The sequence below is a fragment of the Manacus candei genome, unplaced genomic scaffold, assembly GCF_025592945.1.
Source record: "Manacus candei isolate 608988 ecotype Guabito, Panama unplaced genomic scaffold, ASM2559294v1 h1tg000011l, whole genome shotgun sequence".
In the NCBI taxonomy this organism is placed as follows: domain Eukaryota; kingdom Metazoa; phylum Chordata; class Aves; order Passeriformes; family Pipridae; genus Manacus; species Manacus candei.
In genome coordinates this window covers 23,887,807-23,959,895 of record NW_026138059.1, presented here as the reverse complement: position 1 = coordinate 23,959,895, position 72,089 = coordinate 23,887,807, and the positions used below count along the sequence as shown (strand labels likewise).

Genomic DNA, 72,089 nt, shown 5'->3' with positions numbered 1-72,089 from the left:
TTCTACTGTTCAGGTGAAAATAAAACAACCTTTCTATGCAAATATTATGTATCATTCAAATTTAACCTGAAACAAGATATTTCTTTGTAAATAATCATATATACATATATATACAAATATATTGCATGTATATGTCAGTATTGATTTTTTTCTTTTCCTACGTTTTCCCTTTCTATGTGATGTTTTTGTGCTAGCAATCTTACCTTGCGAATATTTCATTCCCCTTTTAAAGTGTTTAATTTTTAACAAAAATATTCTCTCTGTAGATAAATGTTCTTTTGAATTACAATGACATTAAATAAGGCGTCCTGGCATGGCAGCCAAAGTAAGCACTGATAAAACTGTAGAATCAGCAGATCCATCAAACTCTCTCCCCAAAGCAATCATTTGTCAGAGACTGTAGCAGCATCTATCGCCTTCATAGTCTGATATAGGAAAAAAGGTTTCTAGAATAAAGTGATTCCATAGTAAAAATGTTATTATCTTGGCAAATAAATATCTGGGCTTCATTGCAGTGTGCAGCAGTTCGGCTCTGTGCTTTGTCCTGTGAAGAGGAAGTATTAACATGTGACAGTATTATAAGTTCTTGAAACGATCTCTTCATTATGTTGCAGAAAAAGTATATGTGGTAACACAAAGAATGCTTTATTCACAAAGAATGGGTTTGTCTCTGGTGTCAGTGCTGACTATCATGTGCTAGCTGTACCCATACTCCAAGATGGGAAGATGCAAGCCTGCTTTTAATTCAGAACTGCATAGCCACCTCAGTGCCTCCACTCACTGGTTCATCTAGAAGGCAGAGTTCGTTAGCAGGCAGAATAATTACTAGCCTGAGCAGGCTCTTCTTTAATAGCCTAAAATTATGGTTAGAGTGAGAGTGTGACTTTTTATGTGTTTGATTGTTTGGATTCTCAAATGCTTGGAAAGGCATGGAATGAGTAGACAAATGACGCATTGCAACAGGCGAAGACCTGGAAATGATTGCTTGCTTTATGGCATCAAAGAGCAGTGTAATTTCAGTGCCACCTTCCTGAGGCCAGTGAGATGCATCAGTAACTTCCTCTTAGTCTGACATGGCATTCAGATGGATGTGTTAGATTTGTATTGTAGGATAGGCCTTGGTGTATACTAACCTCAGACTGCTTCTGGATGAGGTTATGATCATAAATGACAGAGGATCAAACATCAGGTGGGGTAGCTGCATCCTTACGCAGGGAATGAAAGTTGCATCTATGCGCAGGGCATGTACGTGACTCCGTCCAAATTACTTTGGCCATAGAAATCCTCAACCATGAGATGAATATTCTTAAGGACTCTGTCTTCACTGATTTCAAGACATAAAGGAAATCACTCAGTAGAGGTTAAGCTCTTATCATCCCAAGGCTGGTAGTAATCCAAAGCATTCTTGGGCAAGGTGTTTAATGGTAGTAACAAAAAAGCAGCTGAATATAAGCTAGTAATCCAGGTTCTGGCATCTGTGAAAGGAAAATAATAATAGTATATTTCCTTCTCCAGACTCTTGATGACTGGCAGCCAGAATACACTATATAAGACAGTAACTTAATACTGTCTTCTTTTCCTCAGATATGTTTTCAGGCAGAATTAACTCATGAAATAGCTATGAAAATTAAGAGTGTTATACTGACCTTCTGAAGTAAATTCAGATGCAAAATCTATGCTTTTTACACAGGTTAATAGGACCCTGGGGAACCTAGGCTTTCATTTGACTTCCAGATATATGTGAAGTTTACAGATTCTTGCTTTCTTTTTGGAAATATTTTCAGTTAGTTATTTGAACTAGGCACTTTTACCCCCACTTTTCATAAGGAAAAAATAAGGACCTAGAATGTGTATTGTAGTGGGCTTGGGAAAAAGATTCACAAGAGCTCACTTATCTGTGCACTTATCTGATTTATCTCCTCTGAGGCAGCTCTTGACCAGCCCACCAACATATTCTCAGCACTTCAATCTTCAGTCTGCTCAACTGTAGATTGCAAACAAACTCAAATTATAGGGAAGATATAACTTAAATAAACACTCTTCTTTCAATGTTCATCTATGTGATATACATTATATGTGCCTGGTACAGTGGGAATGAAAGAGAATTCAATCTATTATGGGAACACTGCTTTTAATTCAATCGCTCGGCACATTAACAAAGAACGATTAAATGTCAGTATTTGGAGAAACCTATGTTATTCTAGAAGTGCAACATTCTGCTTCAAGACTCTACAGAGTCTTGAACTGCAGTGAAGAGTAGCCTTTTAATTCTTGAAGTCTGACTGCCATTTGCCTGGTGGGCTGTCTTATCTGATGGAACCAAGGCCAACTAAGGGTCTCCTTATTTGACCTTAACTTTCCTGTTAACCATCTACAGCTTTAACTCAAGATGCCAAGAATTTTCTTGGCATCCTTCCACAATGTGCTAGGCCAGATTCTGTTTCTAGTTACAGCAATGGAACTGATCTGTCCTCAGCTTCTTCAACCTTGTCTGAGTCTCAAAGCAGTTTCTGCCTCCCTATAGATCTGACATCTTGCCTAGAATGACTTATAACTGTCTCTTTTTTTTGCCATGTCTTGTGTGTTTCTTTTAAAATGTTGCAGTGACCCATGTTTTCATGCTGATTTTATATAGTGGCTATCCAGTCTGACAGAACTGCGTTGAGTGTGATTGTATGACGAATATTTCGTACATTCACAAAGTTTTAACAGCAGTACTTTTTTACCTCTGCCATTTTAATTAAGGCTGGATGAATAGAGAAAAAAAATCAAAATAGAGAAAAAATATCAAAATAATAGTTGTATGGCAGTTTCCTTCAACTATCTCTTTGTCTTTAGTGTCCATAGCATTTAACATGCTAAGTAAATGGACTTGAACAATCTAATTTGTTTGGAAGAGGCTGTAGACTTATCCAGTCAGGTGAAGGAAAACATGCTACATGACTTATTAGTATCTTAATTAATCTTAAAAACTAGACTACCAAATATTGAACACTCAATGAACTCCTGGTTACCAATTAAAAGTTAAGCATTTGCACATACACACACATATATAAAAAATATTACAAAATCAGGAACGAAGTAGATCAGTTTATGGGCTAATCCTCTTAAGGTTGTTCCATAGGCAGAAAAATGGAAGCAAATCTATAGTTCATTACAATGTACTTGTTCAACTCTGCTTTGTTTAGACTCAAGAATTTCTGTAATTCAGAGTTCTGGACTTACTTTTAAAGGCTATATCAGATAATCCACAAAAACTCCTATTGCCACACTTGCTTCTACAGACTTGGAAATTATTTTATATCAAAAAAGATATTGATTCTGCTTTCCCAATAGGTTCTGGTTTATGAGATTTAAACTTATGTGTAAATTGATTCAACCCACATGTCCAATGAAGTTATGCTCTATTGCCAGTCATGATCAGTGCAGATCACCTCTGCACTGCAGTTCTGGCTCAAGGACAGGCTATCTTCTCTTTCATTTAGAAAATATTTTTTTTCATTATAGTAGAGTTATCGTATCTTCACAAACTATTTAAGACAGAATTTTGTGGAGGAAAAGTTAAAATATACAGTTTCTGTTTCACAGTAGACTTCTGTGGATAGGAATGCCTCTTAGTGCCCTACTTCACTGTAATACCAGAGTGCCTGGTAATCCTAATTCTCACTGTTGTTTTTCCAACACAAATTTTTTTGAACAAAACACCAGGTTCAAGTGAAATTTGAACATGGTAACTCAGAAACTCAGGAAGATTAAAATAGTCAGCAGCTAATCTGTTTTTCTTGGCAATGTGCTTGTTGGTTTCATAATTTTTTTTTGTTATACAAAAAAATTTCTTATTTTTTTTAAGAATATACAATAATTTATGAGCAATTCATCTCTACAACTACATCTCTATCAACTCAAACAGAACTGTCTTCATACAGCTGTTCAAAATGCCATAAAAGCTTGATTTTTCTCAATTGATAACTATGAATAAGTTTTGAAAAATATTTTTCTATTACTGCCTAGGAATCTCTTCCTACCCTCTTGCAATCAGGAAATGCACAGAGTAGGATTAGAGTTCATTTTAAGCAACTGGAGAGATAAATGTGTTTTTATTGATCCCTTGGTACTCTGAGTCACAATGTTTAAAAGGGCTGCTGCCAAAAAGTTAAATAAAAAAAATCTCTTTCCCTTCAACGCTTTCTAGCTTTATTACAGACCAGTCCAAGCAGGGCACATGTAACTAGAAATTGTAGTACCTTCTGAAACAGTAATAATTGGAGATGCTGGACCATATTTGTACATGAATGTCAGACTACAGATGAGGGGTAAACAGATTTATTTCAAAGGAAGGTACTTCCCAGTGTCAAAGAATTTAATTTGCAAATTCCAATTTTTAATTAAGTCATTGTAGAATCTACAAACTGTAATATATTCATTCTAATGGGAAAATAACATCTTTTTTTTATCTCCAAAGTAGTACAATGTACTTATCTGCCACATTATAATTTTAGAAGATCACATAATCTTAGAAAGGCAGTGGTCACTTTAGGAGGGATGAGAGCAAAATCTTCTGACGCAGTCAAAGCTAGATGCAATGATGACCTGGTAGTAATGAATAGACTTTGATTTGGAGGCAGATGGTGTCTGTGACCTACTAAATCCCTATAAATCCTGCAATTTTTTATGAGGTTTTTCTGCAGTCTTGGCATGGTGTCAGTGAGTTGGTGTGCGAGATTAGTTGTTCGTTAAACTGCTCTTATCGTCTTATTTTTTACCTGTAGAATAATTGTTTGACTACATAAGTCAAAACTTTTCAAGAGAAGTGCTTAAAACTGATTTCTGAATATGTTATGAAGTATTGATATAAGTGTCTCAAGCTTCTAAGTGGGCACAGGATTCATAAAACATCTAAAATCACTGAGGACTGAAAAAGTACATCAACTTTTAAGAACTGCATTCATTCTAAATAGGAGAGATACTTTCAAAGGATCCTAAATCAATGAGCTTTAGATCCCTCAGTCACATGAACATTTTTGAAAATGTTGTCCTTAATGCCTTTGGAACATGTGACAAAAGAATTGCAAAGAGTGACTTTTGTAATTAATTATTTAGAATCTGTACAGGAAAGCTACCAGAGTCTAGGTGGCTTTTCCCTCCCAAATTCATGTTTATTTTTCAATTTCTTTAAAAATTAATACAAATATACTGTAGTAAATTAAAAAGGTGTGGGTGCAAGACTGGGGAAGATTTGGTCCAGGAAGATCCAACACATTGAAAGCAAAAAGACTGTCTGGGGCACCTTTGTCTCCTATACTGTGAGAGGAAGTTAACACTTTATAGTTAAAATAATCACTTGATGTGCCTTAATGCAGTCAGAATACTGCTTGTTAAAGTGCAGAAGAGGGGATGATTTTGCCAAACAATTTAGTCTGAAGGTAGCATTTTCATTGCTGGGTTTCTTTTCTTGAGTCTCAGACTCATGTTGTAAGGTTTTCAGACAGTTATTTAATTTACACTCTTCTTTTTCTAATTAGAAAATGATTAAGAACCCATTTTTTTCATTTAGATCTCTCTACTTAAAGCAGGGGAGGCTAAAATGAGATCACATCCCAGCAAGGCTTTTATACATCTGTATAATTTATGATGCATGCAAAGTATGCTTAACCTCTGACTTGCCACCAAGCTAAATATTGGGAAGAAGAATCTTTCCATCCTTTATCATATTCTGCTTGCCCAGGACTTTGTATAGGATTTCTCACAGCTAATGGCTTCTGCTGTTGCTGTGCCTACCAGTTTTAAACTGCTACAGAAGAAAAGCAGAACCAGCAGTTTTTCAGAAATTCCTGTTGTAATTCTACATTGCTTTAGATCTTCTGCTGAAAAACACTCCCAAGAGCTATACTGTCTGAGCTTGAAGCCTTTCTGCAGCTTCAGGTTCTTGATGTTCTAAAGCAAGCTTGCAAATGGTCTGGGGGAACTTGCAGAATATGTACAGCTGGTGCTTCTGTGCCATCTCATTGAGGAAAAAGAAGCTCCACAAGTGTGCTCTGCTCATTAAACTTCCTATCACATTCAATTAAATATCTTGCAAACAGTTCAAAGTACTCTGTGTTTCCTGGGTAGATAGCCTTAAGCATTTTTTGTGTGTGTTTGACCAAATGTTTTTGCTGCTAACTAGTTAAATTTTTAATTAGTTAAATATACAAGGAGTTGATCCTGATCAACTAACTGTTCATGCATTCAAATTGAGAAGATCACACTCTTCTTAGACAGAAATACTTGTGCAAAGAAGCAACCAGCAACACTTCCAAGTATAGAAACACCTAGATTTTATGGTAGCGTGTGTTTCCCATACCAGGAATGTTAAGTTCAGCATACAGTCAGCTGCAGAATTTGGATGAAGTTTCATAAAATCCTCATATAATTTTTTCCCCTTCCTTCCAACTCATTTCTTTTCTGCGTATTCAAATACAGGAGATAGTTTATTATGTTACCTTGCTTTTTCACAACACCCTGCAATACAGCAAAAGAAAAATTTAAAGACTCTCAGGCCATAATTTCAATATACTCCCCAGTTGATTTAAACCTGTATCATAGTAAAAAATGCTGACTAATAAAATACTGTATGATGTGTTACTGTTCTGTTGGTAGTTCTTCTTTCTCTCACAGGCAAGTGTTGAAATGCTCATTTTCAGACATCAAGTACTTTAGATCGCTTCTGATGTTTTCATTAACACTGGTTGTCCTTTGAAATTTTTTTTCTGAGTCCTTGCATACTACAAGCCAAATCTGATTGTAAGAGGGAAACAAGGAACTCAGACCATTAAAAACAATAAAAGAAAATAGGTAAAAAATTTACGAAAGAAAGGTAAAGAAATTAAATGCAGATCACTCTTTGCCTCTGACTGCTTCAGCACTGCTAGCTGATGGAACTTATATATTTTCCTGACTCTTAAATTGAACTTTCTGTTGACTCTTTCATCCATAATTTCATCTAAATGGTGAAACTATAGTGCTGGACATAGGATATGATCAGAAAATGTAGCTTTGTTTTTCTGCATAACTAGAAGTCTTATAAATTTTCAGATGTGTCCTCAGTGTCATGCTAAGCCTACAGAATGGACACTGAACAATCAGGAAGGCATGGGGAAACCTGATGTGCCTGGAAAATAATTCGTAGAATTAGTGCACACTAACTTTAGCTGTGCGGTTGTGTTTAATCTGCAAATCACTGGCAGTAAATGTGGGGAATGTATCATGCTTTTCCTTATGTGCAAAGGCTTAGAATCAACACTTCAGACGTAGGGACTGAGATGCTTTTGCCCTCACATGCCCTTCTGATTCTAGGGAAGACAAGGCCAAAGTCACTCTGTGATTTCGTTGGCAGACTTGCATGGAAAAAAGGTTTAGACGATAACCAACGGCAGGCAACTGTGGAAGCAGACTGTCTGCCCTCCTGATATACACGCAGTCACAGGAATTTTCTTAATCTGATGCCAGTCCAGGAAACGCCTTTTCTGTTTCGGTAAGTTAGGAAGTAACACCTTCCAGAAAAAGAATGTATAGTTATCAAAGATTAAAATAAATAATAAAAATAAATGTTTTCACTACTAGAAATAGTTCATGCTTCAAATAGATCTATCTTTTCAAGATGTTTTCTTGCATACAATTAGCACTTCAGCACACATACCCCCTGAAACCAGTTTATACTACAAATTAATCTTCTTTATACTTGTTTATGCTCACAAACAATTGGAAGTTTATCATACATACAAGTGCATTAGTCACAATGTGTCACTGAGTAAGTTCAACAATTTTCTTCCTATCAGTTGCTCATTGAGTCCTCCCTATTCTCAATTATTTATTCTTGATGTATGATCAGTCACCTGATTCATAAGGCATGGAATAATCAACCCACTGAGTACACGAATGAAGTATATTTAGAAGTATTTTAGTAATGAAAGGCAAATATTTGGTGACAAGCATTAATTTAGATTATCAGCTGTAGAAACTGGTTGAGTAGGATGGAAGATAATATTTCAAGTTATAGCTATTTCTATATGATCGTGCAGTACTAAAGTCTTCCTCCCTACCCAGGAACAACAACAAAAAGGTCCCCCCACTTAACAGGTTTCCAATACAAAACAACCTGTAGAGAATTATAAAATGTTGAGGCAGAACGTTTATGGTTATGGGATTATAATTTGTATTGGTTTTGAGGAATAGACGTTCTCTGTGTTACAGCTTCCCAGTGTTGTGAGAAAAATGGTGCTGTGGGTTGTCTTCTGAGAGTGTGTAGGGCACAGAGAGTAGGTTCATGTGTCACTTGAAATGGTAACTGCCTGATATCTGCATTTTGTCTTCAAGGGACATTAGTGCATCATGCAGTAAAACTAATTTTGGTCATCAATTTATTAGACTGACCGCAGTGGAAGTCTGAAGGCTCTAGCTTCCATTTATCTGATTAACTGTTATGAATTTTTTACATCTTCATTATTCTTATAAGTAAGTACAAAGGTATATTAGAAAGGAAACACTTGGTAGCATGAGTTATTGTCAGGATTTGCACAGCAGAACAATTCTGCTGATCAAGAGGAAGCTGGCCTGTTCTCTGCCTGAAGAACATTTTTCTCAAATGGCAGCATGCACTGTGATTTTTAACATCTATGCTTTCAAGAGTGTATGAGCCCCATATTTCAAAGTGCATTCACAAGTACTCATATCTGACTATTCAAAATGAAATAATAATTGTGGCTCTGAATAACATGATGTGTAGTGAAAAAGAAGGAAAACCCAACACTGTAAGGAACAGATGACTCAAAACCCTTCTCCAGTCAAGAGAAACTTACTTTATGTGTACAGGGTTGGAGGAAATGCCATGAAAATTTCACCATCTCATTCAATGTGTATAAATTATATAAGAATTTGAAAGAATATGATTGAATTTAAATCTGTGGATCTGTAGAGATCACGAGCAGCGCTGTTAAATCAGCAGATTTAGTACTGTGTGTAACAGTTCCTTTGCAACAGGATGAACCAGGAAATATGGTCCTGTAACTCCTTTCTAATAGAAGAGATATCACTGTAGCTGTTTCCAAGATTAATTGAATTTTTTCAAACAAAATATTTGTTCTAGAACATTTTGAAATTTGAAATTATAATTATATTGATAGACAAATATTTCCTGTCTAATAAAATACCATTGAATTCCTTCTCTGAGGTTTATATTGGTTTGCCTTTGGTAAAGGGCACTGTGAAGTCTGCAGTGAGAGTCTGAAACAGGGTCTGAACTGGGAGGCAAGGCAGTTAAAATGAAAAACGGGAATAACTGTTCTTTTCAGCTCTGAGAGAACAAAGTCCTAAACAAATGATCTGTTGAAAAGTCTTCATGGGCCAGATGCTACGGCACTAAGCAAGCAGGTTCACAAGAAATTTTCCATTCACCAACTGAAAACTACAGCTTATTCTGGGAGCAAATCCATCAGAAAAACTGAATTTGCAGAGTTAGGACGCCTGAGCCTTCCAGGAAAAAATTCCTAAGAAAATACAAGCAAAGTCATGTGACCCAAGATACTCAAAGAAATTCTAAGTGTGTTTTCCTGAGTGCAACTAATGATTCAGTTTCTCTCACCCAGGAATATCACATTAGTGAGAATCTTAATTTACCACAAGAGAAGTCCCAAGATGTAATGAAGGTTGTGTTTGGCTTTTGATAGTCACCAGTGCACCCACTGCAGCCAGCCCTCTGTTCAGAGAAACATTGCTGCAGTTGATTCAGAAATATTTTGATGAGCTCAAGCAAAAAGGACACCACTTGTTTTTTGGAGCAGACAATTGCTGAAAAATGGTTTAGCTTGAACCTGTGCTGTGAATGAATTCAGTTGCCGTGCTCTGCTTTGCATTGAAATACAGCTTTCATCCGCTGTGGGACAAATATGTTTGAGCAGCGTATAATTTCAAACATAGATGAGAAGAAAACCGATAATGTCCAGCTTAGGTAAGTTGCAGAAGCTCAAGGTAAAAATCATCATTTGGAGCTTTTTCAAATTTATGGCTCATTCTTTTAACTTTTGTCTTGAAAAAAGGAGTACCTTAATGAGTACTTTTGTACCAGGAGTACATTTTTTCTCTATAAATCCATGGATACCCACATCCTTCCATTCTTAAATCAAAGTAAGGAAAGGTACAGTACCAGACCACCAGCATCGAAGACAGTTTCAGCACTGACTTTGAGAGGAATCAGGTTGAATTCTGAGGACAGATTGCAAAAGCCATGTATATTAGATGGATCAAGCCCTTAAGCTGAGGTGAGGCCAGATGGGGCACTACACATCTATTATACTGTCTTATCCCTAGCTGAATATATTTTCCATATAAGGGTATTTTATTGTAATTGTAAGTCTACTTTGTTTTTTTACTGAAAATGTGGAAATTTGAAAAGAATTCTACTCTTTGGTTTATAGAGACCCAAGCAGCAAGTGATTGAGAAGGAGTTGTCAGCTCCATCTCCACAGGGTGCTGCTTTGGGAAGCTGTGACTGGGATTCATTCTCCTCTTCTCCAGTGGGACAGTCACATGGTGACCTCAGAGGGACCACGAGGGACAGACCTATGCAGTGTGCTGCACACTGCCCAGGATCCCAGGCAGTTGCAGGTGGCTTATGAATGGCAGTGGTGTAAAACACTGTTACAACTGAACTCCTGTTAATCTGACCTCTTTAATGGTGATGAAATTTTCTTTTATTCACTGTTCCATCAGGACATGACTTTCAAAACCACACTGAAAAAAGCCCTGATGAGGATATATTTGAAGTAGAAAGAGCGTGTTTTCCATTTTAAGGAATGTTAGCCTAAGCATTTAATTAAGAAGTAGGTACATCTGCTGTTTTAACTAAATATAGTGTAGTTGTTGTCAGCCTTTTCAAGCAAAAATTTTAATTTCCAAATAGCCACAAATTCCACAAATTGCAAGCACAAACCATGTCCATTGTGCGTCATAGTTGTTTTAATCCTGAATCCAAAATGACATTAGGTTTTCCCTTTGGGTCTATATTTCCAAAAAGAAGGGAAGAAATAAGCGATAGCACCAGAAGCATACTAAATGTTCTTACTTTTTGCTTTCTACAAGAAAAAATTTTGAATGTTTAAGATCAAAAAAGCCCAGAGCACATCTGTAAATGATAGTTCAGCTGTCCTGAGGAAAATTTGTTCATTGGTCTTTTTACCTCAACCCTGTGTGCCTGCCTGTAGGCTAAATGAATGGTTTGCCAAGAAGAAACATCAACATCTGGAATACAGAGTTTGACTTTGGATGCTGCAGATTTAACTCCCAAATTAAGATGGCCTGCTAACCAAAGCTGATAGGACATCTTCCAGGATGCAACAGAGTAAGAGCTAAACTGCATAACTCTTGCAGCTAAACAGACAGGCCAGGGGTTTGCCTACTGCCAATTGTTACCAAGAATAAAGTAAAAATAAAGAATAAAAAGTAATAAAAAAGCTGAGCTTAATTTTTAATGGTGCATCTCTCAATGTCAGTATTTTCCATCTCCACCATTAAAATAAGTATCTCTAGTACAAAGTCTGTTAGCTAGAAGAGATAATCTAATTCACACCATCCAGAATCATCATAATTATGTTATATGAAGTCCATAATGTACATCTATTACCTGAAAGAGAATAGGTCAAAGAGTAAGTCATGGTTTTGCTCAGGGTAGAAACATTGACAAAGCTGCATTGATCTCCACAACAGATAATCCGGGACCCAGTGCAGTGACTTCCCACCCTGTTTTTTAAAACATATGCAGCATTTGACCTAAAATCCTGACTCATAAAAAACCCACAAAATTTCAAACAGTTGATGGAGATAATGTATAATCTGAAGTAAAGCCAGATTCCTTTTATTTTTAGAAATATTTTTTTGTGATGGTTTCACTCTAGGCCTTCCTGGAGACCAGCTTGTAACCAGGAAGGAACTAGGGAAGTGACCAAGGAAGTATTCCATGCTATTCCTTTACGTAACCTGAGGTATAAATAAAGCCGACTGGAGAGACCTCGCTCTCTTCTCTTCCAGCGAGGTTTGGGAACGGTAGGTCCCTGTCTCGGTCTTGCTTATCTGGAGCTGAGGCCTACCGTGACTGGTGTTGTCTACCACATGTGAGGGGAGAGTCCACCATCCTGCTTTTCCCAAGGGAAGTACTGAGATTTTAATAATTCTTTATTTCGTTAGTTACTGGGTTTCTCGATTGTGCATACCTGTTTTGTTTTTGTCCCTTTTTGCCCCTTTTTCCCATTTTTCCTTCCCCTCTCCCCTTTCTTGGGAGTTGTACACAATATCCTTACTGTATATAACTGTATATATGTAAAAATACACATATATTTTGGTATAATTCAGTTGGTTTCAGTTTCTCTCATTTTCTATAATATTTTTTCCCTTTCCTTTCTTTGCTGAAAAGGGGAGGGAGGAGAAGGGCTTTTGCTGAGCATTGGAGATTTTGGCGGGAAGACAGCGCAAACTTGCTCATGTATGTATTTGACAAAAATAGCACAACGTATATCTTCTAATATTGGATGATCACCTGTAGCATTGAGAAGATCAAAGAGAAAACAAGTATCCCTAGGACAGAGATTTAGTTCCATACTTCTATGAAAAGGGTGTTCAGGGAGTTTCCAGACATGTTTTTTTCAGACATGCTAAAACTGAGGTGGCAACCTGACTTGCAACTGTATATTATATACATTAACTCCTAAAATGGAATTAATTACTTTTATGTCCTGAGCTCTTATGCATTTTTAATGCAATTATATTAGATTACCAATCAATAGTTTTAAGAAGCAAAAAATTCAAAAGAGGAGATGTTGTCATAATCAAATGATAATGAATAAAATTCCAGCCTGTGAAATAAAGATAATCCTTAACAGATTAATTAGAATGTGGCCAGTATGTTGTTTTAGTGAAAGCAATAAACAGATCATGAAGTTATTAATGGAGTTACTGCAATGAAAATTGCTGTGTCATGAATACCTCTCTGTCCATCCAGGCTGGCTTGACAAGACCTGCCTGGCAAGGTGGTCATTAAATCCTAACAGACAACTACTGATCATGAAATACCTTGGGGCAATAGGCTGGCCAAGGCCTCAGTGATCAAGGGGTTGTAGGACTGGAGCAGTGGACAGTCTGCCAAAGGCTGACACAGAAGTTGAGCGTTAGGAGAAGAGGCCATATGCAGAGTGAAGCCCCACAGAGATGGTAAATGTGTTCAATGAGTGGGAAGAGTGCAGGAGTCATGTTTGGATTCAGGAGCAATGTGCTCAGAGTGTGGTGTTTTGGTGCATAAAGAAGTTGCCTGCTGAATCTGTGAGCATCCCAGATGGAAGCTGTTCTTTGAACAGAAATATTCTTTGAACTTCTAGGTGCATTTTTCCATCTGGAGAGAGGAAGTATCACAACCTGTTTTTGAGATACTGAATCCTGAGTGTTCTCCATGTTGTGGACACACTGTCATGAGTCCACAATGAGGATAGCGAGTCTTCTCCAACCAGTCTCCCCACCTCAAGGTAAAGACTGAAAAACTTCAACTGAGAATCATAGGATAAAGCAGAAATATGACTGTGAATGTAGACACCGAGGAGAGCCTATTGGCAAAGATCTGCTTAATCCTTCCAGAGTTCCAGAATGCTGTGAAGGTAGGTAAGAAGGAGAGAGTCATGTAACCACAGAATCATAGAAGTGTTTGGATTGAAGGGTACCTTAAAAATCATATAGTTCCTGCCAAGGGCAGGGACACCTTCCACTAGACCAGACTGCTGAAAGGCCCATCCAGCCTGGCCTTCAACACTTCTAGGGAAGAGGCATCCACAACTTCTCTGGACAACCTGTTCCAGTGCTTCACCACGCTCAGAGTAGAGAATTTTTTCCTGATTTCTCATCTAAACCTACCCTTTTTCAGTTTGAATCTGCTCCTTCCTGCTCTTGTCAAAAGTCCCTCCTCAACTTTCACCTTCAGGTACTGGAAGACTGCTACAGTCTTGCCAGAGCCTTCACTTCTCTAGGCTGAACAACTCCAAGTCTCTCAGCCTGTCTTCATAAGAGAGAAGCTCCAGCCCCGTGATCATCTTTGTGGTCTCTGAGGAAAATGATCACTCTACTGTGAAGTTCAGGCTTTCCTGCCTGTGCTGCTGACCTATTTGGATTTGCTTTGTTTTTCTCCCCCACAGTATGTGATAGAGCACATACAGCTCTGTCAGCAGTCACTGGCCAGTTTTGCATGCCAGGAGGAGAGACAGTCCCAAGCATTTTTGACCTCTGGGTTTGATTATTATCTGCAAGAATGAGATGAGTAAGCTAAAAAATGTTCAGCTGGTTCATAATTCAGCAGATGGACAAGACAGGCTGCTGAGAAGACAGCAACCATACACCCCGCTCTCTGGAGATGGGTCCATGTCAGAAAGCACTGGACTAAAGTTCTCAATACCATCCAAGCCCAAGTGACATATGCCATTAGCTTTTCTTCCACATTGGATAATATTTCACCTGAAGAGAAAAACATTACCTTCAGCGACATATCTGATGTCTGTTGTTATGAAGGACAGGGATTGCTCCTCAGTTGATCTGTGTTTCTGGGTGTTCTTCTGTAAACAGGCAGAATTACTGTGGGCCTCATCATTTTTATAGCAAAGCACAGTTTATGCTCCCCTGCCAAGCTACTCTGCTTGCAATATCAAACAGACAAAATCTCAAAAAAAATTCAAAGCTGGAGAGTGTGAAGAAAAAAGAATTTTTATTCTCTTGGTGGTGTTCAAATGTGGCAAAAAATTTGGTCCTACTGAATATGAAGCTGGGTGCATCTGTACCCACGTTAGCAATTAGCTATTCTGGTTTACTCCCAGGCTATGCTCTGGACTGAGCCAGTGGTTTTCTTCTAAAAAAAAGACCTAGAAACAGTTGACTTGATAATTTGTTCCAGGGTCTGTTCCTGGATGCGGCCCACGCCAAGATTGACTCCTTCCATCTAAGACATTCCTCCCACATTATCCCATGTGGTAATGCAGCACATATCCTTGGTGTCATGCTATGAAAAACAGACCTGTGCCAGACTGTATTCAGCACAACCCTGTGATTGTGGGGATTGTGAACTGGAAAATTATGATATATTATATCCGTGACACAAAAAATCCCCACAGGAGGGAGATGCCTTTACTTTACAGCTGCAGTCATTACATCCTGGGTAGAATGGTGAGGTCAGTGCTAATTGTCCTGTGGTGCCTGTAAATACTGGGATTTCTCAGCCATTAACGTGGGAGAGACCTTGTGAGACCACTTGTGAGATCACCTTCTCAGGTGAAAAAGATCTTCATCTCTTGTTTAGACCTTTGACTTGCTTGGTATACAGAAAGAGGAGACACTATTCTCTTCAAGGTCACAACTGGCAAAAAGTAACAAGAAAATAAGAAAGCATCAGTCAGAAACATCTAATGACATTTCTTTGTAGAATTAATCACAGAAAAGTAGTTTTCCATAAAAGTTTCCTGATGGATTCTTTCACTTATTTGATGGGAAAGAGGCACATAACAGTTTATCTTCAGTAATCCAGATTCTTTTATAAATGAGATAGAACATATTGCCTCCTCCTCACTATCCAGCTGAGGGTCACATGTAACATCTTTTAGGAAATGTAACATAAGCTCAATAAACATTCTTTTTCTCCTGAAAACAGCATACCACAGTTCCAAGACTGAGTAGTTTGGGGAAAACTAGTGAGTGTTTATAGCAGTAAAACAACATCTTGCAATTGAATTTCAAGATCTAATTCCCCAAGAGATACAAAGTCCATATCTATGTACATATGTATGTACATATTTAGGTATTGCTTTACTCAGAGAAAGAGCCAGTGTTGGAAGCATGGAGCATGACATCTGATCAATAACTTATGTTCTCACAGTTTACAAGAGGGTTGAAGAACAATAATACCCTCAAGAGGAATTAGAATTCTGTATCAGAAGTCTGTGGAAAGCATAGAAGGTCACTTGCACGCTGTCAGTGACCACTGGTAGCTCACGTGGGATAGAGAATTTTAGCAAGCAGGTAAGTATTGATGGCATTACCATCATCTTGAGTGATGTCTCTGTGTCTCTGCAGTGACACTAAGGCTGGTCTATTTCTGTAATTATGCTCAGGGAATGCTTCTATATTCAAGTCCATCCACACTTCAATGAAAATATTGTAAACATTTTTTTCCTCCTTATTTAATGTCAGAGTTGTATGCTTTAGATTATATACTAAAGCTTGCATAGTTACAAGACTCACACGGTCCAAAGCACAGACCAGACATAATTTGCAAACTTCAACTGCTTTATATTTAGTTTTTACATGTTGTAGGGTTTTTTATTATTTTAAAACACTGGTAAAAGTACAGGCAAGAGTATCAAAGCCCTAAAGGTTAGAAAATGAAGCCAAATGCATAAAGGACTGTTACCCAACCAACAAGATACTTAGGGAATATATTGGTTCATAAAGAAGACAAGCAAAACTTTTTGTATTTTCCCACAAGCTGAACTGATTTTCACTCAGTCCTGGTGCTAATCACTTACCGTCAGACGCAAAAACTGAGCTACATCCCTGCATATGTACATAAAGGCATGTTTTGAACTTAGAAGATAAGGGTCAAAGTGAAAAACATAAATTGTAGAAGAAGGATGAGAAAAGACAAGGGTTATAATAGTACCAAGTATCTACAAAACGAGGTATATAAGCATCTAAATGAATACAAAGCTTAAAAAATTGCATACTGCCATTTTTTCTACAACTTTGATGAGCTAACTGAGAAGTGAGGAAACTTGCACATGCAGCTGCATTCAGAGCACTGAGGAAGGAAGCTGGGTAGATTTCTAGGAATGCTGGAACAGAGTGCTTAACTAAATATGTTTCCTAAAGGTAGACTTAATTTTGATCTTGAAAACTAAACCAAATTCCCCTTAAGCAAATTTTTTTTGTTAAAGAAAAAGTTATAATGGCAAGAACTTGAGGATAAAATGAAAATCTTAATGTAGCAGATGTATAATTTAGTATATAAGTTGTTAAATTTTCCTACTTTTTATTTTCACGTGGTGTGAGCACTGTGGTTTATAGCTATAGTGTTCCCTTTGCTTCTACATCTCTATTTTAGTTTCCTGCAAAGAAGATTTATGACAAGTCACACTATGAGGATGACTGCGTAAGGCATCAAAGGGAATCTTGCCTTAAGCTTATTTCTATATTGCAAAAGATTTGAATCATACCAAATATTTATCCTAATAATGGAGTCCTTGTTCTTATTAAACTGTCATTGACTGGTGCTGTGAATGACCAATTTGGGATCCTACTTGCCTTCATTATTGCCAAGAGCAAGCTTGTCATCAAAGAAAGTTGATTCAGATCCTCAGATAAAAGGTATTAAGACGCCCATGCATTCGTTGCTCTTAGTTCCAGGATAGACTTTGTAGAAATTGTGTTTGGATGCAAAGGCTTTGGAAACAAACATAGAAGTAGATAAAATTACTTGGTTGCTACAGGTCAGTATGAAATCTTGTTTCTGGGAAAGAAAATCCTGTATATTATGATACTGCTGATAAAAATGCAGCAGTAATACAGTCTGGGGGCCCTTTGAGGAAAAAGAAAAATGGTTTCATTTTTTTACTTACAAAAGATTACAAAATGAGCAAGTAAAGGACTGGTTTGATTATCTTATTGCTGAAATTTTGTATCTGAGGGCTGTGTATTAGTTATTCTGGAAATAATGTCTCGTCTGAATTGCAATGTGGTTTAAAAAACAAAGTTGCCTTGTGTTTAAAACCACTAGGTTTAGCTCTATAGATATTTTTCCTTGGGCTGGGGGGAGAGGAGCTTATTTACAAGTTAGTCATCTGATCTGGGTACCTGCAGCACATTTATTTCTCTCATCATTATGAACTCTTGAGCTTTGATAAGAAAAAATGTGGACTACAATAAATACGCTTTAACAAGTGAGAGCTGTACGTATATGTATGAAGCCACAGGTTTTGTTGCCTTTATCACTTTTGAGTTGTGAAAGGTTTTCATGAAGAATATTTATTATAATGTTATGTTGTGAGTTTCTGGGGTTGATGCTATGAACAGTAATGTCATGCCTTTGTAATGTACTATTAATTTTTAGTCTTTACATGCTGTTACAAGATTTTTTTTTTTTACTCCTCTCTCTTTATGAAAGTTTGTTAATAAACATGTGTTTCAAATGATTTGTGAAACTGATGGGTTTCTGTAAATATGCAGAATTCCCTTATATAAGTGGGAAGAGAAAAGGAAAAGATCATAGAAAATAGAGTTGGCAGAGATTTGTGGAGGTTATGTAGTTTACATTCAGCCTCAAGAATTCAACTCTGCCTTTGCCATCCCTGGCAAACATTTGTCTAGCCCCTCCTTAGAAGCTCACAGTGACAGAGATTTCACAATCACCCAAGGCAACCTATTCCCACGCCTGGTGATTCTTGCAGATAAAAAGGTTTTCCTGATACCCAACCTGAATTTCTCTAGCTGTAATTCGAGTGTATTTCTTCTTGTCCTCTTTCCCAGGACATGAAGAACAGATTATTCCTTTGCTCTTTGCGGCAGCCCTTTCTGTACTTATAGACTGTTATCAGGTCTTCCTTCAGGCTTCTCTTCTGTAGACTAAACAAATCAAATTCGTTTTCAATTACAGTTTAATGTTACTTAGCTGCCTGTGAGATGTGCCGTGGAAGAGGCATTTACAAAGTTCACAGCATTAGGACACTTAAGGTTTCAGAAGACACACATGAAGAGTGCTTAGCTCTGTATTTTGTGTGCTTCTGTCCCATTTATTACCTAAATTTAAATGTGGAGATTTGTCTCACACTTGTTTACAAGGCTTTTGCTAATTGCCACTCCAGTCCAGAGCTGAGTTCAGATTCCAACAGCCCATATAGCCAAGAGAGTACTTTATTCAAGAGTTTTAACCGAGTCAGCATTTACATAAGATCAGTTAAAAGTGACAATCCGAACTGCCTGAAAGGAAAGAACAATACCTTAGCATTGGTCTATGGCTGTAAAGGAAGATAGTATTCAGCTTCATAGGAGATTGTTTTCTGACAAGATAAAGTAGTCCTTTCCATTGCTATATTATTTACCCAGCTTTTTTTTTTTCCTTTACTTTTCCTGAAAGGAATAAGGGAACTCATAAGAAAACCTAACAAAGATGTTTAATTTGAAAAGAACGAATGAGTAAGTTTATATCCATTTCCAAACTGCCTCTCATACTTCATGAAGATCTGAAAAAATGTTACCAAGCCTGCTATGATTCCTCATAGAATCATAGAATCATAGACTATGCTGAGTTGGAAGGGACACACAAGGATCACCGAGTCCAGCTCCTGGCTCCTGGTCCTATGCAGGACACCCCAACAATCACACCATGGGCATGAGAGCATTGTCCAAATGCTTCTTGAACTCAGACAGACTTGGTGCTGTGATCACTTCCCTGGGAGCCTGATCCAGTGGTCAACCACACTCTGGGTGTAAAAATTTCTAATCTAACCTAAACCTCCCCTGACTCAGATTCATGCCATTTCCTTGAGTCCTATCACTGGTCATGAGAGTGAAGAGATCAGTACCTGCCTCTCCACTTCCCCTCATGAGAATGTTGAAGACTGCAGTGAGGTTTCCTCTTCTCCAGGCTGAACAGACCAAGTGACCTCAGCTGCTCTTCATACAGTTTCCCCTCCAGACCCTTCACCATCCTCGTGGCCCTCCTTTGGACACTCTCTAATAGCTTAATATCTTTCTTACATTGTGGTACCCAAAACTGCACACAATATTCAAGGATAGGCCGCACCAGTGTAGAGCAGAGCAGGAAAATTCCCTCCCTTGACCGGCTGGCGATGCTTTGCCTGATGCCCCCCAAGACACAGTTAGTCCTGCCAGGGCACTGCTGACTCATATTCAACTTGCCGTCATCCAGGATCCCCAGGTCCCTTTCCACAGTGGTTCTCTCCAGCCTCTCATTTCCCAGTCTCATGATTTTTAACATCTAAGGTTATCTGGGTTTTGTATTAAAGAAAATACTAGATAGTCACTTCCTCACTATTGTCCAAGTGCTGCTTTTTCAACAAAAATCTATACAGACAAATAGAGAAGTGGTTTGGCAGCCAGTAGTAGACTCAGGGATGACAACAGACAAATCATAAAGTGATGTGACTTGTCCACCTTGATCCTTGATGATACAAAAAAATAATCAACAGAGTGGTAGGAGTAAGGAAACAGTCTTACTTTCATGCTTTGCATCAATGAGAAAGAGGCTGGAATTCTGCCTTCAGATTTGGCCCTGGATTTGAAAGAAGAGTGTAAAAAATGGAAGCAGGATTACTCACAGCATACAGTGGATTTTGGAGATGACCTGACCGCTGCATAAGTATGTTCAGAAAACAGCAGACATTAAAAGGCTCTTTAGAAGAAAAAGCCATAGCAAAGATGCTTTTAAGTCAAAGGTAGACAAATTCAAACAGGAAATGAGGCATGCACCTTTTGAAGTGTGGTAGAAAAAACTGGTTAGGTACAAGAGAAGTGATAGGTTTTCCATCTTATCATGTCATCAGATGAAGACAAACTGATGTCCTGTGAGATGTGTTTCAGCAAAGCACAAGTAACTAGACTCTGCTAGGGACAGCAGGGTGACATGGATGGGCTTGCACCATGCAGGCAATGAGAGCAAATCACAGATTCCTATGGCTTCTCTTTCTGAGAGTCAGGGCACTCAGCATTGAGCTTAAAACTCTGAACTATGAAGGATATCACTTGTAAGTTTTCTATTCAGATACATCAGCTTCTTACTACCTTCTACAAAAGTGGCAAGCAGATGTTTTTATCTGTATGCCAGTTGTTCAGTGTCAACAGCTTGCCTTTCACCTTACTCACACAACCACAGTTTTGAATTCCTCCATTATTTTGCGAACAGCCTTGCTGAGCACTGGCAAAAAGGTTTTGGGCAGAGAGAATTTGGTGAGAGATGAGCTGTTTCACCGAGTTTAGCTCTCAGGCTCCGAAGAATTAGTTGTGTACTTCCTTGCACTTGAAGCATGGTAGGTCAGCTAGTGTTACCTCTCCAAATTCCTCTCCAGAATTCCGGTGGAAGGAATCAAGAACCGCTTCAAGGGGCCATTGTTTTGTGTAAGGAGGTCTTTTTCCCACTGTTGTGTCAAGTCCCCTGGGCCAAACTGTGTGCAGCTCCTCTTCCAGAAACAAAAACCACTAGCCAAGTAACAGAGATCAAAAAAATGAGATCCTGACTTTGTCCTCACTCTAGATAGATGCTTTAGAAAACTAACTTGGGATACATCAAGGATATAAATGTTTGTGACACTAAAATAGAAAGTATAGGCAATGCAAATCTGCATTTGCTTTGCATTCTCTGTGGTTATGCCCACTCATAGCATTTCCTTCCCTAAGCTTTTCTTTTCTTAACAAGGTGCTGTACCTTGGGTCATTGCCAACACAGATGACTTTGTGTGCTGAAATCCACTTTCATCTCAGACTTTCCTTGATGCTTAACAGCAGCCAAAGGAGGGAGACCAGTTGACATCTCTGTTCCTGAGTAATGTTGGTAGGGAAAGGAAGTATAGCAAGGTGTCCACTTCTCTTGCTTGAAGTGACTCTTCAGGACAAGGTGTAGCAGAGCTTGGCTCATCCATGCTGATTCCAGATATTTTTACTGTATGTTAAATATGTCTAGAAGATTTGTTGAGAACAGAAGCAAGCAGACACTGGAGTCTTCTTTTACCCTCACTGACAAGAACTGCTCTCTTCTGTTGGATACCTTCAGCCAGGCAGTCATGAGTGTCCCTTAGGCAAACAAGAGGTCGATCCTCTAATAGGCTGCTCATTATCTGGGCTATGAGGTTGCTCATGGTCTGTGTTCAGGCCACATAGATCGGTGATGAGCTCTTTCATTGTTCAGTGCTCTCATATTTCTATTCTGTAACTGTGTATCACACAACACAGGTTCAGTTCAGGCCACCCTTGCCCTGGACACAGAGACCTACTGCATCTGAGCCCTTCACTCTGGGGAACTCTGAGCCCCACATCCAAGAAGGTGCTGTGGGAAAGGAGATGGAACAGCCAGGCTCACATGCACTTCTGTCTTCTTCTCTGCCAGGACAGATCAATCAGAGGAGACATCCTGGGCAGGAACAATAGTTCCTCACAAAAATGGTCCCAGAAGAGACCATTTCTGCAATGGATGTAAAGCACCTGTTTAGCAGCCTTTTCCCATGTTGTGGAGTCTGTTTCATGTTTACTGTTATCATTTCCCTTTCCCAGTTCAACATAAACTCTGTTTTCAGATTTTTTATAAGTTACAATTAAAAAAGTTATTAGAGTATCCTCTCCAGTTTCTGCTTTACCTCCCCTCCCTCCTTCGCATTTGCTCTAGTTTCTGGTTTTAATTGTGTTTTGCTTTGCAGGAGAAATGAAAGACTGTTTACTGATCCTGTTCCCACCCTTTCCTTTTGTGTCACAGCTGGTCCTTGAAATTTGATGGAATAGTTCTGCATGTTCTCTGTCCCCTCCCCCCAACTATTAGAAATGACTTTTGCTATTGTTGAAAGATTCCAGATGAAACTACCACCTCAGAATATCTCAAACAGATCGTATTGGAAGAAAATTAATTAAACAACTTATAAAAACATAGTTGCTATTTAATTCTCTATTTTAATATTGAACAAGGGGTGAGGGAAGGTTTGGTGTGGACCTAGCGTATGTTTTCTTCTGTTGAGCAGCCTCATATTTTGGTAGACTGTGTCGAACAACTTTCATTTTTTATCCATCTGGAATATTGCCGAAAACAGGAATGGACATCTAAGAGAGGAAGTCTTGTACTGGGGAGGGAGGGACTCCATTATTTCTCTTTTACTTTAGACCTTGAAAGTGGAAGCTGAAGAATAAGCCCCTGGTAGAGTGGGAGGAATGGAGTAATGTCAGCAGATGAAGATGTTTTACTTTCAAGTCAAACAGAAAATGCAGGACATAAGGACAGAGCTACAAAACAGATGGAATGGGGTTATTACAATTGCCTTCAATGTTATACTTTTTTCATGTGCAATGGTTACCGAGTAGAATTTTAAAAAATCATGCAAGCAGCTAAACAAACAGATTTTTGGCATCATTTCATAAAAGAAAGGAGGCTGAGGATTGATAAAACAAAAAAGGAAAGGACAACGCCATCCATTTATATTGCATGAAATTCAAGTGGCAAGATGGTTAACTGTTAACCTTGTCATGCCTATAAGTGATTTATAAATTGCTCAAAGGCATACATGATCCTAGCTTTTATTGGAACTGTTGTCTGAACAACAGCTAGTGACTGTGTCTCGGTCTTGCAATGGAAGTTAACATAACAATGCCCAGTTCTTTCGGGAAAACCATCTAAATTTGATACATGGTTACACGGTTTTGATATTTTACCCGAAAAAATAGTACAAACATTATGACTGTTCTGTAAGATTGTGTTTAAAATCTGCCTTCTGTGTATTTGAACCTAATCCATTGTCATTTGAAGGAGGAAAATATCATCTTGGCAGACAGCCTCGTCTTATCAGGACAGCCTCATTGGATAAATGTGAATTAGAACAATCAAATAAAATAACATTTTTAAAATGCTTTAATTATACTTCTAAATATTTAAATCTGTTTAACATTGTGAATCCAAACATCACTTTCAGTTGTACAAATGAAAAGCTGAACTTGACAGCATTCACTGCTGCACCCATCAACTCATGTAGGACTATTATTGTGTATAAGGACAAGCTACTGTGACTTTGAACTCCTTTGTCTACCAATAAATTCTAGCTTATTACTTCATCAAATTCATACAGCACTGCAAATTTTCATGTAAAACTCAGAGAAAAAAAAAGTTCTTATTTGGAAACCCACATAGTTCTGCGAATTCCCAGGAGTGCTTTTCTGCAGGCTAAATTAAACTACTCACAAAGAGAGATTCTTTGGGAAGATCAAGGCAGCAGAAGCTAGGAAAACTTGTCTTCTTTATTGTTAACATGCAATCTGCCCTAGTACATGGCCGACTAATCTGCTTTATGCATGTCTCTATTTGGTATTTGCAGTCAGAGTTTTTCCTCCCCAGATGTTTTGTAGCATTTCTTGGAATATTTGGCAGGAAATTCCCAGATTTAAACAGCCCCATGGAGTATGCTTGTGGCTTGACTGTGGCATCATTTCACCTCCCAGGCACTGTTTGTGTTTACAAATACATATAAACATAACAGGGTCTGGTGCAAACACATAGCAAAGTTCTGTCATTGATAGAGTGATTTTTGTAGCAAAAATGATGGCAAAATGCAACAAAATCAGTGCTATCAAAGCTCACTAATTGGCTGCTATTACTGAAATGAAGAGGAAGCAGTCTAGCTGGATAGAATCCATGTCTCAAGCCAATGTGTTAGACTCATTTCAGGGTCTTCAGGACTGGGCTTTGCTTTTCTTTTGTAAGAGATGAAGAGCTATCACTTACTATATCTATAGCAAAATGATCTTTAGAAGTTCAGATTAAGTTCAAATGGTCAGTCAAGACAATGTTCCAAAACAAGTTAATGCTTAAGATAACAAATTTTCTATGCTATATTGTATGCTTTATTCATAGCCTAAAAAGTGACTGGATAAATAAGTTTTTAGTTTGAATTCACTGTTATTTGCTTTTTAACCTGAGTTCCCACTGAGTAGTTATTAAAGAGTTCAAGCATTTCATAAGGAAGCTGAAGGAAAATGTTAAAGTATTATTGTGGAAAATAACATAACATTAGAATTAAATTAGGCCAAGGGGAGCACATGTGATTGTTTCCCTTATGAGGGGAGCAACACTGATTGGTGTAGACTTTACCTAATATCACGCTGTCTCTTCATTCTCGATCAAACTCTTTTATTACTCTAGCACAAATCCACTCCTGTGTCTTTAGCTAGCTGTTTGAACTTCAGGGATAAGAAAATAATGCCAGTAAAAATTCAGCTCCAGACTGCTGCTGTTGATGGTCTTGTGTCTACATGACACACCGAGCAAGTAATTTCCAAGGTTTGGTGAAGTTTTTTTGTACTGAGTTACTTTACTTGGAGATTTAAGCACAAGACAGCTTCATTCTTTGTCTTCATGTGTGTGGACACTCCTAAATATGCCCAATAGCTGTTTATCACTGAAAAAACCAACACTAATCTAGTTAATATATTAAAAGTGGGAAAAATCTGTCACACTGTATAAGCTGAACCTTTCTGCAGCTAGTAATTTATTTTTATAATTTTAAATTTGTTATGTTAGTAAAATTCTTTTGAGGGTCCACAATGTGTCAGAGATGTTTACATACATTCAACAGAGAAACTCTTGAGAGAGGTTTTAGGGGTTTGTATTAGCAGAAGCTCTGAGATCTTTTATCAGTGCAGGGATTATTGGATACTTATACTTCTCAAGATGAACTTCATGTGCACAGGACCTTAGGGCTAGAAAGAGATCAGAGCTTGGGACTTCATCTCAGCCTGACGCTTTTGGCCAACTAGAGAAACCAGGAAGGCTGCAGACAAAAGGGGAAGGTTAAGATTTGAAATAGTTTCGCTCCCTTTTTTTTTTGTAGGTGGCAATGGAAGGGCCCATTTTAGAAATGTGCCATTCTTTTTCCTTTCAATAATAAGTTTCATTTCTAATTCCACAGTGAAAAGTGTAGTGCTTTCTACAGCATAAAAGTACCACACACTGTGATATTTACTTGGAAAACCTTACTGTTTGTTAATCAACCTGAGAGTGTAAGTAACTGAGCATGTGTGGTCAGTCCTGGGAGACTTTCATCTTGATGATCACTGAACCTGAAACTACGGTGTAAAAAAAAATCTGATGAAGTGATACATTTTAAACTCAGAAATGTGTTGAAAATTAAAAATCCTTTAACTTACCCCCTTCAGAAGAGAAGGCCCTTATTCTCTGCCAAACGTTAAACTCTCCTGGCTCCACAGTAATCTACCCTTCCTTCTCCACTATAGACACCCTTCCAGTGGCAATTGCTAGTAACGATATATGCAGCCGTATTTATCAGAGTATGTAATGCCTTTAATTACAGCCAGTCTTCCCTGCTGCCCAGGTTTGTTCCAGAAGTAACAACACAAGTGCCAGTTCAAGTACTTCATCTACTCAAACCTCAAAGTTTTTTTCTGACTACTTGCTTTATAGCCAAGAAAACTGTCTTTAGGTTTTGCTTACATAATTTTAAAACCAGTCTTTCAGGGAATGGCATATATCTTACAGATATTGGACAATGAATCAAGTAAAACAGAAAAGTTGCTCAGTGACTGTATCTGTATCTGTATTTGTTCTTATGGACTGTGATACAGTGAAGGCATTCATTGTTCAGTGTTTTTCGAAGGAAAAAAAAACGTGGTCCAAAATGTACTATGAAACTAACAGTTAAATACTCCAGGAAGCTTGAGGATGAAAGTAAGCCACTAGTGTTTAAAAAGGGTTACTTGAAAGTTTTCAATAGTTTCACTCAGTTATTTCAGATTACATTGTTGAGTGTTTTTTACCTCGGCTTACAGACCAAAAAAATAAAGATCGTGTCTAAGAAAATACTCACTCTCCTCTTAGAAAAAACCATAACAGATTCAAATCAAGTGTCCATTATTCAAAAAACAAGTATATTTCTTTTCTCTTTCTTAAAAAATACCTTTGTCTTTGACCCTTCTATATGACTTCTATGGCAAAATCCAATATTCAATATTGGAAGCTAGAAGGTGTTCATCCTATCTAGCACCCATGTTCTACGACAGCAATACAAATACGTCTCAGACAAGCTGCATGACACAGCAGGCAGAGGACAAGACGGCTATTCAGGGGACAGAGCATCTGTTCCTGACCCTCGCATAGCTCTGCCATGTAACTGGAAGGGAAACCATACTCCTCTGCTCTGGTTTCTTTGTCTGTAAAAATGGAGTTGGATATTCATATCCACCTTCTGATACGGTGCAGAACATTACTGAAAAACTTTAGTTTTTTTGAGCTTACAAAAATGTGGCGCTCACGTTCACATCTACACTTCTACCTGAAGAAACTGTAAGGCAAAAAAATTATTCATATAATCTTCTAGAAAATAGATTTGTAAGTTATAATCTTCACCTGACACTAACTTTTCACTAAAGAAGGTACTTGTTTTCTTTTTCAGACTTGAACTTCTGACTGTTCATATTGCTAGTTAACTTGAGATTCCTTTTACAGATTAGGTTTTATATGATTGTGTGAATTACTAAAAGGCCACATTTTTGCAAAGAACAGAATTAGCAAGACAGTCATGACAGACAGCTTTCAAAGTGCCCTTATTAATGTTTCTGAAGACCTCACATAAAAGGAGATATGGGACATAAAGCTTTGAAAAAGTTGGCATGTCTATTCAGATGTTTATTAATGCATCCCTCAACACTGAACAGAGCCTTTTCTGCTTAAAAATTCAATAAATGGGCAATGGGGGCTAGGTATGTAAGCCAGTTGAGCTCAGAGCTTAATAAGAAGTGATGTATATAACCAGATATACTGCGAAGGGCTTGTAAAAAGGAATAGCTTACTCTGACACAACAAAAAAAACCCAAAACAAAACAAAAAAGAAGGGGAAGAGGGGAAGTGAAGGAAAGGGTGTTTTGAATACCATCCTGGATTGATATGAGCGTTACTGAATTCCTCATAGCCAGAGAAAAGGTGGTGCTTCAAGTAACAGAACTGTGATTGTTCCTCTTGATGCCAAAGGATGTAGCAGAAACAAATGGGAGGATTCAGACCTCCCAAAGTCACTTTGGTGCTCTGTCCTTTGTTAGCCTCATTAGAGAAATAAACATGTCCAACTTATTCATTCCAAAACTTTATCACCAGAGAAAATTTAAATTGAATTAAAATATTGAAATTTATTAAATTATTAATAAGCAGATAGTATTGTTATGTATTTGTACAGTTTTATTTGCCAGTTTCTCCTTTTCTTTAAGCATTTGACTTCTGAAAATTCTGTCTATCTGCTTTGGTAAGAGTTTTTGTTTAATGCCTTCCTTTTGTTTAGATGAGATGAAACGTTTGGGTTGTAGCAGCCCCATGCAGCGCTACAGGCCTGGGGAGGAGTGGCTTGAAAGCTGTTCAGCAGAAAGGGACTTGGGGTTGCTGGTTCGCAGCTGGTTCAATATGACCCAGCATTGTGCCCAGGTGGCCAAGACCAATGACACCTTGGCCTGTATCAAGAAAAGTGTAGCCAGCAGGACTAGGGAAGTGGTCATCCCTCTGTACTCAGCACTGACAAAGCTGCACCTCGAATTCTGTGTTCAGTTCTGGGCCCCTCACTTTAAAAATGATATTGAGGTGATAAAACATGTCCAGAGAAGGGCAACAGAGGTTGTGAAAGGTCTAAAAAACACATCTTATGAGGAAGGGCTGAGGGAGCTGGGTTTGTTTAGTCTTGAGAAGAGGATGCTCCGGGGGCACCTCATCGCTCTCTACAATTCCCTGAAAGAGATTGTAGTGAGGTGGAGGCCGGTCTCTTCCACCGCACCTGCAGTGAGAGCACAAAAGGAAATTACCCTGAGACAGAGGAGAGTCAGATTAAATATTAGAAAACAATCTTTCACTGTTGGGGTGGTCAGGCTCAGAATAGATTGCCTGGAAAGCTGGTGAAATCACCATCTCTGGAAGTGTTTAAGAGGTATCTGGATCTGGCACTGGGTGATGTGGTTTAGTTGGTTTAGGGGTTTCAGTGTTAGTGCTGGTTGGGCAGCTGAACTGGATGATCTCAGAGGTGTCTTCCAACCTTGATGACTCCATGATTCTATGCTGTTCTTAAAAAGTGTTGAGTGTAGTTTGAACTTCAAGCCTTTGCTTGTAGGAAAAGCTTGAAAACAATCTTTTAAAACGCTTTTTCTCTGTGGAATGGACTGGACCTTGGGACTCCAGGTCCCTGCAGCTGGACATCAAGAGAAGTTGCAGTACTTTTTCACCTGAAGAAGATCCTTATCCAGAATTCCAGAAGAGTAACATCACAAAGTAGGAAAGAGCTGTTTACTCATATCCACCAAGGAAAAGGCATAGAACTTAATCCCAGACCTATTAGTGGGACTGTGAGATTAATTTGATGTGTAGAGATTTCAGGGCTAGGTAATGATAATAAGCTAAGAGATGGGCACAAAGGGGTTGCTGAACAGACATACTATGATTCATCTCCATCAAGCACTTATGTGGGGCTTTTTCTCTTGAGTGGTAAAAGGCCTGGGAGCCTGACAGCACAAGGTTGTTCCTGTTTGTGGAAGGTTTTTTATAAAATAGAAGGTAGCAGGAAACCAGGAGAAGTGATTAGCCTTTTTCAAGTCTCTCCTGTTCAGTCACTCTGTAAGGGAAGATCACATAAGAAGGCACACATAGTAAAGTCACTGGACAGGTCAAGGCAGTGTTTCCCAAAGGACTGGAGACAGACATGAGAGAACCACTGACACCATGCTTTGGGTTGATGGATGGGTGCCATAATCCGGGGGGAAGGAATGGGACTGAGACAACAAAAAGAGTCAGAGCACAAGATAGAAGCTCAAAGCTATCTCTCTTTATTGAGGGTGAACATGGGTTTATATAGGGTTTGGGTAGAAGGTGCCGGAAAACTGGGTGGAGCATGGGATTGACAATCAGGGGAACAAATGAGAGAGAGAACTTGGGAGAAGAGGGAGGAATATGGGAGGAGCTGGGGAAGACTGAGGACCAATGGGAGCTCACTCCACACTGTGGCATATTCCAACCAATCAGAGGGAGGAGCAGGGGAGCAGGGAGCAAACAACTCAGGGCAAACCTGAACATGCCCAAACAATGCACATAAATGGGGTGTTATATTAACAGTTTTTAAAACACAATGAAACTTTGAAAGTCCATGTAATAAATTCTTCTCAACCATCATAAATTCTTCTCCATGCTTGAAATCTTTCCCAGTCCAATTCTGTGTCCTCCACAGAGGGGGTAGTGCTACTGCTGTGATAAGAATAGTTTTGTCTTCAGACTTAATTGGTAGAGATGGCAGTTAAGAGCCTATCAAAGAAACCTCTGTTTGTGTGTGAATATTTTGGACAACCAGTCCATAAACACATATGAAAGGGAACATGATGTTCAACATCATCCCTAATGTGAGAGAACTAGAGCGACCTCACAGATAGCAGTGAAGCTTAAGTGCTTTTTCTATAAGGCATCTCCTATGGGTGGTTTTAGAGGTAATGCTGAATCCAGTGAACCACTGGTACAAACAGGTAGAGCTGCAGGCGTGTTATTGTGCTTAAGGCAGCTGGAACCTCTTGTGGATCTTGCTTACCTGGGAATCTGAAAGGAAATCAGAATGACCTGCTCTACTTGTTTTGTTTATCATTCCAAAGTGGATGGGAGAAAAAGAACAGTAAAGGACACAAAAGTCACCCAGGATGATTCAATTAAATGATTCAATTCAAATAAATTCATTATTCAATTAAACAACTAGAAGTAATTTTAAGCTCTCAATGTGAAATACTACCTTCTACCACATTGTACAATCCCTTCTTTCTGTCCTGTGACAATGAAAGAGACCCTGAACTGTTCTGGATACTTTCAAAACAAAAAGTATACAGATTCAATGAATGGTATCAGTTACAGCGCAACCAAGGGAACAAGTAGTCTAACTTTTATGTTTATATAAGTTCTGGATTTCTTTTTAAGTTTTTGGTTACTATGGAACTGTCATCATGTGCCAAAAAAGGTGCTCAGGGTGTCACAATCATTTTATCTCACAAATGTCAAATGCTTCAGAGCACAGAGAACTGGACAACCCTAATGTTTATCCCTCATGTTTACAGAAATTTATCTTTTATAGATTTGACCTGACATTAAATGTTCCATACATCCACATAGGAAGACTTTATTTAAGTTTTTCTTCCCCTCCTGTCAAAATAACCATATTTTTTTCACGTGTTGTGTGCGTGCAATGTCTGCATTTTCATGTCACATTTTTATATCAATTTACCTGCATCAGGAGTTGAATGAAACTTCAATCACAGGGTAAACCCATCCTGTTGTTAGGGGGTAAGCAAATGTGCTGTTGACAGTAGGTCTGTCAGGTACGTCATATCATAAAGAGCTATAACAGATTATGTGTACTCAAGTTACTCTTCCGTCTGTGATTATTTTTCATTCACAGCAGTTCAAACAATAAGAGTGTTATCCTGATATTAAAAAAAAAAAGAAATTGAACAATTAATGTGTGTGGAGTCCAACATATATTGTTTGGGCACATTTGAGCTACAATAAAAAAGCATATATCTTAGTCAGTTGGGTTTCTGGTTTAAAATATGCCATTGTGGTGGATTCTGCAACACAGATCAACAGCAAAAGCCTAAGCTTGGGAATTGAACAACAGACGTGTAAGCAGGATTCAGATTTCAACCTTTCCTCCTGGTCCTAGAGATACTGTACAAGACAAATGTAGACACAGAGGTAGAGAAAGAGATTTCTGAAATGAGTCCCTGTCACCTTATTTCAGTGCCCTGACATAAAGATGTTTAAAGGTGCATGCATTTGAAATTAAGTTTCTGTGTTGAATAAAGTAATGTCTTATTTTTATTCACACATAGCTCTAAGAATGATGATGTGTGCAATTCTCTAAGGACCGTTTCCACAACTTCAGGATCTTGGCATGCAATGTTGAAATTTCATATAAAATTAGTTTGTATTAATATATCTGTTTCTAAAGCAGAAATGGTATTTATTGTCATGCTCTTGGTGATACTCTGGAACTTGTAATTTCCTGGGTAAATCATACATTGATAAGACTAGGATAAAAACTGTGAGTGTACTATGTGTCTACTTAGGGCTGGGAGAGAGACAGCTGTAGTGGTCAGTGGTACTCAGAGGTTGCAGGAAGCACAGGATGAAAAAATCTTCTGGTAAAGGCAAAGATTTAGGTTTTCTCTGAGGGTTGTGAGGAAAAAAGGCACTATTTACTTCATCTCACATTGTACTACACTTCCATGTACGGTGGGTGCTGCCATGTGGTCCAAGGATCTGTTTTTTCTGCTCTCTCACATAACAGTTGGTGAAGAAACAGTTGGTGGTGTGATTCTTTCCTTAGAGATGTGTTATGGTATCGCTCCATCCTGCTTTTCATTGCAGAAATATTTCATAGAAGGAAAAACCCAAACATACTAGTGACAAAGTATTGCACCTTTAAGACTGTCTATAGCTCTCTGTCTGCAAAACTACTACATCTTCCTAAAGACGTTCCTTCCTTCTGGATAGGTCCAAGGAGTAGGTATATATATATATGTACTGGCTTGTTTCTATGTGTTTTTTCAGGTAGCAGCAAATCAAAGAAATTATTTATAGTGGCCAAAGCATAAGTACATTAGAACTTGGTTTTTCAAGATGCTCTTATTTCACTGGGTCTATTCCAAATATCACGTACAGTTTATTTCTCAACATGCCTAAAGTGTTTGCTGATTTGTAGCGTTCATATTTCATAAGGGCTTGCTGTAAAGAGGAAAATGTTGCATTCCCGTGAATTGTGGAAACCCAGATTACAGTGAGATGTTAGGAAGTTTTAAGCCAAGCAAGATATGAGAGTGGAGGGGCAGATTTCTTAAGGGACAAAACCAGAAATAGAAAGAAATAAAATTAGCAATACGAAATTTCACTTTGTGGAAAGTCTATGGAAAATAATCTGATTAGCAGGGCTGATTCATATTACCGAAATTCCTGTAGTCATCAGATTTTAAGACTTTTTTAAGCATTTTCCATTCTAGTGGAAATAAAGAATATCTTTTATTCCAGCAAAATTGAAGATGGAGATAAGGATGGAGCTACTAACATAGATAGTGGCTGTGTCTGAACTGTTAGGCAGATGAGCTCTGCAAGTACTCTCAGTATTCTCCCTTGATGATAGAGCCCAGGAGTGAACTGTAGATTCTGATCCTGTACAAGCATTTCCTTCTGAAGATCAGGACTAAGTCTTCATCTGCCATGCAGTCTAGGCTCAACTAGATTGACTCTACAGATTGTCTTTCTACCTTATATATTCTGCTTTGCCCACCTACAAATAAAGAGGAAGAATGGAAAACATTTGGAGAGAATGTTAAAGAAAATGCACTAATCATGAGCTAGGCAAAAGTAAGAGGTCCTTTCAGGTGAACTTATTAACTGCTCCAATATGGTGCCAGGTTGTCTAGTTTGCTTTCTACAAAGCACCCTGATGCCTTTAATACTGCCTGTTCAGCTGAATGGCATATATCAACTGTCTCTTCCTCTTGGAAAATGAGTACATATATTTTTATGAATATGGGGCAATTTTGTAATGTATATTTATTTGGTGTAGGAAAAAACCTTTTCATCTGACTTGTTTTCATAAAGATGTTTTTGTACATGAGCCAATCTCAATAGGGAAAATGCTATAAATCTTTTGGCAGTCTGGGAAACAGTCTCAAAAGAAATATTTGTAATAAGTAATATTTGGTTTATAACTATTGTTGGCAAGAGAGTGACCAAAGAATATTTCCCTCCTGTGACACAACCTGCACTACTATTTGCTCTGTAATATACTGAGGACATTTAGGGTGACACAGTTGAAAAGCTTCTGTCAATACTGACATCTTTCAGAATTTATTGCTACAGAATATAAAGTGCACAATGTTTATAGCTCAGGAGTTTTCTTCCTCAAGAAGGCTTAGAGCTTTAAAAAGTTGCAATACTTTTGCTTGACATTTAGTTAGATCTTTACTGCCCCTGATGGATTCAGTTTACAATGGAGGTTACATGCTGAGCTCTTAGGCAGTCGTTTACAAATATCGTCAATAAACTGATTCAAGCAGACTCTCTTAGAGATATGCTTCCATTATTGCTACAAAAAGTAAGCATTAAACTATGCTTTTGGTGAGCTTATGCATAGAACTCCGCTGCTGGTGTTAGTTTCACTAATAAAGCAGCCATTTACAAATTTCTCTTTTTATTCTTATTTCTTAGAACCTCAACTGACTGAGCAAGAGACCACTACAATAACTTTTGGACAGATGAGGAAAAAAAAAGCATATTTGTCTTAGCCTACCTTTTCTTTAATTTTTTTTCTTCAGAAAATCTAGGTCATCATCAGTAAAACACATTTTCTTCATGCCCAACAGAGTTATAGGGTGCTTGGCTAGTAGAAAATGGAAGTATTTTAGGCTTATACCTTCAGAGGACTATATGTAAAGACAGATGTGCAGAAATAATATCAAATAAATTCAAGCATTACTTTGCATGCTTTTAAAGCACAACCACTAAGGTCTGGCTAAATACCATTACACTTTATATTAAAGATGTGCCTTGTTCATTGCACTCCTCCCCACGAGGAGTTCTTTAGGTGTGCAGGTTTTATGCTGTGAAGGCTTTCCACTTCAGACCTTGTGAAAGCTTCCTCTGAAAGGGGAACCTTTTGTAGTATTATATCACAAGAAGTTGAATGACTGGACCTACCATTGAACTCTGGGGTTTTTTACAGAGCCCTGTATGTCCCGTGTGATTAATGGCCATGAGACTGTAGCATCTAGTATACTGAGACTCCAGGACAACCTGCTTTTCTGTTTGAGAATTATGCAAACAGGAATAAATGGCAATGGATGCCTGTGACATTTTCTCTTCACACCTCAGAAAGGCTACAGGATTACTTGGCTCATAGTGAAGCTAACTGTAGTCAGAATGGAAAGCTTGCCTGGGAATACTGAAGAAATTGAGATATTACCTAGCAAGCAATATGACGCTCAGTTTGGTCTGATATACAACTTAATTATGACTTCAATACCCTGATCCTGGCATTTCAGTAAATTTTATAGACTAAATTGAAAAAGCAAGAAAATCTGCTAAGCCAAAGCAAAGTGGAAGTCTGGTAGTGAAATTCTTGTGATTTTAAATCCTCTTCCTGTTGTCAGTCAGCTTTGGTTTTTCAGACAAACTGCCAGATAGACTTTCTAGAGGTCTATTACCTACATGGTTGATATAAATACAGATGCGAAAGTATATTGGTGAGCCAGTGGAATTTCTCCTTTCTGTTAGAAGTGTGTGCTGAGATGGGTTTCTTAGGCAGGATTTTCACATGCTGTAAAAATATTTGGAGGCAAGAGTGCACAATCTTTGGGGCAAAAAGTAGGTCTGCTTTACTCTTATAGAGATCTGTGCACCCTTTTAACACTGCAGAAAAAAACTATATTATGTGATTTGTGAGTTCCTAAAGTGAAAAGCTATGACATATTTACTCACTGCTAAACCAACACATCTATCAGATTTTGAACTTTCATAGGGAACACAGAGATTATAAGGAATGAGAAAATCATGCAGGAGTGGGCTGGTCTCACTAAAATGTCTGTTTGATTTGAATTTCATTTCATTTAAAAATGCCTAGAAGCCTATTAGAAAAGAAGTATCTACCCACCACAAGAGGTACTGTAAGAAGATCTTTGCATTTGGCAAGCATTTTCAGTAATATTATCTATGGATAAGCCTGCTAGATGTTTCCCATCATCAAACTCTTTTTAACTGTGCTTTTAACGTTGCTTTTAATCTTGCCAAGCTAGGACTTTTCCATGTCATAACTTTGCCTCAAGTTGTGTATTATATCTTATATTTGGAAAAAATCAGGCTTGTCTGAGGGCAAGGTAATGTTTTTGGCATTTCTCTTCTTTTGGGAACTTTTACTATTCTTTACTTTAATAACGAGGCTTGAAATTTGTCTTCTATGTACACCTCATGATTCTCTGCCTCAATTCACCTTTGAGATATTATAATTTACACTGTTGGGAAACTTTCCAAAGCTCAGAAGTCGGTCCTTGCTCACTGTGCTCAGTTCCTTCCTAGGTCTTAGGAAGAGCTGGACTTTGCACATGTACTTTCCTTACAATTTTTTGGCATACTCCCTTCAACTGGTCTACTAAAGTCATGCTCATCTTGAAAAGGGTACCTCATGTGCAGTCTGGCCATGAATCTTGGTTCAAGTTTGGATACTGGGACAGAAAATAAAATTAGTGGCTGCTCACAACTACCTTGCTGATGCCCACACATGGTGGAGACAGAATATGGTGGGATCAAAAAGAGGGAGAAAAGCTGAACTGAGAAGGAAAAAAAAGAGAAATACCAATAAAACTATTCCCCAAAGAAATTCCTTCTGTGGAGTTAAAACCAGGTTGTACATAATGCACAGTAATGAGCACAATACAATAGCCAAATAATGATAGGAGTCCAACAGAAAATATTTGTGTGCATTCATGTAATGAAAGCCTGTATTGCCTGATTAAGTTTGCCCCGGCAGTTCTCATTCTGGCCTTCCTTAACCTCTGAATGCTTGGCTTTAAACCAAAGCAGTTCTTCAAGTTCTTCTAACATATAAAGTGTCATATATAAATGATGCCTTTGTTTTAAGTTTGTCACTTCACTGCTTCCTCCTTCTTCAGTTAAGAAAAACAAAAGTCATTAAAGATGATCGTGAACAAAGGAAAACATATTGGCAAAAATTACTTTGTGCAAAAGCTGGAGTTGGATATTGGAATCCTGATCCGTTTTGTAGAAGCTGAAGACAAAACAATGTTTTTGACCTTAGGAACAGGACAGCTGGACTCTTCATCAAATCCTTTTGCTTTGATATGCAGAAGTACTTGCATGTTAGCTTCACAACGGATCTGACAGAGAAGCTGCTGGCTTACTCCAAGCTTTCTCCAAAACACTTGAAATGGTCATTCAGAAATGTTTATTTAGGAAGAGATCAAAAAACCCAAACCCAGACAATTCTTTTTTACAAGCCAACCATTAAGGACAATGAGAAAAAGAATAACATCTGACTGAATGGGAGCTGAAAAAGGAATAGAATTTCTGGAGCAGTAAGTTTCACCTTGCTTCAGTGCTGTCTTCATTTGCGTTTGTGCTGCTCCTTATTTTGGCCAGTGAAAACATGATCCAATCCACCTGCCCTTTCTGCATAGAAGGAAGCTGCAATGTTCATATGTTCCTATTCATTTACTTACAATTCAAAGTAAGTTTCAGGTTAATTAGTAATTAAAGACAAATTGATCTGATCTGACTGGTCAGGAACACCTTTTAGAAGAAAGTAAACTTGTGGTTGTTGAGTTTCTTTTGCTTCTTTTCCTTTTCAGTCTGTTTTGACTTTTTTCAGAAAGAAAAGATAACAAAAAAAAACCAACACACACACACAACTCCCCCCCCCCCAAAAAACCCAAACCCCAAAAAACTAAAGCAGAAAAAACCCCAACAATATCTGCTTCCTGCAGTGGAGGGATTCCTGATCCACTGGAGTGTGGGCTTGTTTGGCACACCTGTGTATTGAGGGACCCTGAGACAGAGAAAAGAGGCAAGAATCCTTGAGGCAAAAAAGAAGCATCAGTACACTGCAGTGGAAGGTTGCCCTTTAAAAATGAACACACAAACACAGCAGGGGGAAGACAGAACAGAATGAAGAGAAATATGTTATTTCCTCTTTAGTGTCTGGATGTTGTTTTTCTTAATTTCATTTTGCCTGAGCACAGCATTGGCATAGAAGAATGGAGACCAGGTTTGGTGTCAGAAGATGGTTGAATAGACCTGGATATGTCACTCTGTTTCCATTTCCTCTTTCCCTCACCCTCCTTTCCTTTTCATTTTTACAAATTAAGATTCTCCTCGAGTTAAGTCTTCAGGTGCTGGTTCCACATGTGTACATGTGTTCACCTGCATGTGCACATTTTTTTGTCTTCGTGTCTCTGTATTGACTCACCTCGCCTACGATTCCTCCTGTTTCACGCTGTAGAGCTGCACAGCTACTGCTGTGATTCAGATTAGAGCTCCTTACTCTGTGAACTCACTCTTCCAGAAAAACTTTTGATTTTCCCTCACAGTTCTTTGTTTATTTTTTCTTAATCCCAATGTTAGCTTGGTTTTTTGTAGCTCTTAGTTTGTTGTCCATTAGCAATCTGTTAAACTGTCTCTTAAGTGCTGTGTCTTCAGAAAGGCTTGTATTTGAAGGATTCCCCACTTGAAGAGAGCCACATCACAAACAGATGGATACTTTATATGTCCCAGTGAGCTAGAAAAACCCCATAGCACTTATCTCATCAGCTCCCAAACCAAAAAAAGCACAAGGGTTCATTTTTGCTACCTGAGAAGCATATGGGAACAGTAGCTGAAGTGAGACCTTGAACTGTGCTTGAATACATCCATTGGAGGCAGAACAACAGCTTTTCAGCCTTCAGGATTTCTACACCTCTACAGACCAAGAAGAGAGAGAAGTTCTTGTTGAAGAAGGTAGAAATCTAAGAAAAGCCTCTGTATGAGGGGAATGATCTCCCTATGTCCATCAAAGTTGAACACTTAGTACTATATTATAGTAGCAAGACCAGGGAACTTTGATCAAGGCAACTGTCATAGAGATCATCTTTGTTGAGATTCCAACCTTCTTAGTCTCCTGCCCTGCATCAATGTGCTCTCCTGTATTGTCCCCAGCATTAGGCTGCCTCTGTCTTGTTTCCCAGGATAGACTCCATGGAGACAATAGGACCATGTGACTTCCATACATACTGCCACATTTCAGATGCTCTTCTGGAACACCTTTCACAATTATATGAACTACCTCCACAGTAAAGGCATTACTCTCGTGCTTTAGTCATTCTGAGATTCTTTCATAACTAAGTGGTCTTGTGATTTGTCATCACTGTTAGCAGATTCTCTGCAAAGACAGCTGCTGGTAGGAGAGTGGGAAGTAACCAGTCAGAGAGACCAAAGTGCCTAAGTATATGCTGTCTCTCCTCTGCCCTTTGACCCTAGAGTTTCTCAGAGCCCTAGAATGTGAATTATTCAATGGCGTCATGCTTTATGCTCTAGAGATGAGGCCCAGAAATCCCAGGAAAACATGTACTGTGTAGAGATCAGTCGTCCAGAAATCTCTACACTAGCAAAATGTGAACCTGAATGGAACATCTTAGGTTCTCAAGTAATCACTACAGGAGAAGCTCCTTTTTTCTCTTGAAATAAAGTTAGTTCTGCTGTATTTTAATTTTCTGTTGTAAAATCTTGTCAGAGAATGCAGGGCAAAATATTGAGGTGTTCAGACAAAAGTTTTTAGCAGGTTTTTCTAGGTGACTAAGTGTTGTTGACAAGACAAATTTCGAGTTCCTTTTTAAATACTTGTATCAGACAGTTCTGCTTGTACTGTCTGCTGCAAGTGTGTGTTGCTGGCAAGGGTCCATCAAACACGAAGCAGTTACTCACTTGGAAGTGAAGCTTGACTGTGAATGATCCTTCAGAATTTAGTGATTCACAGCTATTGGATATCTTGCATGAAGTGTCAATAGTCTTTCTTGTCATCTCTTTAATCTTGCTGGCCTTTGGAGCCCAGAAGTTTTCTAGAAAATCTGGCTTAATAACGCCATAATTTGTACAGGAATACTTTGACTTAAAAACCCCTATGGAATGTTGATATGGTTTGAAGCTGGTTCACTGCCAAGTCTCCAAACCTTGCCACAAAAACACCCCCCGCCTCCTGAACCAAGGTAGAAGAGGGAAAAAAAACCACAAGAGAACCAAAACGAGAGAGAGACAGCTAAAGCCATATATATAAATATATTTACACTTATGTTACAGTTATATATACAATTTCGAAAGGAAAAGGGAAAGGGAAAGGGGAAGGGAAAAAAGGAACAAAAACAAAATAAAATATACACAATCAATAGCCCAAGGTGTAGCAACTAAAAGAATTAGCAAAAGAATATCTTACTACTCTCCTTGGGACAACAGCAAGTCGCGTTGGAATGATTGCCGGCAACCCCTGTCTCCCAAGGTCGGCAAGGCCTTACCAGGCCTCGCTCCCCAACACGACAGACTCAACACAGGGAAACCCACGCCTCTGAAGCCACCAGAAGGAAAGAGGGGCGAAGGCCTTTCCTCCTTTCTTCTTATACCCAGGTTTACATAAAAATCGTAGGGAATACCCAGTAAATCTGGGCACTTCCTTGGTTACAAACTGGTCACCAAGGAAGGCCTAGACTAAACTACCACAAATGTAAATTTGTTTCAACATGGAAGCAGAAAATGAGATGCAGGAATACTCTACTTAATATCTAGAAACACAACTATATTTTAACATGCATTTTCATGGTTTTTTTTTTAAAAGCAAAGTGCACAACAGGGCTTTTCTGCAAACTGGTTACAGAAACACAGACAAATTCATTCACTGTGCAGGATATATCTTTTTAATAGACCTAAACCCAACGGTTTTGGCTCTTGTTTGAGGCTGTAGTCAAATACACTTCCAACAGAGTTTTATAAAGTATCTCTCCTTTCTAGAAGGTTGAACAGGAAATGTTGCATTGTTGTTGATATTGGCAGCCTTGCTGGCACTTTTCTGACAAAGCAGATGGCGGAAAAACAAATAGAATAAGAATGTTCTTTTTCTGTAATTCCAACAAAGATATCCATCAGAGGTGGAGAGTTTGGTCCCTACTGCTTTGGGTAAATGTGGAACTGGGAATGTGATAGAAATAGGGGTGGTTCTTCTCCTGAAAACTTCTTCTGAATAGCAAAATATAAATCCTCTGCGAACACATTCAATGGGATTAGAGATGTAAAAGAGATCTAAACAGATATAAATTTCTATATGATTAAAGAAGATCTGCAATAGCAAGGATACAGAATATTCAGGGGAACCATTGAGTCTGAAGGTGTTGGAAAGTTTGGAAAAAATGATGTACTTTTTTTTATTCCATGAAAACATGCAAAGTAAGTTGGAAGGGACCCTAATGGGTCATCTAGCAAAACTTAATTCGGGAGTAGCACTATTCATGGTGTTCCCATGAGATGTTTGCTTGACTTTGTGTCTGGGAAAATTTCACACATTTTCTGGGCAATTTACTATGGTGTTTTATTAAGTTCCTCTTTAAAAGATTGGGAAAGGTTTAAAATTTGTTTTGTCTCTATTTCAAAAGTACTAAGAAATTATGTTCTTGTCGAGCTATCTTATGCTTGACTTGTTCTAAATCAAATCCTACATGCCACACGGGAAAGGCAGTAACAACAAAGGGTTAAAATCTGTCACGGGAGAAGTGTTTGTTAGATATTTACAAGTTAAGTATAAGCTAACAAGTTTATACTTGGCTCCCTTTATAGAAATAGGCACCTCTGAAGGATAATTAATCTTTCCTTTTCAGCCACTCAACCTTTGGGAGGTGGAAACTCGTGATTTCCTACAGTTATTTCCTTGAATAAAACCCTACCTCCACTTTCATCTTTTTGATGCTAGTTTTCCAGGAGTATGGATGTAATAAAGTGTGAGATGTTTGTTTGTGGAACAGGGAATTTTAAACACAAAAAAATGAATTAATGGAAGTTTAAGGAAAGCAAGTTTCAAATTCAAGAGTATTTGCTATTCAGAACAAGTGCCTTAAGCTGTCAGGGAGCCAGAATGTTATAACATAATCTTTATGTTCCATCATAATGCAGTTTAATGTCAGATATAAAACATGCTCTATAAATTCTGTCTGAATAATACCAAAACCAGTACAGTTTTCTGGCAAATTGTCTCAGATAAGGGATTTGTTTGAGAACACTGCGAGCTCCTCATGAAAGGAGACTACATTTTCTTTTAGGAGCTACTTCCTTTGCCTGCAGCAAATTGTCCAAGACAATTTGTGGACATTTAATACTTAGATGAAAGAAAAATAAAACAGTCTGAAATATTTTTCTTTGAATTCTCTGTACATATATATAAAATACATACTGTGTTTTAGATCCTGATTATCGTCTTTTTCCTTTTTTGTGGCTGAGTATATATCCTTCTGTTTTCAATAAGACCAGTCTATAATGTGACAATGTTGTGCAGATTCACCCATTTCATACCTTGATTTTCACATAGGAGGTTTCTTCTCTTGTGTTTATATTCCTCCTATCGCAGTGTAAAATGCCTAAAAAGAGAAAGCAGTTACTGAGATGGCCATCCTTCAGGTTCCTACTAAGGTTTTCTGTGCTACCTCAAATATTTCATGAGTATTTTTTTGCAAAATTGATTTTACCAAATCAAGCCTAACACTCTAAGAGGTCTACAGTGATTTGATTAGCGTCTTAAAATCCTGTCTATAGAGAGGACCTGTTTTAAAACAATTATGGGTTGTTATTTGGAGTTTCCTCAGTGCAGATTTGAGTTCACTAGAACATTTTTATTGCACATGAGTAAACTTATTCTCAAATGCTACCAGCCGTACAAATCTAGAGGTCAAAGTTGTAAGCTATTTCACTTTCCAGGTATATGTTTAGCTTCACTTACTGAGGCTAATATTATATAATTTGATTATAACTATGGCAGTTTTATTTCTAGTAGAGCTCCAATCTTTATGTGCAGTCAATAATGTAAAATCATATGTATTTCAAATTTTGCTTCTGTCTTAGCTATTTTTTACCACCTACTTGTCTTATTACTTTCCATATTTCTTCAATCTCAAATTTAATACTATGATTTTTTTATTCACAGCATTAAATGATGATAACTAAAATAACTCATTTATTTAAATCATTCAAGATTTGATAATGTTTTCTTACATATTTCAAGCTTGTCTTGCATATACCAATTTTTCCTTACCTAGGAAGATGCTTCCCATGTGGTGGTAGTATATTTTTTCTAACAGAGGGAAAAAAGAATTTAATAATACTGAGAAGAAAATTGCATAAACAAAGAAGAAAAGTAAAACATTTCACTAGTCTTTTCTCTGAATTTTCAATTATTTCTGCTATATTTTATAATTTCTGGTATCATGATAATATGTCAAGTCTGCTCTTTGTTAAATTCTTGTGGCACAAGATGCTTTGAAAAAGTGGAGGTTGTTAATATTAGTGACAGAAAACAATTTTCAAGATGTAGCAGATTATACCTGTCAGAATAGGTTGGGATAGGGGAGACAGAATGGCACAGAGTATTTCTTACTAGTTTTACAATTTTAGTCAATAACATTTAGAGAATAAAAATATTTTTCATGGCCCCTTGGCTCTACAGATGTTTAAAGACAAAGTGTAGCTGAAAATATTTGTCAAATAATGTTCAGGAAATTATGTTTGCTAGTAGTTTTTCCAGATAGATAAAGAAAACAAAAAAATTCTTGGGAAAATTATCTGTTGTGAATATGCTGAGTTTTGATGAAAAAAAATATTCCAAGATTAAAATGGAGTGCCTTTTACTGAGACTGAATTTAGCCTGATTTTAGGTGCCATGTTTACCTTATCTAATTATGTTTTGACTATGTGCAATGTTAATTCATTGTTTTTTATACTTACAAGTCATGTTTTATCTCTGGTAATCTGGAACTAACATATTCCTTGAGAATTCCTAAACTATAAGATATTTTCTCTAATGAAAGCTCTGGTATGAAAAATATTTAGCCTTAGCTGCTACCACACACCAACAAAGTACCAGGAATAGACTGGAATTAAGCTATTTTGCAATGCCTGTGTGTTAACCCTGTTTGCTTGCTAAGCTGCAGCCACGCATATGTGGGATGTCTTTTTCTTAAAGAACCAGTCCCAACACTCCCTCTGGCTGCAGTCTTCCTCAAACTAATGAGCACCGTGGTGTGGAAGCAAATTTCAATGTGACTTCTTCTAAGAAAAGCCAAAGAGAGAAAGGTGCTTGTGGGTTCCCATAGCTCTTTCACACACATTGAGGAATAATGATACTGTAGTGTATAATGTTTTGGAATTATAAACTCTAATGTATTCATATAATTTATGTGTAATAACTTCTTCTTGTATAAAACTCCCAGTTCCTTTGCTCTTTTATGTTTTAAGCAAATGTGATTGATGGTGCTAATTATTTTGGAAGATAGAGCAGATGATAGTGGATTTGAGTATCCATGACAGAGTAGCTGAATAACTGCAGAATCCAGATAATTGATCTCAAGTATTTGGATAAAGTGTTACTGTGTGGAACCTGAGCCTTTTATTCACATCACATACTAGAGTTCCGCTTTACAGAAAGCTGCCAGTACTCCCCAGGTAGCTTTGCAATCATTTGAATCTAATCATATCAACTTCCTGTCAAATAAGGATTGTAACTGGAATCCTGGCTAGCATCTTACTCTCTGCTATAATTGTAAACTCTCTATTAATACAAAGAATTAGTGAGTGTAAATACAGCAGTAGAAATTCTAGCCAAAACTCTGGAGTTGCCGGCTGGGTAGTTTCGATGTGCTCAGCAAGGACAGTTTGTGCATAGTTGTCTCCTACGCGGATAGCTGTTTTATCTCATCTTGGCAGCAAAATGATTCAGAGGGCAGTGCTGAGTTAATCTGCCAGGCCCAGGAGACCGAGTTTGGTGGAGTTTTGAAGCTTAGTTTTGAGGGCTATTAATTTATTCCTTACTGGTAGAGATTTCTGCTTTTTTTTTCTTCTTTTTTTTTTTTTTTACACAGTGACTATAAAGCCAATCAGTATGAGCTGATGGTCATGTTTTGAAGTGACAGTTTTCTCTCATCTGTTTTTCTGACCCTTGTGGAGACACCCCAGGATGCATTTGCTCCTCCAAAGGAAGCCGCTGCCTGTTGCCTCACTTCAAGACAGCAGACAGCTGCAGCTGGCTCATCACTCTGTAGGCAACTTTTACATTGTGTCAGATCTGCCTTTACATGGGGAGAATACTTGAATCGCAGGAGTATGTCCCAACATTTTAAGATACTGGTGTTTGTGATATGAAATACTAACTAGACATATTATTTTAAACCCATGAGTGTAATGACATATTTTCCGCTCACTCTCATATAGTTCTGATTTTCAGTACCAGCTATGAATTTGACCATGTGTGAAAAAACTCTGTGACATTTTGGTAGACAGCGTTTTTACTTTCTTAATACGTATAGAGACTTGCAGTAAATGATGGATAGGGTACAGACAGTAAGACTCTAATGGATAGTGCATAAAGATTAGGAGTCAGATGTGCCTGTAGGTTTGAAAAGATATGTTTAGTGCAGCCCACAGAGCCCTGACACCAACATCGTGGCATGCTGCCCAGAGAGTGAAATCTAGTCCAACAGTAAATCACCAAAATTTGTTCTATTTGACATTGTGTTAAAGCAACAGTCTGCAAAAGCTAGGACCACCAACTATGTTGTTTCTGCTGCATATCTGCTGTAACCAAATCACTGCTGCTTTTTATAAGCTAAATGTTACTAAGATGACCGAGAGAACTATTTAGTAAGTACAGGCCTGTGCTGTTCATCACCCAACAATCTGTGCTTAATTTTCAGTACAACCTTATCTAGTTTCCTTGGGGAATGTTTTGACATATTGAAACCATATTTTGTTGCTTTTCACATCTTCACAGCCCTTCAACTCTTGCTATGAAATTTCTATACATCATTTCCGTATATAAAAAAACCTCACCCAAACCTTTAGAAAAAGCATCATTTCAGCTTGCCCTAAACAAAAGGATTACAATGTAAAGAACATCTAATTATATTGCAAAAGTTTTCCATTGTTGGAGCCTATGTGCTGTTGGACCAGACTTTCCTACTTTTAGTCATCTTAAGAAATATGCTTTTATACAGCTTGTAACATTTCAAACTCTTTTTGGTTTGTTTTCTTAGTGTGAAAAAGAGGACAAGATGGCAGACTTTGAAGAATTCCAGTGACTTTCTAAAGAGTGTTAAGCATATAGCCAAATTTTTTGGGTGGGGCAGGAACAGTAATACTTTGCCTAGAAAACACTGTGCTGCTTAAAACTACAATCAGCAATAGTATCAGTTTAGGAAACCAGCTACCCATCACATTTCTCCATGTTTCTTTCCATACATTGTAAAGATACTGGAAATATAAAATTACAGAATCATAGAATATGCTGAGTTGGAAGGCACCCACAAAGAACATTGAGTTCAACTCCTGGCCCTGTACATAACCGTCCCCAAGAGTCACATCATGTGCCTGGGAGTATCATCCAAATGCTTCTTGAAATCTGTCAGGCTTGGTGCTGTGACCACTTCCCTGAGGAGCCTGTTCCAGTGCCTGCCCACCCCCTGGGTGAAAAAACTTTTTCTAACCTATAACCTAAACTTCCCCTGGCACAACTTCAGGTGACTGACTATTCACCTTTGGATGGATAAGAGCCACATTATTACCTGAATAAAAAAGTTACCAAACCCCTCTTCTTCTTTGATGATATAATCATGTTTTTGAACAAGAGGAGTGGTCATCATAGCCTTACAGATCCCAGGGGACAGACAGATGCATTACAGGAGAGGTATTTTGACTGATGAGTTAGGTCTGTGGTAAACAGCAAGTACACAAATGATCTGGAAATAGTGTTATATGGTATCATCCATTAACATCAACCTAAAGTTAAGTGGTTTTTTTATAGTGCAATATTGAATTCTTCCTTCTTTTTAAAACAATAACAAAACCCCAAAACTAAATAAAAAAAAAATAAAGTAATTGATTTCTGTAGTAGATTTCTATTTTAAAAGACACCCAGAGCAGTCACACAAGCACAGACAGCACTAAAGTCCTCATCCTGCTCCACTCTTTTGCAGACCATAATGGAGCTCCATTAGTGAAAACACATATACATATTCATATATGTGTGTGTGTATACAGCTCCTCCAAGCTGCAGTCTGATCCTGAGTGCTGCACTCATCATCCATACACATATATGTACACCTAATAGACACCCTACATCCACGAAAAGAGCTAGAAAGGAATTTTATAAGAAGATGGGAGAGACTGTGCTGACCTGGCATAGACCATGACCAGACAAATGTATCAATTGGTAGCTGTTTACATACATCTAGCCCTTTTTCATCCCCTTTCTCTTCTGTTTTCCTACACTTGTTCCTTCCCAAATCATCTAGATCCCTCCCTTTCTGCAGCTTTAGGTCCTCCTCTGGTGAGATAACTTGATGGATCCTGCAATGGGCCTGACAGGGTATTAGTTAGGCTTCCTGTTCCCCCCCCCCCTTCATCTATCTGTACTCCTTTCTGGGGATGCAAACAAGCTTTTTATCACATAAGCTAACATATCAATTGATGGTGTGCTAGAGGTCCAAAAATTATGAAATTTCAAGAAAAAATTGTGTAGCATTGCAACACAGAAATAATGCCTCTTTGTGAAACATTCATAAGAGACCACTGTCTTACTGGGATGACAAATGAGTCGAGACTAGAAATGTTAGCTACATTCTCAATGCACATCAGCAGGTGTGGGCAAACCTGTATGTGTGGTAATAAAAGGTGACTTGTCACAGTGTTTGCCAGTAGGTCTCTCAGGTTCTGAGAATTGTTCCAGCTTAGGAAATGAATCTGAACAATTTGGGCTGTCTGCACTCTGCCTTCCCTGCAGCCACAGAATGGAGTACTGTTATATTTTCAGACTTTCAGATCTCTGCTGGATATCCCCTTTACTGGCTGCCCTGGTTCCTATTCAGTCTGAGACTCTCCTGGATGGGCCACGTTCTCCAAGAGTTGGAATGTTTTCCCTAAAAGTGGTCCAGATTGTTGGGTTGATAGGAATGTAATAGGTCAGTGCTTAAGGCTCTCAGTAATCACAGCAGGTTTTGCACACCTGTACCTGACCACAGGAGAGTATTTTGAGAAAGCCAGCAATACAGGGTTGGATTCTGCAGAGATTTGCTACTTCCCAGGCAGTAACCACTGAAACATTGAAGAGATGGAGTTAATTGGTGAAGACTCTGGGATGAAGATGGTAACCAAAGAAGTAAAGGTCCAATTGTTTTGGGAAGCCTGAGCTTTAATAAGCTCATCTTGTTAGCTTTTAACATCACTGAAAAGTGAAGGACTCCTGTCTCTATCTAGCAGCTTGCTGTACCATACCTCTGAAATATGTGTCTCCCTTAAAAAGTAAAACCAGAATATATTAAATATTTTTGACATTGTAGACCATGTATTTCAATGTCATCCATGCTACTGGAGGGCACCAATGTAATTTTTGCTCCTGGAACAACTATTCTTTCATTCACTTGAAAGGGAGCTTTTATGAGATTTTTTCACATACTTCATACTAATTTTTCTCAAAGGACATAAATCATTCAAAGATAATTCCAGATAAATCACTCAAAGAACTTTGGTTGTAGGCTACTGTTGTCTCTTCCTGGAACAGTGTTGCTACAACACATCATGCAGACCCTAAGGATATTTTCATGTACTCACTGTATGCAAAGACCTTTATTTAGCCTTTAGAAAGCCACTTGCACAATTCTGCAACCAAGATCTGAATATATATGTCTCAATAGCTTTTATTTGCACAAAGCATGTGTGTATACAGAACAGGTTTTGTAGCAAAATAAGTCAATAGAAAATATTTGCAGATATCTCTCAAACTAGCAAAAGTTATCACTGGAAATCGGCACCCACTTTTTAATGAGATCCATTTATTTGTCAGAGCTGCTAGTAAAATGTCACAAAAATATCTGTGAGATTGCTCAGTTGACTTGGCAACTCATTTGAGCTGGTTAGAGGGGAAATTTTAACTACCACCAAGTGTGATGCAACATGAACACTTTTAGGGTTCTAATCCTTGTGCTTGTTTGCTTAGTGAAAAAGTTTCTACCAGCTGGGATGACTGCTCTTTCAGTGCCTAAATCAAACATACCTAAAGGCCTCAAGATGAGAAAAATAAATATTTGAAAAAAACCCTGTGTGTTTGCAAGGTTCGCCTTATCCTGGTTCCTCTCTCACACTTTCATTTTCCCCTTCAGAAACTTAAAAGGAATAGAGAGAGATCCTGGACATCTAAAACCAACACTAAAGAGGCTAGTAGGTAGGGCTTGTGTGTTGTGGGAGGAGATTATAAGCAAGAACAGGGTAGCCTTTCAAGGGTGTTTCAACCTCTATACATGTTTGACTGCTTTATGCTCATCCTGTTTGGTACAAAGAGCCAAAATTAAAGTAAACCAGAAGGGCAAAAATTTGCAGTTTGCTGCATTGAATAAAAAGGTTTAACAAACACTGTCTATTTATTCCTTGCTTGGAGAAAAAGGCTGGTCTTTTATAAAATGTCTTAAATTCTATTTTCACTGAAAGCAAGAATAGTAAAACTCAACAACCTTTGTCTCACAATGTTTAGTTAATTGTTAGGAGTGTTTATATGCAGTAAAAAATGCAGAGATACTTGCAATCTTGCATTTTTTGCTGCTATTGTTAATTTGACAGCATTGTTATTGAAACATAGATGCAGACGGGATCTATTTGGGTCATTGGGTCTGACCCGCTGCTCTTGCAGCCAACGTCAGTATATATGTATAATCCCCTCCATAAAAACTGAAGAAAATCGAAGTAGCTGGGAGTAGTCAGACTAAAAACCTATCCAAAGTTTTTCTTTAGAATTTTAATGCTGTAATTGTTACAGACCTTTATCTAATTTGCAAGTTAATTTTTTCTTTATCTTTTCTTACTAGATAGTAATGTATTAATATTTACTGTGAAAGGATTAAATTAACAGAGGGATATTGTAACAATTTGTGAATCCAGTTAAATTCTCCAGAGCAGAGCATACTGTGCCAATACAAATATTTGCATGGTACTAAAAATTAATGTATGTGGAAGAACATAAATCAAGTAATTCACTGTGAATTTTAAAACTTCCACATGACTTTCACATCTCGCTCAAGGAATGTAAAAAATACATTGGTAGTAATCTCTGAAAGTGCAACCAGACACATTGTTCAAGTTCTTTAGGTTATATTTTAAAAACCATAGTGATAGAAATTACTATTTTTTTGCTATTTTCATTCATGAAAAGCCAGTGTAAATTATTATTTTTATAGAGGCTTGGAAATTAACTGTAAATAGTTTTGAAAGATTGGAAATATATAAACATGCATATATGAAAGCCTACTCACCCTGTGATGTAGCAATGGCCAAGTCCTGCACATACTGTGCCTCTTTCACAAACCATGCGGGCACAGTAGGACAGGGAATTTCTCATCTGTGAGGGTAGGCACTTCTGCAGGCTTGTAGGGAACATATCTATCTTGATTTCTGAAAGCAATATGGTAGTCCCGAAATACAGGCTAGACTTTCTCTGAGGGGTTCCTTAACCTTTTTTTTTCCCTAACTAAGGGAAAGTGAGTCATGGGATTTGCTGGAGTTTATCCATCGCACTTTGGCTCTCACGTTGTGCAGGGGCAATTGATACCTTACCTTGCGCACTGATGTATCTACCAAGACAACAAAAATATTGCAGAAGATTGATTTCTCTCCTAGAGTCTCTTTGCAACTGACTGACTGTCAGAAAGGGAGATGTGGGACAGATTTGAACTGATTTTTCAACATTTGGAAAGCAGGCTATGGAGTGATGACACACTTCACTTTTGGATAAAGAAACAAATGTGATACATATTTTAAAAGTGGAGAGACTGCTCAAATAATTGACAAGTCTGACCTCTGGGACTGTCATCCACTTTAAACACTTCCCTATTTTGTAACAGCTCACGTATATTTTTATGTTCATTAGGTATTCAGAGAGTGCCTTCTTTTCTGCAAGTAGCGGAGAACAGCAAAGAGCAGAGGATCCCAGACACAGAATACACTTGTGATGCAAGATGAATTCCTGAGGCAGGAGATTTGCAGGGAAGAATAATGATTATTACTCACTAAGATCACTAAGGTAATCTGTCTTGTTTTACTCTGCAAAGTACTGTAGAAGTATTCCATTGGGATTTCTTGTTTGTTCATCCTAGTTATTTCCAGGTTGGAATTAATGAAGTTCAGCAGTTTAAAGCTTTGGCTTTTCTTCACCACCACAGCTTTAATCTCACAAAATATGTTATGAAAGCCAGGCAGGTTCCTTTTCCAACTCTTTTATTATGATTATCACTTAAGTCTATGGCACAATTCCCAATCTACCCTTGTTCGATGTCCCTGATCTGTATCGAGTAGCAGAGATTTAACTGTTTCTCTCCAAAGGAACTATGGTGTGTGCATCTGTAGGTGCATTTTGAGAGCCTGATTAAGAAATGGAATTCTCCTGCCTCTGAGCAAAAGGATTCTCAACTGAGTGAGTTGTGGCTAAACTTGTAAACCCAGGGAATTTGGTCTAGGGCTTTGAAGAGTGATACAGTTTCCATAAAGTTGGTGGTAGAATGCTGCAAGTTTTGTGATTGGATAACGTAAAAATTCTTTGTCAGCACAAAGGAAGACATAAGCATTTGAAAGTGAATAAGCTGATTTAAACACTTGGGTGTTTATGGATGGCCTCAAATGATTTAATACAGGAAAGTGTAATTTGAGGAAAATATAACTCCAGATGCTTGAGACACCATATTCAGTTCTGCTTCAAAATCTAGATGTCTCTGTGAGCTACTGTGATACTGAAAAGCTCAGTAATAAAGAGTTTGATTATTCATATTTCAACTGACACTAGCCTTCAGAGAAGAATAATTTTCAGAGGAAATTATCTAAAAGCTTCATAGTGTTAAAGGCAAAATAGATAAAAAAGTCTACATAAGAAAAAACAGCAGGAGAGGAAATACATGCCTTTGTAAAGGTGTTATAATGCTGTGTAAGATCCTCTTTGTACTTCACAGTTACATTTGCAGACAAGTGGAAATATTTACACTCAATGAAAGCCACAGTGTGTGCAGATAATTTCTTTCCTGTTTTTAAGAGTAACTGTCTAGAATACTTGAACATGATTTTGAGTCTCTCCATATTGTCCTCTGGTGAATAAAAGGAGAGTATTCAGCTGTAAGTCCTGGCCCTATACTGGTGAGTCTGCAATAAAAACCTCTTTGGATCAGGGGATAAGAAGAGCTACATTCTATTGGAGTTATCACAAATTCTGAATGGCCTTGATAAACAGCACAAAGACAGAAGTGCTTCCCTATTGAGATACAAGCACTGTCCTTGCACACAGTATTTCCAAGCCCTGATTTTAATTGCATGTTTCCAGTTGCTATTTTAGTAGAGATATTAGTGAAGGATAATATTTGAAGAACTTCGGTATACATCCATTTCACTTATATATCTTGTCTGTAAATATTTAGAATTTTTAGAACATTTAATCCTCTCAAAACTAGAAAGAGATAGTACTGAGTTTAACAAAAAGCAAGTTATATATCTTCTGGACTATTTACTTTTCTGAAAAAGCTTCTTGACCTTTAACTCCTGTCATCTTAGCTCTGCTTTCAATATGATATTTTATTTTTCAGCAAGTATTATATATTTTTGGTGCAGTAGTGCCTGAAAGCCTCAATCACACTCTTGTTTATGAGCACACCTCATACCTGCAGTGTGAGAACTTCTGAGGAGCATCCTGTGCTCTGAAAAGACAAGGTAACCAGGTAAAAAAAAAAAATCTTCTTTCAATGCTTACTGTGGAACCAGAGGACAGCCTGATGAAGTGAATTGCTCAAGTTCAAATGAGAAGGCTGTGGGAGAATTTGGATTTTTTGAGTCCCAGACTACCAGCTTAACCACAGATTTACCTTTTCTCTGAATATAGGTACTGCAAAGACATGTTTAACCTGTGAATCTTGAACTTTTGGGAGTGGGTCCAGATGCAAGTTCCATGCTGGGGCTGTAGCGCATCACTGGTAGTGGAACTGTGCTGATGCTGGTCTGATGAACTCTCTGAAACCCTAGCTGTGAGATGAAGGGTCTTCATAGGAACAACTTGGCTGCTAGGCTGGCATTGCTTGGACTCCTCCAAGGCTGCAATTCCCTCAGCCCAGTACTGTCCTGCACTAGAGAAGTGAGACTCTTGGCAGAGCGATTCTTATTCACTGCCTCTGGACTATCCTAATCCTTACTTGTCCAGTCTAGAGGTCCTCTGTCCTGTGTGGAGTTGGTACATAGGTCATAGGGCTAGAAGTATGTCAGTGTCTGTACTAGGCTGGATTAAATATCTGGTGTTATCTATCAAAGGAAAAACAACTTCTGCATCATTTCATATGTTCTCTGGGGGTGGTTCTTTAAACATTACAGAGAATTGCTGTATGTCCACCTCAGTTTCCTATTGCTTTGTAGGTCCACATACTGGACATTTCCCAACAGTTTACTTTCACCATGCAATGCACTTGACTTCTTGTTTATTGTTTTGTTGTATCTTCATTTCAACTTTATGGTAAGGCTCTGTCCCTCTCCTTCCTTCATACAGCTTTTCTACTGGTAGCTTTTTATTGATGTCCTGATCATTTAGCTACTGTACCATGTGAACAAGAAAATGACATTTAGGCATGAAGTTCTACAGTCTGCAACTAACTCTTTTCATCCAGCAAACAAAACTTCCACTACTATTGTCCACCTGGGAGGGAGCCTCAAAGACATCCAGTGAGGACAGCTCTGTCTGCAGTGATGGGGATATGCAGGGCTGTGAAGGAGCAAGATTCACGATGGGAACAGTTCCAGGCATGGAGGAAGATATACAGCAATTGACAGGACTTTATTATACGGACTTTACAGTTTTTATGTGCTTATAAATACACACATTGTATATTGCCCCTATACTTACATTCCCGGGCGTGCCCTGACATGCCTGCTTCCCCGCTCCCTGCTTCCCCGCTCCCTCCTTCCCTGCTTCCCCGCTCCCCTCTCTGACTGGCCGGAGAAGCTGCACAGAGGAGGCAGCCACCATTCGCCCTTTCCTTCCCCGGCTCCTCCCACGTTCCTCCTCCTTTTGCCTGTGTCCCTATCCCGATTTGTTCCCCTGTTTGTCTGTCTCATGCTCCACTCCATGTTCTGGCCCTTTCCCCACCTGAACTGATAAAAAAATCAATAAAGCATTCCATCTGCACCCCTGCCTTGTCTCCGGACCCATCCGTGCTATGTCATGGCCCCCTCGGACCGTGGCACAGGGCTGCAGAAAGGCCTGATAACATCATCTTGCCCTGTGCACCCACTAGTGAAACTGAATCTGACAATTGCACATGTGTATATGTTGATAAATCACGATGGGAAATAGATGAAGATTCTTGTTTTGCACATTTTGTTTTCTTCCCGACCAGTATCTGCTCTTCTGTTTGCACTGCTGAGGTGCTTCAGTTTAGCTTTAGGTGATGAAAGAATCAGAGATTGCATGAAACAGCTATTCTACTCTGAGCTCCCTGTCACTGAATGGACTATTGTGGGGGAACCTATGTCCACAGGAAGAGTGTTTTAAGATTCCATCTGTATAGCTTAGGCCGAGCTCTGATTTAAAATTGGCTCTTAGCACAACGCAAGTCCAAAAATAGATTAAGTATATTTATTCATACTTTAGCTGAAATTAGCATGTCCAAACCATCTTTGTTGTAAAAGCATAACAAAAACTGTATTTCATTTGCTGCATACTGTTGCCCTATCTAAGTGCAATTGATTTCTGGTTTACAAAAACAAAACTAAACAAAAAAAAACGAATAAGAGCCAGTATCAACACAGTTGTACTAATGCAACATGTTCATAGCAAGGAATCAATTAAAAAGTAATGTCAGAGAGAATATGCTGAAAACTTTTTTCCCTGTGAGTTTACTAGTAATTTAAGCTACAGTAAAAATAGATTAGTCTTGCTTCATTTACATTCAAGCATCTTCTAGTGAGAAATTTCTTTCATTTTTTTTTTCTTTTCTTTTTTTTCCTTTTTTTTTTTTTTTTTTTGCCCCTGTATTTTCCTCAGTTTGGGTTATTAAGCTTTCTGGACAGAAGCTTCAAAGTCTTCAGTCTGAAAAACATTCTATTGAAGTAACTGTTAAATCCCACTGCTTTACCACTGTAGATTCTGCAGACTCTGTAGAACTGAGATTCCAACTGCAACTGTATTCCAGTCTCACTGGAGGGAATACATATGAAGTAGGGTGGAAGGGCAGATGAAGAGAAAGACAGCTTTTGTGCTGTGTGGTTTATTGACTTCAGAGTTTTTCAGATGACATTTTAAAAAAATAATCTTTGGTTTCAAGGTGCTTTAATTGTTTGTTTCTTAAACAGGGGAAATCTACAATATTCCTGAAAGTGGTCTGAAAATGCTGAAGAAAAGAGGGAGGGAGAAAAGGAAACTATGGCTTATCTTATAAATACACTTCAAGTTGATGTTTTAGCACATACCCAAATCTATAGGTCAATTCTAAGCCTTTAGCATTAGTATTTGAACATCTTGCTGTTTCTGAACCATAGTACTCTGAGTATTTTCATCAACTCAACTAATCTGAACTTAAAATTCTTTTTTGATCTCATAAAATCAGTTCTCAAGAAATACTAGAATGCAGAGCACAGGTGAAGACTGTGATCAAAACCTACTATTAAAGGATATGAAGATTGTTGAAATTCATGTCATGCTTTATGAAAGGTGTAAAACATAACAAAACAAACAACTCTACCACCAAACCTGTTCTGTTTGTTTTAAATAAAGCGCCTATTTTTGAGATAGATTATAATATTGAGTGTCCTCACAAGTGTGGCTTCCTTCTAAGTTAATTTCTGTTGTTACAATATGAAGGTATGTATGTTAAATTCTGCATTTGTTTCCAGACATGAGGATTTCTTCCCCTTGGAATTACAGGGAAAGCAAAGATTGATTTTGCCCCTTAGTGGAGCCACTGTCACTGTGTGCTCTGCAGTCCATGCAGTGCAGCTGGGAAGAGCATTGCCACCCCACTCTCACATGTGTTTCACTGTGACCTCATCTGATCCTGTTTTTAGAAGGGAAAAAACTGTGTTACTTTCTGTAAATGCAACTCACTGTGTGTAGAGAGGAATTTGCCCTGCCATGGCAGTACAACAGATGCAAATAATTCACATTTTCCCGTGAAAAACTTGTTCACTACATTGTTGGACTGGATTCCACTCAAAGACAGCCATGTTGGCTTTCTGAAAGATATCAAACGTGCTATTTCTGCTAACAGTTCTGGTTGTAGAGGTTTTGAGGCAGCTATCTCGTAATCTAATTCATGTCAATTAGTTGTCAGTCCAGACAAAAGCCCTCTTATTCAGTTTGTGTAACTAGCTCCCAATAAATCTTTCTTGTGCTCTATCAGCACATGTGGTAACATTTTTTCCCCCAGTCCTCATTTTGTAGCTTTTATCAACAGCTAAGAGATCAAGAGACCTCTTTCTCACTCTGTCTTTATTTTTTGTTTTCTTACCCATGAGAGTAATGTAATAAAGAGTAAATGAGTGAAGCTGAGTAATTACACACATCTCTCTTTTAACTAATATTTAAGGAAGCTTTTTTGTCAGTACGAGCATATACCACTTAACTCTCTATTCAGGAAAACGGATCAAAGTGAAGATGACATGTTTCTCCATGGTATTAAGATAATGGGTGAAGAAGTTTGCAGGGACACAAAAATAAAGAAAAAAAGAATGGAAACTTAATTTCTTAGAGCTGAATTTGCCTCATTTGGTGGTGGTGTGTGGCTTGCCTGGGGACGTTCTCATCAGTGAGTCTGGAGGTTTATTGCTGGGGGAAGCTCTGGATGCCTAGATTTTCTAACTTAGTTGGTGGCCTTTGATCATTACTGTAGCTAACACAGGACCAGGATGACCTAACTGAAAAGAGCTTTAAAATGAAACATCTTACAAAGAAGTATGAACAAGTGAAGTACACCTAACAAGCCAGTGTTGTGGGAGAGTTAAGGCAAAAGAACTTTGAAAAGTTTACTTGAGCTAGGGAAGGTTGAACCACAAACCCCCAAAAGATAGTCTCACTTCACTGCTACTTTTGCCTTTTTTGGCACGTGTGGAGTCTGTTCTCACATGGGAACTTTGAGCCTGGATGGTTTTGGTCAAGTCCTGGCCTCTACTAGAAAGAAATATGTCACAGGTAGTGAAAAACAGGAATGATTCACCTGCCAACCAGCCTCCGCAGTCCACACAACATGTGGTCATACAAAAGCCTCACATGAACCACTGAAGAACAGTTGCCAAGAGCTTCTTTGGTTGCACTTTACACTGGTAATTCCTGTGAACTGTAACGGCTCTGAGTGAGGATCTGGGGATGATCTGAAAGAGATCAGGCCACTCATTCCTGTCTTCCTAGCTGCAGATAAAAATCAGATATGAATCAATATATCCTGAAGGTGAAGAGTTGTTTAAGTAATATTAAGAGGTTGTTGCTGTGATGTTATTGAGATGCCCTCAGATATGGAACGATGTTTCATATGGATGTTGAATGCAGATAAAATTAATTTTACAAATACCATCTGAGTGACTAACTCATGAGAAAACTTTAGATTCAGATTGACGCATGTTGACGTAGCAGAAAAGACAGAAGTGTCAGCAGGGTAACACTATCTAAAAGGTTGCTTAGCAAAGAAAATAAACCATCATGTATGCACTCTAAGGGCAGGACAAGTACTAATAGTTACTTATTTAGCTAAGTTTTCAACGGCTGAATCAGCTGTGTAACCCGATAGTCTGAAGACAGCAAAAATTTCTTCTTATGTTTAAAACTTCCCGTTGATTTACAGGACAGTTTTCTAAGAGAAATAATCACATTAAACTCAATGTAAATGTCATGGTATAACAACTAAGTCCACAGTAATCTTAAATAATGCTTTAAACTAGTCTATTTCCATTCTGTATAGCTTTGAAGATGTAATTTATTTTCTCAGTTCTGACATGTATAAAATAATTATAATATTTCTCTCCTCTATTGGGAGTAATTAGCAGACTGCTCTATAAAGCATAACCCGTGCACAGCTCTACTTGTATAATCACAGTTATCTTGTCATCAGAATAAACAAACCACTTGTGTATATGTTTATTGGTGAGAAATTTGTACAACTGTTGATAACAGCACTTTCTGTTATTCTGCCATCTGCATTTTAAAAATGGAATGGTAGTTTAATTCAGCAGTAGGAGAGAGATATGGACATATGCGTATATATGTTCTTAACTTTAGATAACTAGGTAAGGACTTTCCAGCTAAACGTTAACTGTGTGGCAATAGGGAAGTATCAGTGGAGGGACATGGAACAGATTGCTCACAGGCCAATTTGGTCAGCAATATGTTGGTTTATTAAAAGAAGAACACTCATTATATACTGCTACTACACCCAGACGCGTGATTCTTCACACAGCATTGGATACATAAGAGAAACATACTTTGTTGTCCACTGCTAATTGGACCACAACAGGTGTCCATATGAGCTGAGGGCACACATTCACCCTCTTGAAACTCCACCTTAACCTTGGCAGGGAGCCTTCTTTGTCCTAACTTCAAAGGCTGAAGCCATATTAGCTATGCAGTTCTTTTACTGTCTGCACCCAGCCATGCCAAGGCAAGGCCTACAGAAATGCAAAGGAAATTGTTCAGACACAATCTCTATTCTCCCAACAGGGAAGGTACACTGTTGGCAAAGTTAAAAACACCAAATATATGATATTCTTTTGTCAATCTGTTCGTGGAGATTGAAAGGATATATGAATTGTAAAAATTATTTATTTCAGTAGACCAGTGGAAAAGTCTATTTATGCCAAACTCAGAAGAAAATGGCGTATTATTTCATATTAATAAGATAACTGAAATGTTAAGACTTTTAGGAAGCAAATAGAAATCACATTAATTACCAAAAGGAGACTTTATTTAATTCAGAAAATGCTCAGCCTAATTTCAAGATGTTAATGTAAATTCCACAAACTGTAAAAAGAGGAGTGCTTCTATAGGCAGGTTGTATAAACAATGTTAAATGCCTCATGTTGGTCTGCCTACCATGGAATCATGTGGACTTATAGGAACCACCTCTGTCATACTCAGTGGGCCTCTTCCCACAGTTCAGACAGCCTACTGTCCTACCTTAATGATTTTATTTAGGCTAGGTGGACACCTAGGAGATTTCAGACGCTTGGGATTCAATGCAGTATCAGGAGAATCTTTAGTAAAATTTACAATTCCTATGTAGAATTTGTCCATGACATCTCTGGAGATTTTAGAAAAGATTAAGGGGCACAGAGATTGCAGTCTGGCAGCAGCTGCCTGAGTCCTCTTCAGAATGATGCTAGCTGGAGGAGGAGGCAAAAGAAAGGGCTAAATACTTATGAGAGGAGAGGATCTAGGCAGAGGCCAGATCTTCTTTATCAGTTCTCAGCCAAAGAGTATGTATTTATGGACCATAACCTTTAGTCTGTCTTGAACTTATCTGCTTACTCTAACATTGGAGAAGAGAATCTGCTGTGCTGGTTCTAGATCTTGAACAAGGATTCTCAATTTCTGAAGGTTGAGTTTCTTACATAGCTTTGGGCTTATGTAGCATAGAACTTTTGATCTCCAAATCTTATCATGTTTCACTAGTGTCCTTATAAAACAGGTAGGCATTATATTACATAACACGATGCTATTTAATCAGAGAGGTAGTGTATTAGTCTTTTATAAAATTGACCATTTATTGAAAAAAGGAATTAAAGCAGTTTGCGGAAGATCAGTATTTGTGGTACCTAAATTGAAACCAAAACCAGCAATCTTCAAGTATCCTAGCACCCAGAGTATAAGTTGGTTCCAGCAACTCAACTGTAACTTTTTATTCTGTGTGTAGAAGTTCATAGGGGGAAAGCAGCTGTGTCTTTTCTTGCCTTTGCTTGAAATATTAACCTTGGTAGTGTCCATTAGGTTTCTTCACTTTAGCCTGAGTGTCACTAAAGCTAGCTGTTCTAGTTTTTGTTAATTTTTTTCTCCTTTTCAATTCATTCTGTTTTGAATGGAAACCGTGGTCATTTCCTTAAAATGAGCACAGGTTGTTGTGCCATTTAAACACACTGACTCTGAGCATGTAATCTAATAGTAGGCACCAATAAGTCAACTGGAACAGATAAAGTTATGTGAGTAACAGTGCAAATAAGATCAAGGCTGCATTTTATGAAGTTTGCTTTGGAGGACTTGGACCTTTGAAAGACATATTACTTCTCTTCTGCAGCTTACTCCACTAGGGATCCTCAAAGATGTCTCAGGTGAAAAGTAAAAAAATCAATGGTTGCTTCCATAAAATTTCTGTAATTAGAATTGCTGTGGAATCACTGCTGTATAAAGGCATGTAGGAATTCAACTGGTGAAAAATCAGTGTAATTTTATCTAATTTGTATTTTCAAGAGTAAAAAGATTATTTAACATCCTCCTTTAAGGAAGGGCTTTTATTCTGGTCCATGAACATCTTTTCCCATCCCATAGTGCTTTAATAGCAAGTTCACTGAGATGCACCAATCACAAAATATCTTCCAAATTTTTACCTGAATGATGCAGTGATTCCACTTTATTTTATTCTGATTGTATTCTTTTTATGGTGCTTTTACTAATCTGAAATGAATTAGACTGATTTGAGAAGTGCCCCTTATGCTGATTGTCAAATTGGCAACCCCTGAAAAAAAACCAGAATTTCACCACTTTCCACTAGTGTTTAAATTAAAAAAAAAAAAAAAAAGGCAAAATTAGTTTAACTTTCCCCTTGTAAGAATATTTACCTCGACAGACAAAATGCTGGACTTAAATGTCTGAATGGTACTAACTGTGGCTTTTATATGACATTCATAGGAAACCTAAATTTTGAATTAAATAGATTAACATTTAAACTGTTTGATGTGGAAGGAGCAAGCTGTCCAGCTCTAAACCACGTTTTATTCTGGTACTTCTCATTACCCATCTGTTTTTTCTTCTCTGTCCCAATTGCACCATCTATCCCAAAAATCACACTCAGTATGATGACCTCACCTACTAAACTGCAAGGCAATAGCTCTGTCAATCAAAGCTAGTAAACAACCATCACTTCCTTTGCTGTTCTCCTTGTCCACAGTGCTGGAAGCAAGGAATGCAGATTAATGCCCTAGATTTTGGTTCCAGTTGTGTCTCTCTTTAAACTCATCTAGTATGTTCACGTAGTGGTAGGAAAGGGAAAAAAGGAAGAAGAGAGTGAGAAAACCAGCTGATGGAATTGGCACAAGGAGCAGCATTGCATTACAGCAATGTTAGGCCACCTACAACTTGCAGAGAAAAAAATTATTCTTGATCAGTCAAATGAAAAACTTCCAACTTCCTTTTTTTTTGTTTATTTTGTTTTGGTGGGGAGTCTTTTTCTCTATTTTTTGTTTGTTTTGAGTTCAGAAGAAAACATAGATACCTTTGTTAGACAAATTTTAGATAGCTCATGCTATATGAGATAAATGCTGCTCTCAAAATCCATAAGATTAATCTGAGTCTTCCATCCTTAGACTGTGGATTTGCACATGGCAAAACACCAGATAGGTGGTGCACGCCTGAACTTCTCTATTTTTCCCACATGTAGAACCTGTTTATCTTCTTTCTTATTTCGTTGATCAATTCAGTATTCACCTGGCGTCTTCATGCAGGTCAAGGGACATGTTGATTATGTTTGGGATGCAAACAGATGATGAGGTTCTGACCCCAGGTGCAGATAACTGCAGGGATCTGAGAAACCACTGGACATGACATAGCTGGAATTTCTGGATGTGACTGCTAACAATGCGTGAATCTGACAAAGGTTACAGATAGCACTGTGAAGGGAGGCTAAGTTTCACAGATGTTTAAGGGAAAATTGCTGAAGGAATGGCTGGATTTTGCAGATAATTGGAATTTGTGTGACCTTTTGGGCATAGATTATGCAAAGCTATCACTATCTAGGTAACCATATCAAACACAGCATATAAAACCAGAATAGTGGTATATCAAACCCACCAAATTTGGGTACAGGTGTAGCAAAACTGGGACCATGACAGAAGAAATAATCATAGTTATTTAGTTGTGAGAGCATGGAGATGACAAAAGGAGTGACAAGAGCAAAGAGGTCAAGAAATCAGAAAAGATATGCATAGTTATGTAAGCTGTGCAATAGGGGCTGCCTGTGGGGCAGCTCACCACGTCTTTGAACAGGACAATGAACCAAACCTGTTTCTGACCAAATCACTTGTTGAACCTGCTTCCTTTGTCAGGAGGACTGGGTACATGAATGGTGCCTTCCTTGTCAGTAGAAAATCACCTAGGATAGATGGATAAGGATAAGGCATCTCAGTATCACTGTGTCAGTATATGTCCAGGAATGACTGCATTGATGTCCTTCTAATGTCCTACAAGACTACACAAATCCTTGCACCCTGGACTGTCAGGATCCCTCTTTTCATTAAGGTTTTTCCTAAGGACTAAGCTACTACCTTGTCAGTTTTCTCTCTCTCAGATTTATTTAATTACCGCTTGCAATCACTAAACTGCAGAAAAACATTTCTTGAGTTATAATGGCACTTCGATATTCTCTTTTTGGTATTTAAAGTATTTGTGGGTGAAGAACATGAATATCAATGTGAGAAATACCTATAGGTTAACTTTAATGTCCTGGTGAGGTTTCAAGATTTCAGAGACCTCCTGTTTGACTTGTAGAAACCAAAAAATTTTATGCTTTGTCTGTCAGTAAGATGTTAAGATAGCAGAGGTACTTCTTGGTTTCTGACTTCAGTGAGAGGAGGAGTACAGTGCTGCAGAGGGTTACCCACAGAGGGCTGTTCATGCCCACATGCATGGGGGGCTGCCATCAGAAAGGGTTGAAATATCACACCTCACAGGGAGTAGATGTTTGAGGTCCACAGCTCATTAGACATTTCTATACACTTGGAAACCAGATAACACAGCCCCTTGTTTGAGGGTAAATGCCTTACTGAGAAGGGCTCTCCCATTACATGGAGGAAATAGCACCACCCATAGTCAGGCAGTTATCCCAAACCAGAAGAATCTGGGTTCCCTGACCTCCTCAGGTTGAAGGCACAGAAACATTCACGTTCCAGCTGCTGGAGTGAACAGAACACCACATTCATTTTGAATGCCTGGAAGGAGAGTGAGAAGGAAAAGTCCTGACTTTGCAGATGAAATGTAAGGGCTCTCAGGAAGATGAAGGAGTTCTCAATTGAGCTGAAGCATTTCACATTAGATAACTCTTGGAGAGAAAACTGCAAGACCTGTACACGAGGTCTCAGCAACAGCTTGGCTGGAAGAATAGCACTTTACATGTGATTCAGGATTGTTTGGGTGAATGACGAATTCTCCCAGGAGATCTAAATGGTTATGACACTCTGGGGATCTGGCAGATCAGCCTGATCACCACCTGGCTGAGGCTGAGCCCATCTGGGCTTGCACAGATGTTGATGGGTGACTCATGCCCAGGGCAGAAGTCCGCAAGTCAGATGGATTTTATATAGTTGTCTTTCTACTTTAGTCCAGGTGGTTTGTAAGCATCCTCATTTGTTAAGATTAGGGTGATCCCCTTTGCTGGATGATTCAGAATTGATTTTGTGTTGGTGCTGCCTCATTCACAATCTTGGTTTTATGGTGTGCTTAACATGTTTTTGTAACAGGACTGTCGCCTTGTATTATTACAACTACAGGAAGTCCAGTATCTCACTGTGTTGAGGACAAAAAGTAAAACAATATGATCTATACCAGCTGTGTTACAGAAGCTAAATATACTCCACATGATTTGATGTTTCAGAGACCTTCACTCAAAAATATGTTATGCAAAAAGACATAAAGGTTCCCAAAATGAAACCTCAGAGATTTATTTTTAAGGTAAACTTCCTGAAAATTATGTAAAAGGCATCAATTGCATCCAGTGAAACAGCATATTGCTTTGCATGCTGCTTCCCAGAGGTAATGTTGCAGCTACTTTCTTTTTCCTTGCTTATGTGCAATTTTTACTGTTACAGATTTTGTATCCCATCCCTATCTTGTGTGGCAGAATAAACAAATTACATGGTAAATCTTCTCTTTCAGAGATACTTATGATAATTTTTTACTGTCTAGACCATGCTATAATGTTACAAACTGGTGGGTTAGCACTTTCCACATAGGCATAAATATTTACATTTCTTCTCTTTTTTGATTTTTTTTTTCTCATTACTTTCCTAATGCATACCAACCTAGGAACTAAAATTTGCCAGCTTTTACCTGTCTTAAGAAGCCCTGAAATCTCACTCCAGATGTGACAGCTGACAAGAAAGTCTATGAACAGCATGTGCCTCATTTATAGAAAATTTTCTCCACTTATATTCCTTCTACTATCATGAACCATGTCAACCAGTAAAAAATTAGAAGCTCTTACACTTCATATTAATAGATTCTTTTAAATGGTGTCTCTCTGAAAATGTACTTATCTCTAAAATCCAGCACTACAACAGGATTTGTAACATAAAAAATGGTCTACTCATAAGTTTATGGCTTCTCCCTTCCCACACAAATACCAAATAACTTCTGTGTTTTCTACTAGTAATTAATTATCCCTTTTTATCTGCATGAAGAAGACATTTCTTTTATGATTTTCCTCACTCATCTGTATGGTAATTTGAAATGTAACATAATAAGTACTTAATATAGCTAAATAATGTTTAATCAATATGAAAAAATGTTTTTTCACATAAGTGGTGTTAGAATTTCACAGAAATGTCATACATTTTTCCCACCAGAAAGTTCAGCACCATTGTTTATTTACCTATTTGCGTATGGGTCTTTACCTGTATTTTTTAAATTTAAAATTTTATTTGCAAGCAGTGATTTTACTCCCACTTTTATTCTCCTCTAACGAGAATTTGGTTTTCTTAAGCAAACCAAGCTTACAGTTCAGAATTTTGCATGCAAATGTAACATTAAAATTTCATTTTTTGTGTGTATTTATGTGTGAAATTAGCTGAGAAATATGTCAAGCAGCTGAAAGACGAAAAAATTAGCTTCAAAGAGTTCATTGAAATTCCAAAACATTGGGAATGAAATTACTAAAACTCAGTTAATATATTTCCACTTGCCGGTTTCCCATACTCTCCATTTGTTTACAATAAGTGAACTTTCAAGGTCATGATAGGAAATGTCAGTGCACACCTCAAAACTGAAGTTTTTCTGTGTGTGCAAAATAGTGATTGTTAAAGCACTTACAGATCTGGTAAAAAGTGCTAAATGCAGGGGAAGGTATCATTTTTAAGTATTCAAAACAATTCTGGTTTAGTTGTATGAGTCAATCAGCAAAAAATGTCTCAACTAAAATCTTGTACAGACCTAGAGAAATTACTTTTAAGTGGGCAAAGTGCGCATGTGAAGTGGAAGGACCTTAAGCAACTGTTCTGTAACTCAGAATATCTGTGTCAGATGGGTAAAATGAGATGCTGGATACCTAAATAAAGCTTACTGGGATCATGTCTCACTAGGTACAGGTATTGTGTCTTTCAGACTACATTACCATATATGTGTGTGTCAGACAAAGACTTTTATATATACATATAAATCCTGTTTCAGTTCAAACTAGTTTTTTTTTAGAATGAGACTGTAGTCTTCTATGTTGCTGGCAAGATTCAGGAAGCACTGAGAAGCTGCATAGACTCTGACAGACTGGATGGATGCAGAACAGTACAGAGGTGCCAGGTGTGTAAACAGGAAGGCAGCAGAAGGGAAAATTTTCCAGAGTTTATTATCTCCTTTTTCATCTGAGCCCAGGCAGGTAACTGGGAAGTGTAGGAAAGGAGAGATACCTTAGCCTTAGCCTTTGCACAGAGGCTGGTAATGCTCTGGACAGGCGGGTCATTCACTTTTTCTTCTTGAGCTAGGATACTATATTCAGTGTTAGTGAGAAGGAAGAAAAGTGCCTGAATTTTACAGCTGAGTTGGGAAATTAAAAGAAAAAAAACATTGCTAAATTCAAAGAATTTAGCAAAAGTGAAATGACTGTGTTGATGGTGCATAGGTGCACAGAAATGGGGTACAATTTGCTGCCTTTTCATGGTCTCAAATGTAGGTGTCTGTGATCACTCCGCAGTCAATCAACTGTGATGTCTCTCCAGAAACCTATTAATTTTATTTTAGATTTGTGTTTTCAAAGGGGATCAATTATATTTTGATGTTTATGTCCCTTTGTGATGATTGTTGAAGGAATCAGAGTAACTTATCCAAACATTCATAGAGATGAATCCCGCCCTTGATGAGAAAATGAGGCAAGCAGATGTCCATGATAAGTCTTTTGAAAGCTGGATCAAATTTCAGACTTAATTTTGAAGCAAAGCATTACTTCTAGTGGCTGAAAAGGTGTTTTATAAAGGAAATCTGTTTTCTTTGTTGGTCAAATATAGAAACTGGGTCATCTTTTAGGTCCACTGAGCAGGAATAATGTCTTTCAATGCTTAAGAGAAAAAACAAGCAAAACACACACACACACACACAAAAAGATAAAAATACTTTTATTTTTCATATCCACTAATCAAAACTGAGTTAAAAAATTAAAAATAATAAAAAAATAATTAATGGAGGTTGTAGAATGAGAACAATTGCAAGCTATGCAATTTTACAGCTGATTCATGCAGTTTACTTGAGGGGTAGTTTTCTCTGTGATCTTTATTTGGCATTTTGGAGAAAGCAAAACTCCTCATAATATGAGTTTGTAAATGGTGTATTTATTCAATATGTCTAACAATTTGACCTTCCTGCCAGAGAACTATAAAACTGACAGTGGCAAAAACTCTCAAAGAATTCCTAAAGATTTAAAGCATAGTGAATACTAAAATTACTCTATTTAATACTAAATACTAAATAACTCTATTTAATCCCATTTTAACAATTATGATGTTTAAAAAAAGAAAAAGTAAAAATTCAAGCCTACTTAGTAAATATGTACTTGATTAATAAATGGCGTGACTTGATGGAAGAACAGACTTTTGGTGAAAACAGCTCAGGATTCAGTAAGTGAAGAGCTTTTTAGTGGTTGTAGTGTGAGTGAGCAGGGCAGAGCAACCTCTTGATCTTTTGGAAAGAGATTGCTTTTCTCTTTTTTAATCAATTTGCAAAAGTAAGCAGGATTTTAACTTTTTTAGTGACATTGTCTGGAGCAATGTTGGAATAGAAAGTGCCTTTCATTGACATTTCTCTTCTGTTATTTTTAGAGGCATTGTTCTTTTTTTTCCTATGTTGCAGCTTGAGAGAAAAGAAATCCAGTATACTGGTATACTTCAAAGAGTGTAATGAATTTGATTGATAACAAACATGATATGAAGAATTAATAAAGTGACAGTCTGTTGGCATGTGTGGGAACAGACAAAATGATCATTAAGCATTTGAATGCAAAGAGCTAGAAGGAAAGGGGGAATGACTAGAGCGTAACTTTTTGCTGCAAGTTTATTATAGCAGTCCTTAATGGGTAATGTGAGACGGTAAAACCTGGAAGAGCCCTTAGGTCTGTTTGAGTTGATGCTGGTGTACTCTGGTAAAGTGCTCTTACATGCAATGTCACATCACCTTCCTGGAGACAGTGCAACACAGGTTTTTCTTGCTGCTCTCACATTACCGTGAATCACAAATTAGATTTTGGTTCCTAGAATCATAGAATTGTTTGGGCTGGAAGGTACCTTAAAGATCATCTAGTCTCAATCCCTGCTGCAATGGTCAGGTTTCTCAATGCCCCATCCAACCTGGTATTGAACAGTGCCAGAGATGGGACATCCACAAATTCTCTGGGCAACCTGTGCCAGTGCCTCACCACCCTCACAATAAAGAATTTCTTCTGCATGTCTAACCTAAATTTCCTCTCTTTCAGTTTGAACCCATTACTCCTTGCCCTATCACTACAGTTCCTGATGAAGAGTCCCTCTCTGTCTTCCTTGAAGGCCACTCCAGATACTGAAAGGCTGCTATAAGGTCTCCACGTAACCTTCTCTTCTCCAGGTTGAACAGGCCCAACTTTCTCAGCTTGCCTTCATAGGGCAGGTGCTCTAGTGCCCTTATCAATTTCGTAGCCCTCCTCTGGACTTGCTCCAAATCCTCTGGAATTATTAGTATGAAGACTTGGGAGGATGCTGAACATCTGTCTACAAAACAGCTCATGTAGATAGAAAGCTGCAATGTAAAGATATACAGTATCATGACATGAATACTGTAAGCCTATCTTTCTCCAAAATTTTTGATCTGTATAACAGCACTGTTGGTCACTTTTCCCATTTTTAGCACACTGTGAACCTTTTTTCCAACTCATTGCAGAGCCCTGATTTCCACAGTGAGTGGGATCTGTGCTACCCAATAAGGAAGATGGGAGTAAACCTCACAAATAATACTGGCTTGGTTATGTCAGAGATAGAAGGGGATGTCATAGCTGGGGCAAATATCTCTAATCATAGACACAAACAATTCAGTAATTACTGCATGCAAATACAATGCTCAGTCTTTGTTGTTAAAGGAAAATTATAAGGCAGTAAATTTAGTGAATAAATCCAGGCATTGATATGTAATCTTGGTAACTGTGGCTAAAATGTGAGTGCCAGACAACAATGGCATGACACTAGGAGGATTTCATTCAAACTTAATCTTATTTCATCCTTTCTTAGTTAATTTGATACATGACATTCTCATCTGAGTAATCAGAATTATTTTGGAACTTGTTCCTTTCTTATCAGAGTAAGAATTGGTTTTGTGAAAAGCCACAGCTTGCCAAGTGACTTGATTCTAATTGTTTCTTTGATTTTAGGCAAGAAAAATGAACAAAAATATCCCAAGATACTTACATTTCAGGGAGATTAGGTGCTCCCATCTAATAAATTATCAGATGTAATTTGACTGTGGTTGTTTAAAGGATAAATCACTTTCTTCTGACTACAACTTACATATTGAAAATAAATTTTCTTCACTATTAACATAAAAACATAATGAATCATACTAAGGATCCTTCAGAAATCCTTTGAAATATCAAGTTTTATTTAGACAGTCTCCTGTACCATTAATAATAATCACTATCAGAGTCTTGTGTCTTAAAATGCTGTTGATACATTAGTGTTGAGGTAGCTACTGCAGGATAATTTCTTGGCATCATTTGGCTTCCATTTGTATCACCTGAGCTGCATGAGGTAAGCCTGCTGCTTTCCAAATCTTTCTCTTGATCCATTTGGATTGCTGCAGGGCTGTGGCTGGAACCATATGGGAGCAGGGAGCCATAAGTGGATTTTTGAAGATGTCTCTGTTTTTCAGCCTCAAGCACATCTTGTGAAAGAAGAATAATGTATCCCAGTACTTGATATGTTCTTAGACCAAAATTTGCTTCTCTTTTCTTACTAGGCAGAATGCATGCACCTAGAGATGTAAAACCAGGATGGATTTCAGTATTTTTGCTCCTTGTAGAAAATGCAAGGAAATTTGATTACGTTTGGAGAAAATTCAAGGTTTAAATAGTATCTCCTGATTTAAGATTAATTACCTTAAAAGGCAGTAGCAGGTTACATATAAAGATCTTGAAAGTGTTTTATTAATTGCAGAAGCAGCCTGTAAAAGATGAGTAGTTTATTTGGGAAATTCCCCTTTTAATATCTGAAGAGTCTTTTAAGAATTCTAATCTTTACTGAATCAGTTTGCTTCTAGACTTTCTCTCTGTTACTTATGTGTGTATATACATTTATGTCTAAAACCAGGTAGCACTGATGTTTCGTGTTTGTTTAGAAAGCACTGCTCATAGGCACTCCTGATGCAGAAGCAAAGGTTTTACCCCAAGTTTTCTACAGAATGGAAAATGTTTTTCATGTCTACAGTAGTGCTGAATGTGGTGGTGGGTAATAAAGTCCTTCAGTTTTGCCCCATAGCTCATCCTCAGCAGTTGAGAAACCACAGTGAGGCATCCATCACAGTGACACTTCAGTTAGTTGGAACCTTTTATTCCAGTCCCACATTTTGTGTTTTCTGAGTAGTACAGCAGAAAAATTATGGCTTGAAAACGACTGGGATATTTGTTCAGTGACATCCTCATTCCGCTCCCACACAGTATTTATTTAATTAATGAAGAGTTTCAAAGCAATTAGCAAAAATCCTGAGAAACAAAGTTAAGCCCTCCATGCCTTGAAAGCAGCAGGTTTTTTTATATTTGATCAAACCCACTGACAGTTACATTGCGTCACATACATGAGGAACAGATAAAGCTTGCTACTGACACTTTGATTGCACTCTGTAGAATTTATGTTTAGTAAAAGCCTAGGCCAATGTTTTGGCATATCTCATCTGTAGGGCACTGCAGAAATAAATCCTCTGAAATGTAATCAAATGGTAATAGAATCCTTTGTGGGAGACATCTCCAACAGTGAGTTGTTCTCTCCACCCCCTTTCCACCCCAAAAGGCTGTTTATCTACACAGACAGATCTATACCTGCCACTTGTAGCTGTGCTGCACTATGTTTTGTGGAGACAAAGGGGGACTTTCAGAGAACAGAGCCTTATAGTCTTCTCCTAGGCTCATGCCAATCTCTGCTGTGAAACCTGTTTAAACCTTTGGGCAAGGTCAAGGCTCAGTCTCAAAGCATTCCCCTAGGATGTACCCCAGGAGAAAACTCCTCCACCAGGGCAGAAGAAATACAGGAAATAGACTGTAATATGATGGAAAGGCTTTAATCAGGCTGCTTTCTTTACCTGTCCCAGAGTACATATGTATTGATGAACACAGAACACATTTTGGCCACAGTTTGGTATATCCTTGATCCTGTTTGCTTTTCTCATAGCCTGTAATCAAAGTAACTGAGTTTCTTATGTGTTGCCATATGTTAAGTGGCACTGAAAGCTGAGCTTACTCCAGGATCTTTGGGAACACAGCCCAAACGGAAATTAGGGAGTTTAGCTGCATTTCAACTTCATGCTTGTCACCTACTTAAGCTCAAAAAACCTTCAGATGCCTTCAATCAGTAAGGTGTCCCAGGCCACAGGGAATGGCAGCAGGTAGGTCCTCATGATGTGCACTACCTGTGGCTGTACTACCTGAAGGAAGCAAGAAATAAAAGCCTGTGGTAGGGGACCTGCTTGATAGAGAAACTGTCCACAAAGCTGTGTCATGGTGCCAAAAGAGCCGCTGCCTAGAGGACAGTCTGGCAAAGGGACCACAGCATGCCATGGGGTGCCCTGGTTTTTCAGCACAGTTCAGGTTTCAGTGCTTTTCCCCAGGCTTCAAAACAGCTCACAGCTCCAGCTTGACTGCATACATATGGAAGAGAAGGAGTCCTTCAGACACAAGCCTTTCCTCACATGGGGTGTTCACTGCAGCTCAGACTTGCAGATCCTGGCTCTTTGCAGGCAAAGGAAGAGATGTTTATGGTCAGGCTGCTGTCGGCTCTCACGGAAGGGTGGCAGGCCAGGAGAAGTGTCACAAGACTAGTTTGACCAGGAAACTGCCAGTTGGATCCTGGTGGGAATGGAAACTCACCAACTGGATTATTGCATAGGTGTGTATCTGACCTGCTGTATTAAGGGTTGTCCATATAGCATAGCAGAAATAGTGCCTTCTAGTTAACAATGGTTAACTTTTTCCTTCATTTCCCAATGAAGACAAGCACAAATCGTTGAGCAAGTTGCTATTTTCTAAGTGTAGAACTAGGACAATGACACATAAATACTCTATTTAAAACTATAGTAACTCAGATCTGCATTCCAGTATCACATCTGCATAGAACCACACATTAGACTCTTGCTTTCAATGTTATTTTCTTTCCTTGGTAATCTCTCCATGTAAAAATATTTTCTTATAATGAAATATGCAGAAAGAAAGTCATGATGATAAACAGACTGAAATAAAATGCATAGGGCACAGAGTCTGGAAATTTCTGGCAGCGTCAAATCCCTATTAGAATAAAACAAAAAAATCCATATTTTGAATATAAACAAGAAAGTTTAGCCATGTAATATTTTTCTCAATATTTTTCTTAAGTTTATAGCAATTTATTTCATCCAGGAAACACTGCAAACTACTGGTAATGACCAAACAGACAGTCAATAAGCATTATTGCTATTGCTGGATTTTCAAAGAAGAAAATGAAACGTTAGGTAGCTTATTCACTATTGTTCAGGGTTCGTTCACTATTTATTGTTCAGGTGGAAGAATTTAAGCCATCTTAGCCCCACATCTCTGATTTACTCACGTTTAGACTAACCCTCTGCTCAGCTCACACAGGATGTGAGCACTGCCTAGTCTTCCCGTGGCAGCATGACAATGAAATATTATTACCTAATTAAACTGCTTTTCCCTAGAAGCAAGCATCTCCCATTTGTTTTAAAGACATATGCCTTTGCTGTGCTGTTGGAGAGGTTAGCAGTGTTTGCCTAGATATCTGAGAAAAACACAAAGGGAAATGAACTTAA

The 72,089-nt window shown here is 38.1% G+C and overlaps 1 long non-coding RNA gene across 2 annotated transcripts; it reads left to right on the top strand.

Moving 5' to 3' along the window:
• The first annotated feature begins 39,912 nt into the window (after nt 1–39,912).
• On the top strand, nt 39,913–55,566 carry LOC127466795 (uncharacterized). 2 transcript variants are annotated; one of them, XR_007902858.1, is made up of 5 exons: nt 39,913–40,017; nt 40,494–40,534; nt 50,523–50,675; nt 52,219–52,350; nt 53,284–55,566. It is a non-coding gene; the product is annotated as an uncharacterized LOC127466795 (long non-coding RNA). The 2 variants fall into 2 exon arrangements; XR_007902857.1 differs by having other exon boundaries at nt 52,219–55,566.
• The last annotated feature ends 16,523 nt before the right edge of the window (nt 55,567–72,089 follow it).